Source organism: Glycine max, chromosome 18 (genome assembly GCF_000004515.6).
Source record: "Glycine max cultivar Williams 82 chromosome 18, Glycine_max_v4.0, whole genome shotgun sequence".
Taxonomy (NCBI): domain Eukaryota; kingdom Viridiplantae; phylum Streptophyta; class Magnoliopsida; order Fabales; family Fabaceae; genus Glycine; species Glycine max.
The window spans coordinates 7,467,743-7,539,831 of record NC_038254.2 but is presented as its reverse complement, the minus strand read 5'-3'; the positions used below and the strand labels follow the sequence as shown (position 1 = coordinate 7,539,831).

The 72,089-nt window shown below is 31.4% G+C and overlaps 5 protein-coding genes across 8 annotated transcripts; 2 read left to right on the top strand and 3 right to left on the bottom strand.

Annotated features, from left to right (window-relative positions):
- The first annotated feature begins 10,066 nt into the window (after window positions 1-10,066).
- LOC102663081 (uncharacterized) lies at window positions 10,067-12,119 on the top strand. The gene is made up of 3 exons (XM_006603086.1): window positions 10,067-11,269; window positions 11,408-11,443; window positions 12,111-12,119. The coding sequence occupies exons 1-3, from the start codon at window positions 10,067-10,069 to the stop codon at window positions 12,117-12,119; spliced, it is 1,248 nt and encodes a 415-aa protein (XP_006603149.1).
- Window positions 12,120-21,722: 9,603 nt separating this feature from the next.
- LOC100818904 (uncharacterized) lies at window positions 21,723-30,727 on the top strand. 2 transcript variants are annotated; one of them, XM_006602079.3, is made up of 9 exons: window positions 21,725-21,889; window positions 23,031-23,491; window positions 23,845-23,986; window positions 25,078-25,227; window positions 26,554-26,856; window positions 27,580-27,744; window positions 28,887-29,045; window positions 29,251-29,624; window positions 29,980-30,727. In XM_006602079.3, exons 1-9 carry the CDS (start codon window positions 21,841-21,843, stop codon window positions 30,589-30,591), a joined length of 2,415 nt encoding a protein of 804 aa, XP_006602142.1. In that variant the 5' UTR covers window positions 21,725-21,840; the 3' UTR covers window positions 30,592-30,727. The 2 variants fall into 2 exon arrangements, with proteins under 2 accessions (XP_006602143.1, XP_006602142.1); XM_006602080.3 differs by lacking the exon at window positions 28,887-29,045 and having other exon boundaries at window positions 21,723-21,889.
- Window positions 30,728-31,270: 543 nt separating this feature from the next.
- Window positions 31,271-34,310, bottom strand: LOC100795976 (DNA-dependent metalloprotease WSS1). 2 transcript variants are annotated; one of them, XM_003551424.5, is made up of 5 exons: window positions 34,174-34,310; window positions 33,902-34,085; window positions 33,150-33,345; window positions 31,782-32,465; window positions 31,271-31,569 (listed from the first exon to the last, which is right to left on the bottom strand). In XM_003551424.5, the coding sequence occupies exons 2-5, from the start codon at window positions 34,057-34,059 to the stop codon at window positions 31,378-31,380; spliced, it is 1,230 nt and encodes a 409-aa protein (XP_003551472.1). In that variant the 5' UTR covers window positions 34,060-34,085; window positions 34,174-34,310; the 3' UTR covers window positions 31,271-31,377. The 2 variants fall into 2 exon arrangements, with proteins under 2 accessions (XP_003551472.1, XP_040868039.1); XM_041012105.1 differs by having other exon boundaries at window positions 33,905-34,085.
- Window positions 34,311-39,793: 5,483 nt separating this feature from the next.
- Window positions 39,794-43,550, bottom strand: LOC100817304 (50S ribosomal protein L19-1, chloroplastic). Its single transcript, XM_003552958.5, has 5 exons — window positions 43,348-43,550; window positions 42,300-42,554; window positions 42,132-42,218; window positions 41,899-42,032; window positions 39,794-40,126 (listed from the first exon to the last, which is right to left on the bottom strand). The coding sequence occupies exons 1-5, from the start codon at window positions 43,477-43,479 to the stop codon at window positions 40,024-40,026; spliced, it is 711 nt and encodes a 236-aa protein (XP_003553006.1). The 5' UTR covers window positions 43,480-43,550; the 3' UTR covers window positions 39,794-40,023.
- Window positions 43,551-46,465: 2,915 nt separating this feature from the next.
- LOC100791239 (zinc transporter 11) lies at window positions 46,466-49,280 on the bottom strand. Of its 2 annotated transcripts, none has more exons than XM_003551417.4 (3): window positions 48,635-49,280; window positions 47,526-47,581; window positions 46,466-47,408 (listed from the first exon to the last, which is right to left on the bottom strand). In XM_003551417.4, the coding sequence occupies exons 1-3, from the start codon at window positions 49,122-49,124 to the stop codon at window positions 46,872-46,874; spliced, it is 1,083 nt and encodes a 360-aa protein (XP_003551465.1). In that variant the 5' UTR covers window positions 49,125-49,280; the 3' UTR covers window positions 46,466-46,871. The 2 variants fall into 2 exon arrangements, with proteins under 2 accessions (XP_003551465.1, XP_006602141.1); XM_006602078.3 differs by having other exon boundaries at window positions 47,565-47,581; window positions 48,635-49,277.
- Between the last annotated feature and the right edge of the window lie 22,809 nt (window positions 49,281-72,089).

Sequence of the window (72,089 nt, the reverse complement as noted above, 5' to 3'; positions counted from 1 at the left end):
TCATTTTGATGATTGATATTGTTATTACTTGGATTTTCAGGTTTAAGAAAGAAAGATTTGGAAGTGTTGCTGAAGAGTTCGCTTAGCAAGCCAGATTAGCTAAGCAAGGCTAACCCGCTTAGCGAGGAAGCCAGCTCGCCCAGCAAGAGAAGAACCCTAGAGAATATAAAGTTAGATAGTAGCGCGCTAAGCACGTAGCCAGCCCGCCCAATGAAGCCTTTGTCGCTTCTCGCGCTTAGCGCATCCACATCCACTAAGCGCCTAGTCACTAACTCTTGCTCAGCAAGACATGCTTGCTGAGCGCATATTTGTAATCTGAGAAGCCTAAAAGTCTTTAAAGCTGGAAGAGAGGGGAAAGCCAAACGACACATGCAATGTGGGTGAGAAGAAAATAGAGCATCAAGGCTGAGGGAAGAAAATGAAGTTGCTTTCTTTATATCTTCACTTCACCATTCCATTTCTATATTGTTTTTAGCCTTGTAATGAGCTCTCCATGCTAATTGAGGGCTAAATACTTCATTGTTGCGGAGTTTTTCCATTGAGCAATCTTGATGTAAAAACTCTAACTATCTATTTAATATTATTTGCTAGTGTTCTCTGCTTCTATCTGTGGTTATTTTTCATATTTGTGGTTTGATCATCCATTCATATGCTTTGTTAGGATTTAAGTATTGGGAAATGCTTTTAGTCCTTAGAACTTGGTAGAATAGCTAGAAGCCTTCATTTCTAGGAATAGTGTGAAGTAATCTAGTAGAATTTGCATCTCATGCGTTATGCGCCTCACTTAGACTAAATTTGATGAGGAATCAAGAATGAAACCAAGAGGATAGGCTCTTTCAAGTGAGGGATTGCAGTTAGAGTAAATTTGACAGTGCAAAGAACATTAGGATAATGTTAAATAGAGAAAAACTTTATTAATTACATCAAGAGAAAGTTCAGTAGAAAACTCTCAGACATACTCACCTCGGTATTTGTTTCATCTCACAACTCAGTGTTTATTTCTAGCATTTGTTCTTAAGCTGAGAAAAATTGTTACAATTTACTTGATGACATGAATGAGTTGTTTCATTTCACTTTACTTCAACTAAAAATTGTTTACAAACTGAATATGCATCATTGAAGTATAAGACATTCCCTGTGGATACGATACTCGATCTTACCATTTTAATTACTACTTGAATGAATTAGTGCACTTGCCAATTTTCTAACATCCACCTAGATAAACCAATACTCACCCTATTCAAACTAGATCTAAATCTGGTATTCACATACAAAAAATAAATCCTTCACTTCTTTTAACTCATTGTGAAGAAAAGAGTGTGAAATAGGCCTTGACTGATCCAAATTGGTTTTTGGCCATGCAATTAGAATATGAGGCTTTGATGAAAAATCACACTTAGGATTTAGTTCCTCTTCCATCAAACCAAAAAGCTATTGGTTGTAAATGGATTTTTAGGGTCATGGGAAAATACAGATGGCTCTATCAATAAGCTTAAGGTATGACTAATTGCCGAAGGTTTTAATCAAGTTCAAGGCTTTAATTTTTCAGAAACATTTTCTCTATTTGTGAAGCCTATTACTATTAGGCTTATTTTAACTCTAGCAGTCATAAATCAGCGGATTGTTGCTTAGCTAGATGTAAATAATGCCTTTCATAATGGTTTGTTTTCTAAGACTGTCTACTTATCTCAACCTTCTAGTTTTTAGCAATCAAATCCATCTCTGGTTTGTAAACTGAATAAAACTTTGTATGGGCTCGAACAAAGCACCAAGACAATGGTTTAAAATGCTACAATATATTATAATTCAGTTTGGTTTTATGACTAGTATGTGTGATCCCTTTCTTTTTGTTTACAAGACTGCATCTCACATTGTGTATCTTTTAGTTTATGTGGATGATATCATCCTTATTGGAAGTTTCACTTAGATGATTCAACACTTGACATCTTAGCTTAATTCTAAATTTTCTATTAAACAACTTCGTGAACTTGACTACTTTTTGGGATGTCACGGGTTCGAATTTGTGAGAGATGTCACGGGTTCGAATCTTCATGCTAACAAAAAACTAGCAATGTTAACAACATTTACCAATAAAAAGATATATGTTTCTATCATGTAGTGGATTGGTAGGAGTCTATTTCTAATGAGAAGTAAGGTGGAAGGAATTAATCATAGTTATACAACAACATATAAAGGACTGAACCACCCATTTAAGCTATACGGTTAAGATTTGTTCCTTCCACCTCGTATGTAGGAAGCCTATTTGGTGATAATGTTTTTAGTTTTGGAGTGAGAAGAATAAATAGTTATCATCGAAATTAAAATACACTAGTAATGTGAGTTTTTTTTTTATAAATCATATAACTATTTCAAGTGATTACGTGATATTAAAAGATGACGTAAAATATTAATGGTAAGAAATGTCCTATATTACATATATTCTTTTGCCCCCTCTTTTTCCCTCTTCCTTATTTATACACCTTAAATTTTAAATCATGTAAGTTCATCACCAACACCAAGGATTTGACGTGCTTCAGATCCTCTGCCGCCACCACACCTCATATCTTTCGCCACCAGATCACCTTAAATTGGCCACCACCATTGTGCCTCAAATATGCAAATGTAGCCGTAGATACACTAGCCCGCGTGCAACCAAACCCACAACGTCAAAAACTCCACCATGGCAATTTTCCCTCATCGAAGATTCCATCTATCACTTTTTCTTCTCTTCTTTTTCTTCTTGGAATTTGAATTTATTGTTTAATTGTAGTGGATATGTTGATTTAAATTCAAGAAACTACACGGGTTCCAAAGAGAACCATCAATGGAGAAAATAAAACTTTTTACATCGCTTGCATCTACATATTGGTTAAGCAGTCCATGTAAAACATCATTTTTAACCGATGTGAATTGTGTCTCTTGTAGCAGTGAGGTTGAGGTTTGGGGCCATCTATGTTGGAGTCAAAAGTAGATTATATAGGAACATGTGTATTTTTAGTATAATTTTGGAATACTAAATGTGGGGTGCCTTTAATGCTTTCATTTTTGTTTGTGTAATTGTGTTGGTTTAATTGTTTCTTCATTAGGCCTTCTGATTATCTTGTTAGTTAGCATGTCGGTAGCTATTGGGCCAGGTGCCTAGTTAGTTCCATTAATTGGAAATCTCCGGTTATTGGAGAGGGTTTTTTTTTTTTCGTAAATTAAGACTCAAAAACTCATTGTAGGGAGCTTTGGATGAATTTGAATTACCTTTGTGCCAAATGAGTGAGCATTGCTCTTCCTTGTTCTTTTGTCAAATCTTTAGATTTTTATATATAAACAAACATTTTTTTATGACAAATTTTCCTTAACTTATTAACCTCGCTATGGTTGTAGCGTTGCATTGCATTTCTTGTTTTTTCGCTTTTTATTTTCTTCACCTTTTGTGTTCTCAATTTTTTAATTTCGAAAAGAGATATTGAATTTGTGATCCATATAAAGGGATTTTCATCAAAATGTGTGACTTTAAAATAATGATTTTTTCTTGTTATTGAAATTTTTTATTTTATATCAATTTTAAATAAAAATTATACATTATATTTAACACTTTTTTTGTTTGGGTAAATATGTCACTTTCTATTTTATTTTGTGTATTTTTCTTTTACATTTTTTATTTATGTATTTTTGTAGTCAAGCATTTTTTATTTATTTTAGCCTTTCTATTATAAAGATGATGCTGAACCAATGATGTGGTATTATTGTAAACGTAACATTAATAATGTGACCCTTTTTTATTGGCGTGATACATTATGATGTTATCAAGATATTATCTTTTACTTACATAATACATAATAATTTCATCATATGTTAACAATGTTAATAATTTTGCAACAAATTTTAACGATAAAGATTAAACAAGAAAAGTTTAAAACTTAAAAAGAATGATTATAATAGAAAAATAAAATTATAGAGATAAAAAAAATTAAAAAGCCTTAACTAATGGATATATTGAGGATCATAGCCTTATAGCGTGCTAACCTAATAGGGTTCTCATTATCCCGTAAGGAGTTAACACTGACACATCTTCATTTAAGTTCATATCATCTAATTTAGTTATGTAGTTGACTCACGTAATTTGATCACATGAAATAAAACTCTCACTAATCATAAATAATTAATATACTTGTAATATTAACTCACATTATTAATTATTGGAATAGAAAAATTCAATACTATACTCATAAACATACAAAAAGAATGAAGTTTAAAATGATTAGGCTAAATTTTTATTTTATTTTTTCTTTAATAATTGATTGATAATTGTTTTTTTTTGTGACTTTAGTATTTTTATCTTAAAAAATTTACAATTTTAATCTAATAGACTAATACTCAATTTGCATATGTTTATTTCTTTTATTTTTATATTTAATTAATTAAATTATTTTTATTGTACTTATAGTTAATATGTTAGCTAAAAATACTTGTCAAACATATATTAAATGTATATTCCATTTTCGAGTGAATGACAACATAAAGGAAAATGGTATTAAAAAACAAAACAAAAATGTATAGTGAAAAATATGATAGGAAATGTGATGATAAAAAAGAAAGAAATGAAAAAAAAATTGGAAAAAATAAGTATATATAGAAATTGGCGTGAAAAAAAAGAAAGACCCAACTGTTGTGGTCCATTTACAGTTATGCTTCTGTGAACATAATAGCTAAATAGTCCAATGTGTTACATGAAATAAATATTGCATAATTGTTGGTTTTGTATTATTTTTTTCATTCCTATGTGTAAATAATCCAATATTGATATCAAGGAAAATTCATTTTAATTTTAAAGAATACTCTATTTTTGATAAATAAATGGAAATATTATTTTATCTATTTATGAAAATCATAGAAATCAATTATCCCAATAATATTTATTTCATTTTTTGAACTATTTTTTAAGTATCCGGTTCAATCTTTCCGTGTTACTAAGTCAAATATTGCAAAATTTATTTCTAATAAAAATTGTTATGAAAAGTCTTGATATAATAGATCCAATTATTTTTCAATTTTAGCACTTTAATTTCAGGACGCAAATTCTTTAAAGTGAGCCTATGAAATACACGTATAAATGGGGATGTGCATTACTTATTTATTTTAGTAACTACTATGTCTTTTTAATATTTCTATTTTTTTTTAGTCCTATAAAATTTTATTTATTTTGAATTAATTTCTTTAAAAAATATTTGATAAGGATAAAAATAATATTATAAGGACAATAATAAAAAACATTGAATATATTACAATAACAAGGACCAAATTAAAAAAAATTACAATGATAAAATTCAAGCTAAAAATTTTGGGATCAAAAGTAAGATACAATTATATTTTCAAGCCAAAATCATATTAAACCTAAAAAAAACTATATAAATTTCATTTTGAAAGTGAAAACCTCATAATCCAACTTTATAATTTTGTAAGGATTTTAACGTTCTAGGATATACATTCTCATTCCATATTCATAGGCATTAACTAACTTCATGTTTTTTATATAGTATTTGATATTCACCATAGATATAATTTTGATGGTTAAGTCTATATAAGAAACCTATTTGAAATATTGTTATTTGTTTATGGGATGAAAACAAACTGCCTTTGGGCCCAATATTTACTGAATCAGGAAATAGAATGGAAGAAAAAGATCCAGAGAAAATGCCATGAAGATTCTAGTAGTAAGGTTCCAGAAAATTATGCCACATGCCATCAGTTTATGAAGATTGCATACATATATACTCTTGAGTCTTGACCTTTCGGGAGCATGTATGTACGTATGTGACTATGTCTCTCCTCTACGTCGATTACTTGATTTATTATACGGTGAAAAAAGAATGTTATATGTTGGTCGTTATGGTTAATTTGTTCCAATTGGAATAAATTTCATTTGACAAAATAAATTAATGGTTAAAATTTATATCTACACTGAGTATATTAATGTATCATACTATTAAATAATTCTGTCTACATAAAAAATTGATATAAATATTCGTATATCACATTAATTGTTAAATATGATGTACCATAATAGTAGTTTTAAAGGCTTAATTCTTATATATATGCACTACCAAGAAAATTTACTTAGTAATCAAATAGGAGTTTATCCTACTGCTAAATGATATTAGTAAATAGAATGATGTGATGTCGATGGATTCTTCTTATGGGGTGTATGTATTTTAAGTATTTAATTTATATGTATTGTTAATTTTTTTTACAATTTATCAAAAATAAAAATTCACTATATTATTGCATCATATTTATCTTATTGCATCATATTAATCAATAGAATGAAGTGACGGTAAGATGAATTCCAATTACATATATATATATACATCAATGTAGATTTTTTTATTTAACAGTATATGTCTAATTGTATAATAGTTTAATTAAATTTTGTTAAACAAAATTTATACCCATGTGACTGTAGTTTTTTTTTTTTCAATGTTTGCTTCCCTTTGTTATATGATTCAAAATATGTTTTGTTAAGAAGATGTAATTTAATTGATTGAACATGAATTATTATAAATTTTTTGATACTATCTTTGATTTCTATTTTTTCACAAAACTATGGTTTGGCAACCACGATTATTGTTCCATGCACGTGTTCTTCATTTTTCTTATGTGTTGTTCATTTAATTGTTAAGGGGTTGAAAACATTACAAAGATGAAGCAAAAACACAAATGGAGTGGTCAACTCTTGAGTAAATTTATGGAAAAACCCTTATGAATCATATACAGAAGGTGGAGATCCACCACAATTATATGGAAGTGTTCAACCAGATTTCATTTCTGCTTACAAGAAAGGTACTTACGTAAACAATTTCAGTATATGATTGTATATATTCTTAACAAGTATTTATATAAAAAAAAATTAAAGAGACAAAATGTATATATATAACTTCTCCCGTAATTGAAACTAATTTTTTTAACTATACACCTGATAAATAAAATATTTGAGTGCTTTATTTAGATTTAATTTATTTTTATTAACATAAATTTATGCTAAAGAATATATAATTTTTACTTTTTTAGCCATAATTAAATTTCAAATTTATGTCTAAAAGCAAAATCATATTAAATAAATCTGATATGTATTTAAAGTTGCTACATTTTTTATGAGTACATATAAAATTTTAAATCATTAAAAATAATGTATTAATATACTTATCTTATAGTTATTCTTAGATACTTTTTTCATCAATTAATATAATATATAAAATAAGGATTACTCCTAATATGATTACTCATGCAACGCACATATATAAATATATGTTTGTGTGATATAAATAGAATATATTAGTTTAAAAAATATAATTTTTTTATACTACCAAATTAAAAAAGTAAGATTGTTTTGATATAAAAATAAATTTAAATATAAATATTTGAGATTATTTTACATAAAAAATTAATTATTAAAAATAATTACCCAAATAGATTTGCCTTATTATAAATACTTGTTATAGGTGAATATAAATATGAATTAGTATAATATATATTAAATATATAATAGTGTAAAAAATATAACTTTTATACTTTCAAACTAAAAAAATGAAAGATATTTTGATATAAAAAGGAATTGGAACATCATTCATATAAAGTTATATATATTAAAGTTAAATTTGAATATTTATGAGTCTCTAAACATCAAACAATCAATGATTGTTAAAAAAAATGTTTAATCATCCCTATAAATTTATCTTAATATGATTACCCATGTCATATAGATGGATATGAATTAGTATAACATGAATAGATTATATCATAATTTAAAAAATATAATATTTTATACTTTCAAATTAAAAAAAAACAAGCATATTTTGATATAAAAAAACATAAATATCATTCATATAAAAATTACATATTTTTTGTCTAATCAAACTCACTAATAAATTCTATTCCTCAGAAATTGGTTTTGAAACAATAACATTCTAAGACCAACCATCGTAAATGTCAAAATGAATTTTCCTATAATGAAACAATATCTTCTCTCGTAATTTAAATTTAACTTATGTCATTTATTAACTTAATTTTTTATAACTTCTTTGTGCAACTGAAAACATTTGATTTTTTTCTCCTTGACTCTTTTAATATTATTAATTCTTTTATACGTGCTTGTTAAATTTTTTAAAATCATGATATTATTATGTAATATCTATTGGTTTTACTTTTCTTAATGAATGATTTCTGTCGAAAGATCTGACGATAATCTTTAATAGTATCTCTTCTTTCAATTATATTTTTTATCAACAAAACTTGAATCAGAGATCTTGTTTAAGGATATCAAGTAAATGTTCACTTGGACCAGTAATATACCATCCTTCATATAATTGACCTTTGATGGAAAATCTCATCAAAATGCAACTTGCAGTAAACATTGACAGAGAGGAGACAGGGATTTTGGTTGCAGCGAGAAACGGCATAGTTGAAATGGTGAATGAGATTATATCTAAAATACCAAGTGCCATACATGAAACTAACTTGCAGAAGTAAAACGTGTTGCATGTAGCAGTCGAGAACAGGCAACCCTTTGTTGTTGAGGAATTAAAAAATCGGTATGAGCAGAAGAACAAAAAATTAGTGTTTGACAACCTAACATTAGGTGTGGATGAGGAAGAGTGCACTCTGTTACACATGGCAGCAACACTAAGTGATAAGGGTTGGATGATATCTGTAGCTGCCTCGCAAATGATGTGTCATATCAAATGGTTTCAGGTACACGATTATGATATCAGAATGAGTTCATCTCCAACTTCACCTTATGCACCTAGCTCCATCCTTGGTGAGTTTCCACTTTCCAGAACCACACCAGTAGATCACGAGCCATTACATAAGAAAATTTGATATCATACTTTAATCCAAAACCTTAAGGTTTAGGTTTATGAATTTTCTCCTTACTTATATGATGTTCAACTTTTCTACTTTTACACTATATGAGACTTTACCTTACACTTGTAATCCAACACATCCTTAACTAACTACCTAGCATAGTATGTAAATAGTAAATATAGACTAACAACACAATTTTCATGGACATATGTTATACATACAATTAATTCCTTGAGTTTTTGTGCTAGAATTGAAGTTCTACTTCAATAATTTGTGCAATAAGGGTTTACATTATGCAAGCACATGCACTATTAAACATATATTTCATGATGTTAAGTTTGGGATATCTCATAATCTTGAACAATTCATCAATACTTTTTATTAATTATTTTTTTTCTTTCTATCACATCATATATCATCTATTGTACTTATATTTTTTGAATATTTAATAAAAAAAATTTCTTACAGAATAATTATGATGGAATGAAGAGAATAAAACTTTATTAAATGTGGTGAGTCTTTCTCTATGTTTATCAAGTATTACATGAAATTAAAAATATTTTAAAGAAACGTATTAAAATTTAATTGTTGCATAAAATTATGAACCAATGTCTAAATTCAAATATATAGTATTTGTCATAGTTCCTCCAATCTCTTGATACATTTTGCCTTTCACTCTCATTTGTTTTCATTATAAATAGAAACACACCAGCAATTAATGACTAATTAAATTGATATGTTTTACAAAAATATAGACATATGTTCACCCTTTGATTATCTCGTGGAGCAGTACATAATCTTAGCAAATATTAAGTGAGTGGGTAGCATGAGTTAGTGAGTTAGTGTTTCGAGTTAGTTAGGCTCAGTGGTTACAAACAGTTAGCATTTCCGTTTTTTGGTATAACAACCAGTTTTGCACTGCTTTCTCTTTCGTTCAATGTATAAATATTTACGTATGTAAACAGTGTTATTTCGTCTCTCTTCTTTATGGCCATTAAATGTTTTCACATGGTATCAGAGCTCTTTCATAAAGAGCTCTGCTGTGCACTCGTATTCACGTTTTTAGCTTCTCTTTTTCTTCACTTCACTCACCATGAACGAATTAACACCAAACACAGAAAGCTACCTATACCTTCATCCAAGCGAAAACCCAGTTGTAGCCCTTGTCTCGCCAGTTTTAGATTCAAGCAACTATCATTCATGGAGCAGGTCCATGGTAACAACATTAAGCGCCAAAAATAAAGTGGAGTTTATAAATGGAAATGCACCAGAACCCCTGAAAACCGATAGAACCTATGGTGTATGGAGCCGCTGCAACAACATGGTGGTATCGTGGATAATGCATTCAGTATCAGTTGCGATTAGGCAGAGCATTTTGTGGATGAACAAAGCTGAGGAAATATGGAATGATCTGAAATCCCGATACACGCAAGGAGATCTCTTGAGAATCTCTGATCTTCAACAAGAAGCTTCATCAATGAAACAAGGTACCCTCTCTGTCACAGAGTACTTCACAAAGCTCCGCATCATATGGGATGAAATTGAAAATTTCAGACCCGATCCCAGATGTTCTTGCACCATCAAATGTACTTGTTCAGTCCTCACTATCATTGCCCAACGAAAGTTAGAAGACCGAGCCATGCAATTTTTACGAGGATTGAACGAGCAATACAACAATGTACGATCTCACGTGTTGCTCATGGAACCCATGCCCACAATACCAAAGATTTTCTCCTATGTAGCTCAACAAGAACGTCAGCTATCAGGTAATAATTTTCTCCCAAACTTCAGTCTTGAATCAAAAGAAAACGCTTCAATCAATGTTGTCAAGATTACTTGCGAATTCTGTGGACGAATTGGCCATACCGAGAGCGTTTGTTACAAGAAATATGGTGTACCTTCAAGCTATGAAGGAAGAAGCAAAAGCTACAACACAAGAAACGGAAAAGCCTGTACTCATTGCGGGAAAATAGGACATACCATTGATGTATGTTTTAAGAAGCACAGATTTCCTCCGGGATACAAGTTTGGCAATAGCAAGGTGGTAGCAAATAATATTGTGGCAGTAGAAGGAAAAGCCACGAGTGACCAAATGCAACGCCATGAGTCTCATGATTTGGTTCGCTTTTCACCAGAGCAGGATCAAGCTTTGTTCGCTTTAATACAACGACCATCTTCAGGAAGCTCAGCCCCTACCCAATCCCAGGTTGCATCCATATCTTCATGTTCCACTAACACCTCACCAGGTACACTTCTCTCTTTCGAAACAGCAGATTCCATCTCCTGGATATTAGATTCAGGAGCCACTGACCACGTCTCCTCTTCCTTGGCCAATTTTCATTCGTATCATCAAGTCAATCCCATTATGGTTAAGCTACCAAACGGCCACCAAGTTCACGCTACCCACTCAGGAACAGTGCACCTTACCCCTTCTATTATCTTGAATAATGTTTTATACATACCCTCCTTTACCTTTAACCTAATAACCATATCCAAACTTGTCTCTACAACTAGTTATGAACTAATCTTTTCTTCTAATTCTTGTGTTTTGCAGGATACCAACACCAAAGCGAAGATTGGTACAGTTGAAGTGAGTCATGGCCTTTATCAGTTCATTTTAAAACCACCCAAGTCACGAACTATATGTTCCATCATTATTCATCCAAAATGTAATGTCACTCCTATAGACTTATGGCATCTTCGTATGGGTCATCCCTCTTTAGAAAGACTGCAAGTTATGCATTCTTACTATCCCTCTTTGCATAATAATAAGAATTTTGTATGCACTACATGTCACTATGCAAAGCATAAACGATCATCCTTTTCTTCAAGCACTTCACGTGCATTAAAATTTTTTTATCTCATACATGTAGATATATGGGGACCATGTTCAAAAGTTTCTATGCATGGGCATCGCTATTTTTTAACTATTGTGGATGATCACTCTCGCTTTGCATGGATATACTTAATGCAAACAAAAGCTGAGGCTCGAAAGATCATTATTAATTTTGTTACATATGTTAAAACGCAATTTAATAAAAACATAAAAACCATACGTAGTGATAATGGTGCCGAATTTCTTATAAATGATTTTTATGCTCAAAAGGGAATCATACATCAAACAACTTGTGTGGAGACGCCTGAGCAAAACAGAATTGTTGAACGTAAGCACCAACACCTCTTGAATGTTACACGATCTCTCTTATTTCAAGCAAATCTTCCCCTCAATTTTTGGTGTTTTGCATTACCTCATGCAGCATATTTGATCAATTGCATTCCTACTCCCTTCTTGAATAACAAATCTCCCTACGAGCAGTTATATGCACGTCCTTGTGATATCTCGAACCTTCGAGTCTATGGTTGCCTGTGTTACATGAGTACTCTCAAATCCCACAGACAAAAGCTTGACCCTCGTGCCCACCCATGCATCTTCATTGGTTTCAAACCACACACCAAAGGGTATCTCGTCTATAACCTTCATTCCCATAACATCACCACATCCCGTAATATTGTCTTCTATGAAGACCATTTTCCCTAATAACCAATCTCTACCCATTCTTCATACTTCTATATCATCACTTCCTTTCTCCAGCAACCCCGAAAACTTTGATTCTCCCATTCCACCCAGTGACAATTGATGAGAATCCTGAAATTGGCCAAATAAAGGCTAAAGGCCCGAGTGGAGAAGGGCGAAGGCCCAAGTGGAGAAGGATAAAGCCCCCGAGTGGAGAAGGATGAAGGCCCAAGTGGAGAAGGATGAAGGCCCAGAGGCAGAGACACTATCAAGACTATTAATTGTTGCTGAAGGCCCAAGTTAAATATGCTTTTTAGTTATAATTTTTATTTATTGTAATTTTGGCCCAAACTATTTAGAAGGCCCATGTCTATTTTTATCTTTTTGTTCAGATACACTATAAGTATTGGTTTTTGTTTTGAATGAAAAAACTTTTGGCATTTGATAAAATTTGGTGAGAGCTTCTCTCTGGGTTCCTTGTTGAACCAAACTCAGACTTATCAAGGTAATCCTTGTGGCGTCTACCCTGACTTATCTTCCTTCACCGGAAGTGGCATCATCCAAATCTCTGTAACCTGTATCAAATGATCCGCTCCTACTCAGGTTCACATCATCTGGTATCAGAGCTTCGACTCTTGATACAGGTTTTATCCTATCCTATTATTTTTCTTTGTAATTTGTCCAGGTTTGTGTTTTGTCCTTGTTCTGTTATTTGTTTTCTTGTTTGCGTCTTGTTGCGTTCTTGTTTGTGTCTTTGTTTCGTTCTTGTTCTTGTTCTTGTCACGTTTTTGTTCTTGTTCTTGTTTCTTATGTCTTTCAGACTTTGTGTAAAAAAAATCTGTTTGAGTTTTATTCCAAGTTAAAAAAAAAAGTTGCAGAAATTTGAAAAAAGAAGAAGAAGAAAACAAGAAAAAAAAGAAAAGAAAGTGGGGTGTTTGATCTTTGAATACAAAATTGAGGAAGTTAGAAGTTTTTTTTGGCAGAAAATCGTGTACCAAATCCCCTTATCTAGATTCTCCTTTGAATTCTGAGCGTTTTGATATATAGTGGGCCTCAAACGGACAACCGTAGCAAAAGTTATGAGCATTTGAAGTTTACTGGTCATATCTATTATCTTATCTGTTATCCTATCTAATATCTTATCTATTATCCTATCTAATATCTTATCTGTTATCCTATCTAATATCTTATCTATTATCCTATCTAATATCTTATCTAATATCTTATTTGTTATCATATTTGTTACCCAAATTAAAGCTAATTTGTTATCCAAATCCAATTTAATATATTATTATCCAAATCAAGTCCAAGTTGTTATCCCAAATCAAATCTGTCTGTGATCATTATATTGTCTTTCCTTTTATTTTATATTACCTTGTGTGTCTAATTTGGTCCATCCATGAACTTAAGAGGAAACACGAGTGGTAAAAGGCAAGAGTGAAAACATCACACAAAAGTCTATATTGAGAACATCAAACACGAGTGAACTATCATCAAAGAGAGAAACACGTGAGTAGAGTGTGGTGAGGTTCGGATTTTTTTTTAAAATTATTGCAAAATTCTTTGTTCCTTAATCATGGCAGGAGCTGGTGACAATGGTGGTGTATATCATCAATTGGACAGATTTCAGCGCTTGTTACTGGACGCGATGACTACACAAATGCAACGTTTGTTGAACCGTAATAATGAAGTGCTCTACAGGCGAATAGAACGACTAGAGCACCAAATGAATCCAAATGCTGGGAGACCTTATGGTGGCAACAGAAGGGTCAATGATGGATCGAACCGAATAGAGGGGCAAGACAGAATTGAGGGAGTAAAACTCAATGTATCCTCTTTTAAAGGCAGGAGTGACCCAGGTGCCTACGTTGACTGGGAGATGAAGACTCAGCATGCATTCTCATACAATGATTATCCTGAAGAGCAGAAGGTGAAGTTAGCAGCAACTACATTCTCAGACTATGCCCTTGTTTGGTGGAAGAAAAATCAAAGAGAGATGAAAAGAGAAGAAGGGCGGGAGATAGATACATGGACTGAGATGAGAAGGGATATGCAAAAGAGGTATGTTCCAACTAGCTACAGTAAAACCATGCGACAGAAACTCCAGATGTTATCCCAAGGAAGTTTGACTGTTGAGGATAAGGAGATGGAGATGGCACTAGTGAGGGCCAACATTGAAGAGGACACCAAAGCAGTGCATGATGGCTTCACCAACAAGATTTCTTTCCAGCACCATGACTAGAAAATTATTCATAAACCTTTATCCCTTAGAGAAGTGTGTGATAACCAAATCAGAAGGAGAGAAAAGAGAGAACAAGAGAGAGACAATAATGAGGCATCACAGAGGAATAGAAAAAGGAAGAGTGATACACTTGAGAGATGGAGTGATACACAAGAGAGAGAGTGAGTGATAATTCTAATCAGTTAACTATTTATGTTTCTCCTAGTGTTCAACCCTTATTGTAGGAATTTAAAGATGTCTTTCCCAAGGAGATTCCTCATGGACTGCCACCTTCAAGAAGCATAGAACATCAAGTTGATCTCCTTCTAGAAGCTTCATTGCCTAACAAGCCAACTTACAACAGCAAGCCCCAAGAGACTCAGCATAAGGATGCACAGGTCAAAGTTGAGTATGTGAAAAGATTGTATGACCAAGTGAAGGTGCAAATTGCAAAGAAGAATGAAAGTTATACCAAGCAAGCCAACAAGAAAAGGAAGGAAGTGGTACTTGAACCTGGTGATGATCCTGGACATTTGAGGGCAAATGTTTTCCAAGAAGGAGGGAATGATGAGAATCCTGAAATTGGACAAATAAAGGCTAAAGGCCCGAGTGGAGAAGGGCAAAGGCCCAAGTGGAGAAGGATAAAGCCCCCGAGTGGAGAAGGATGAAGGCCCAAGTGGAGAAGGATGAAGGCCCAGAGGAAGAGACACTATCAAGACTATTAATTGTTGCTGAAGGCCCAGATTAATTTGAAGGCCCAAGTTAAATATGTTTTTTAGTTATAATTTTTATTTATTGTAATTTTGGCCCAAACTATTTAGAAGGCCCATGTCTATTTTTATCTTTTTGTTCAGATACACTATAAGTATTGGTTTTTGTTTTGAATGAAAAAACTTTTGGCATTTGATAAAATTTGGTGAGAGCTTCTCTCTGGGTTCCTTGTTGAACCAAACTCAGACTTATCAAGGTAATCTTTGTGGCGTCTACCCTGACTTATCTTCCTTCACCGGAAGTGGCGTCATCCAAAACTCCGTAGCCTGTATCAAACGATCCGCCCCGTAAGGTTCACATCAACAATCCATCATCTCCTCATACCACTTACCTTTCTTTATGATGTTCCACGAGACCAAAACAAGCACCCACTTACCTCCAAGATTACCATCGTGCACTCACTTCACAAGCTGATACCACTGCGAGTAATGTTCGGTATCCTCTACACTCTGTCCTCTCTTATTCCCGGCTCTCACCTTCACATCGCCAGTTTGTTATGTCAATATCGGTAAACATTGAACCCAAATCTTATAATGAGGCTTCTCAATTTGACTGTTGGATTAAGGCAATGCATGCGGAAATATAGGCTCTTCAACAGAATCAAACATGGACTCTTACATCACTACCACCACATATGACAGCTATCGGATGTCGATAGGTATATAAGATCAAATACAAAGCTGATGGCACTGTTGAACGATACAAGGCGCATCTCGTAGCAAAAGGGTATACACAATTAGAAGGGTTGGACTTCCTCGATACATTTTCTCCCGTGGCTAAGCTCACTACTGTAAGATTGCTTCTTGCTCTTGTTGCCCTTCACAATTGGCACCTAAGGCAACTCGACGTAAACAACGCATTTCTTCATAGGGATCTTGACGAAGAGGTCTACATGACTCTTCCCCCAGGTCTTGTTGTGAATGATCTCAACCTCGTTTGTCGTCTTCAACGTTCATTATATGGACTCAAACAAGCTAGCCGGCAATGGTTCACTCGGCTCTCTTCTTTCCTCATCTCCCACGACTTCCGCCAGTCTTCAGTTGATCATTCCCTTTTTCTACACTTCCATAATAATGATATCACTGCTGTTCTTGTTTATGTTGATGACATAATCTTAGCAGGTACCAATCTCGACACTATCGCACATATCACAAAGCTCCTTGATCAAGCTTTCAGCATCAAAGACCTTGGCACGTTGAAGTTCTTTGTCGATCTTGAGGTTGCTCGCACTAGCCATGGTATCCACTTATCTCAACACAAGTACGTTCTGGACATATTATCTGACTCAGGCATGCTTGCATCTCGACTAGCTTCCACTCCCATGGACTACTCCACACGATTAACAACTTCAATGGGCACTCCTTTATCAGAGACTTCTTCCTCCTCATATCGCCGTTTGATTGGACAACTCATTTACCTCACCAATACTCGTCCCGACATCACTCATGCCATTCAACAACTCAGCCAATATATGGCTCACCCAACTTCTGCTCATTCACAAGCAGCATTTTGTATCTTGCGGTACCTCAAGGGATCACCTGGTTCTGGTATATTTCTCGCTGCTCACGGTCCTCTACAACTCAAGGCTTTTAGTGACTCCGATTGGGCGGGTTGTCGCGATACACGGCATTCCATCACCGGATTCTCGGTATATCTCGGTCCATCCCTCATTTCCTGGCGTTCGTAGAAACAACCCACCGTTTCGAGAAGCTCTTCTGAGGCGAAATATCGGGCCTTAGCATCTACCACATGCGAGCTTCAGTGGCTCACGTATCTTCTCAACGATTTTCGGGTACCCTTCATTCAGCCCGTGACCCTTTACTGCGACAATAAGTCCGCCATTCAAATAACTTCTAACCCCGTCTTCCATGAACGAACTAAACATATAAAAATCGATTGTCATATCGTGCGTGACAAAGTCAATCAAGGATTACTCAAACTGCTTCCTATCTCTTCGCAACTGCAGCTAGCTGATATTCTCACAAAGCCACTCTCGCCCTCTTTATTTCAAGGTCTCTGTTCCAAGCTGGGAATGATGAATATCCATTCCCAGCTTGAGGGGGTCTCTTAGCAAATATTAAGTGAGTGGGTAGCATGAGTTAGTGAGTTAGTGTTTCGAGTTAGTTAGGCTCAGTGGTTACAAACAGTTAGCATTTCCGTTTTCTGGTATAACAACCAGTTTTGCACTGTTTTCTCTTTCCTTCAATGTATAAATATTTCACGTACACTATAATAAAAGGCATGCAGTCATTTGGTTGCTTTACGTATGTAAACAGTGTTATTTCCTCTCTCTTCTTTATGGCCATTAAATGCTTTCACACATAAAAGGGCTAGTGCCGGAGCATTTCACAGTTAGAACAAATAAAGAAGAGAAAACCGCAGAGGAAATCTTCAGAGAATCGAAACACATAAAGGACTCGTGAATGAAACTAGTGAGTGGCTCAAGGGCTCATCAGAATCTTGCTCAGTTGTGGCAGCTCTTCTTGCTGGTGTTTCAATTCCTTTGCCACATCCACCACTGTCCCTGGTGGTGTCAACACTGACACAGCTGAACCTGCATTCGAGTCATTTGCAATGTGTTCATTAATTGGCCTATGCTTCTCAGTCACTGCCCTCATAATGTTCCTCTCTATACTCACTTCTCAGAAAGAAGTCAGTGATTTTAGAACTAGTTTGCCACTTAAATTGCTTTTGGGCTTAACTTCTCTTTTCATATCTATTACTGCATTGTTTGCCACTTTCTGCTCTGCTCATTTCTTTGTGATCGATGACAAATTCATGCAGATCTTAATCCTCATTTACGCAGTAACTTGCTTGCCTGTGACTTTCTATGCAGTAGCACAGTTTCCACTATATATTGATCTTGTGAGAGCCATTGCAACGAAAGTGCCAATGGCGATTGGTAAAAGGGGTTATTTATAGGGGATGCTTCTTTTTGTTCTATTATGAGTATAATGAATTTAAAATGTGTAGCTTGTGGCTTGTGGCTTGTTAAAGTAGCAATAGTAACGAATTTTGTGTGCCTATATTTGGAGCATTATAGGGTGTTGGATTTGTGCTTATTAAATCAAGTGAGTTTATATGATCATGAGGTATTTCAATTCTTAAAACTGATAGATTGTTTGTGCATGTTCATCTTTCACTGTTATTATCTTTTTAATCCCTAAACTATATTAGGTAGGATTTTTTATTGTTAGTCCTTAGAATTTTTTTTCTTGGTAACATTACTTAAACTTTTTTTCATTCTTATTTTTAGTATGTTAACCTTGAGGAAGGATCAAGTTACTTTAAAAAGTTATTTTTTATTTACATCATTTATTTTTATGAAATCTAATGATTAATATTAATGACTCATTATAATTAAATTTTAAAAAAAATCAGGAATCCAAACCATTCATAAAAATTAGGAACAAAAACAAGAAAATCTTAAGAAGATAGGATATTTTGTCTTTATTTGATTAACTTTATTTAATAAATTATAAAACTTATTTAAAATGTCATTTAATTAACATCATTTTATCACATTTACGTTGATCATGGTTGAACTATTAAATTTTAAATTAGTGTATTGACTGGTTCAATTACTTTTATATAGAGAGTTTAATTTCTATGATACCCCTAATAATATTAAGGGTTTTGATATTATTAGTCTTTTTACTAATCAAATTATATGTGATATTCTCATTAAATATTTTTTGTATTTTCAAATTAGTCCTTGATTATTATTTTTTAAAATTTTAAAATTATAACTTTTTAATTAGAAAATATGATTAAAGATAACTTTAGAAGTCCAAATCCTAAAATCTTTAGTTACTTTCAACACTTTTTATAAAAAATATTTTGGGGTTTAGGGTTTAAAAATTTCTTATTATTATTTCTTAAGCATGTTTTATAAAAAAAAAGTGTTAAAAGTAACTAAAAAATTAGGATTCAGACTTCTAAAATTATCTTTAATCATATTTTTTATTTAAAAAATTAAAATTTTTAAAAATAATAATTAAGGACTAATTAAAAAAAATAATGAAAAAAGGATATGTAATCTAATTGATTAAAATTAACAATATCAAAACCTCTCAAATTATTGAGGACACCATAGAAACTCTCAAAACTATATATGTAAATATATACACTTTCACATATTAATTAAAGTAAATTCTTAAAAAAGTACACAGATTTATTATTATTATTTGTATAATATTTTAACTTATAATGTAAAATAATTAATTATTGTAAAAAAATCAATTGATTTTTATATCTTCAACATCATCAATCCAAAGAATTGATCCTAGGTCATTGTACTAGTATCACTTTTTTGGGATTACGTCATTATTCTAGTCCCTAGCAAGACCAAGACCACGAATAACACATGAAACACGACGTATAAAGCATCAACGGGTTTATCTTTGGCTAAAGTTGAAAGGGGCAATAAAAAATGCAAGAAACATCAACTTTCACTCGCTTGCCCGCGAAGTAAGGATATATTCGAAAAGGATAATATGGTAAAATAAATGGTCGCATAGGATTGGGGATAATGGAAACTAGTATTTTTTTTTTTTTTTTTGGTGATTAGAAACTAGCTAGTATCTTTTAGTACTATATGTATTGAATATGATAATTGATAAATACCTTTTATATTATTAAAATTTATAATAAATAATTTAAATTATGATATATGGTTTCTTTTAATTATTTACAGTTTCGTATTAAAAAATATTGAAATTGAATTTAGAGAAAAAAATGTTTTAACTATTTAGTCTCAATTTTTCGTTACAGTCCATGCATTTAAAGGCTCTACGTTTTAGTTGGTGTATGAGCGGTTTTTATTTATTTTATGTTTTAGTGATTGCTATTAGCTTTCTACTAATGGTGTAAAATTGACACAAAATTGAAGGATAAGAACTAAAAAGTAAAAAAAAAAAAAAAATGCTCGTATGAAGAATGAACCATAAATTTTTTAGGCATAGATACTAAAACGGAAAATTAACGCAGGTATAGGAGCCAAATGATTTAATTAAACCTAAAAATAAAAGATGACATATTAAAAAGGTAGACAATTAAGAAGATCAACTACACACAAATATAAATATATATAAAAAAAATGTATTTGAGATGATTAGTGGTGTGTTTGATTTTTCATTCAAATGCTTCAAAGGGACGTTCATGAATAATCGTACTTCCATGTGGATTGAGTAGAACCTGCATGGAAAAAAAAAAAACTAAACAGACACTAATAGCTACAGAAATATCTTAAGTATTAGAAGCTAGCTAAAATAAAATATGTGATATATATATATATATATATATATATATATATATATATATATATATATATATATATATATATATATATACCAATTGTATATTGTATTTTGGGAGTGAATTGAAATATATAAAAAAAAATGAAAAGAGATGTGATGATAAAAAAGAAATAAAAATGAAAGTTTAACACATATGATCCTGACGTGAAATCATGTAAGCAGGCTTTTATAGCTTAATAACGACAAAACTTTTTAGGAAAAAAAAACAATATATACATATTTTTGGACATTCAATATGCCTCTAAACACCTAGTGAGATAAAGATAAAAGACAAAAATATAAGCATTATAAGTAATATGATATAACATAAAGCAAGAAATGGAGAAAAATAATGAGTATTAATCGTGTTTAAAAAAATAGGTGTGAAATTATCATTGCTCATTTTTACTTAAGTAAGGAAATTAACGTAATAGCCCTAATTTTTTCAGTAACTTGTATTTCCCTGTACTAATTAATATAGCTAAATAATGTCAAGATTCTGTGTTCATATCCACAACATTTATTTAATTTTAATTTCCGGACACAGATTCTGTAAAGTATATATTTATTTTTTAAAATTTCAATTAATTAAAACTATAATCTATTTTAATTAACTTTATAAATATATCTTAATTTACTTATACACTCTAAAAATAAACTAATTAAAAAAACCTTTAATTTTATATGTATGTTCTAAAATATATTAATAATTTCTTACACCAAATGATATAAATGATTGAGAGGTTTTTTTAAACCATGTTATTAATAGGAAGTATGATTAATATCGATCAAAAAATTTGGTTGACTAAATACTTTTATTCAAATTTCTATTCCTAACCACGTTATTTTTATCTCCAAGACTTAAGTTAAATTTTTAAATAAAAAGTATTGAAATTAATTTATTTAATATTCGACTTTTGTTTTTTTGAAGATTACTGTTCGACTTTGAGGATAAAAGGGTGTTTAAAAAAAAAAAAAAAAGCAAAGCAGGTTTATTATATCATTCTTTTTCTTTATCACTCTTTTATGTTCCTTCGAATTCACTGAAATGTATGAGCACGCATCTAATTTAGAGGTTTAGTATATAAAAGGGGTCATTCAATTGCATTGGCAACATATCAGCAAATTATCACTTCCCATATACACACTGATCAAATTTCTGTTTCAACCTTGCATCCAGTCATATGGAAACGATAGAAGAGCAACAATATGGTGACCAACTCACGAAAGAAGGTAATGAGAACAGAATCCTGATGTTTATTTCGTTAAATTTCAACTTTTAACTGACTATGAGTATGCTTGAATTTGAGGTAAAAATATTCTAAAAATATGTTTTTGAGTTAAAATTAGTTTCGGATCATGGTTAGTTATTATTTCAATAGTATGTTTGAAAAAAAAATTGTCTAAAAATTCAGTCGTGAAGAAACAAAGGACTTAACTTACTTTTGCAAATTCAGTATTGTAAACTTAACGTTTACAAATTTTAATCCAAACATTCGTTATATGTTACATAGTTATATATACTCATGTTTGAACATAATACATAGCTAATATATACTTTTTGGTGCTTCATAGCTAATTATATATATATATATATATATATATATATATATATATATATATATATATATATATACTAATTATATAATCTGTGATAGGTTCTACGTTGAATCTTTCTGAAAAATAATTTCCTCTATATTTAGCTCTGATGGTGATTCTCTTCTTTGAATGAGAGATGAATACTTACAAAGCATTCAGTTATGAGCCTAAATTAGTATCATTACTAAGGAAAAGACTATTTTTTAGGAACAAATGCATACTAGCTTCCTTGTGTGTGACCTCTAATTTATGGAAATTAATATTTCAAACACATTATTTTTTATTATTTAAATATGTGAGGGCGTGGGTCTTATTCCTTACATAGTGGGTCTCTTTCCAAATTGGTGAATTATATTTTCTATGGAGAATAATTTAGAGAAAAAATAGTTTGTTTTTCTGATGGAATTAAATAAATTAAATGATGTTATTTGTGTGAATTAATTTTTTTTTGTTTATATTCATGATTGGAGAGAGTATTGTATATGATTATGCTTTATTTTTCACTCTTTTTTTTCTTATTTTTTATATACATATTTTTAAAAAAAAACACCACAAATTAAATCAAATAAACAACTTTTTACTGTCCCAATTTTGTAGTCAATAAATATTTTCCGAAGCGTTTATTTCACCCCAAATTAAGTGTAGTACGTGTATTTGCATAAATCGTTTACCTTTTTATATTTTTTGCTTTAATCAAAATAATCGATTGTTTTGGTACCATTATGAATAATTCTACCGTCTTAAATCATCACCCTCCGTTTCAATATCTTTGTAGAGTCCCAAAGAGCAGTGGAATTAGAAACTGATGCAGAAGATGTAGAAATTATAGGAATTAGAAAAATAGATATTGAAGAAGAAAAGGAAATAGGGCCAATGAGTTCAGAGGACAAGTTTCGCGGGTTAACAGTGGAAGGAAAATGGGAAGAGGTTATCAAAATGTGTGAAGAAGACATCAAGTTATGCACGATAAAGATCAACAACAAAAGAGGCACTGCACTCCATGTGGCAGTGAATGAAGGCAATGAAGATGCTGTTAAGTGTCTTGTGGGAACAATGATAAAGCACAAAAGGGGGGAGAAGGCCTTAACATTGAAGAATGAGAGAGGGGACACACCTTTGCACCTTGCAGCTACAAGGGGACTCAAGAATATATGTGAATGCATCATAGGAAAAAATAAAGAAAGAAAGGGTTTGATTACCTTTCTTAATGATGAGGGAGAGACACCTTTTTTTCAGGTAAAATTATTAAGTAGTCCCGAATCATTAATTAAGCATTCCAATGTGTTTGGATTATTTGTATAGTAAAAAGTAATCAATTATTTTTCATAATGAAAGTAAGACAATAAATGTTTGCTTCTATTTTTTTTTATTGTATCCCCGTGATCGATTTTAATTTTTATAGCGTAAAATTGATTATTGTGTTATTTAGATGCGTAAACTATAGTATTCACTTTGCAGTCAGTTTCTGTGTGATATTCATGCAAGTTTTCTAATTTAACAAAAGAATTATTAATAATACTCTAAGTGTGATATGAAAATTAGGTGAGATCATCATAATCACACTTCACCTTATAATTTTTCTCTTTCAGGTTGCACTCTCATGGCAAAAAGAAGCTTTTTGGTACCTTTGTTCCCTCGTGCCTGCTGATGAAAACGTTAACTATTCTAAATTTCTTATTCGGAATAATGGGGATAGTATCCTTCACTGTGCCATTCGGAGAGAATTTTTTGGTAAGATTTTACTTGCATTAATTTGCATGCATATGCTTATCTCTCACTTTGTTCAATGATGGAAAGCAACATGCATAATGTTTTTAGCAAGTTCCTCATTGTCGGTTAAATATATTAGATGAGTTGTTTAACTTACTCCAAGTACAAAAGGATTAACCAGTTCTATAGAAAATGATTGATGCAATTCTTTGTTATTTGAGATGGTTGGTTCAATTTTCTTAATGTGTAACCCGAATATTACTTGGCATAAGTTAGACCCCTTATTATATTTTATGAAATCATGTTGCTACTCATTAGAGAAAAATGAGATTCATGTAATTTTGTGGGTATGAATAAGAGTTTAATTTTAATGCATTGTTATTTATCAATGTATATTTTAATACAATACATTGTTGATATATTTTTAAGATAATTATTATAAAAATTGATAAATTTATTATAAATTATGACTACATATATAATCAATTCATCATAATTGGATGATTATATAAAAAAAACATATTTATACTGTTAATATTTTTTTAATTAAATTCTTATGGGGAAAACATCAAATTACACAATAAGTACAAAGCATTACTCTTTCCGATCTCTCGATTATAAGCAAAAAAAATCACACTTATTAAAAAAATTAGTTAACTTTATTCAATTGTGTCATTTTTAATTAAAAATAAATATTTTTCTTAAATTATTTTTCATTAGAATTTGATATCAAAATAAAAAAAATATTTAAACCTTATTAAATGAATAATATTTTAAAAATAGTATCATTAAATAAGATATAAATAATTGATATTTATTTATATTTATTTATATTTGATAAAAAAATTAAGAAACTTTTATTGTTTATATTTGAGATAGAATGGGAGTATATCTCACTCTTAATTTGTTGACTCTCACAACTGCTGTAGTCACTGAAAAAGAAAGCAAGCCACTATTTTTGCTTCTTATATATCAATAAAAAAAATTAAAACTTTCAATATTGTTTATTGTCACATTTCTCGACTTTTTTTTTCTTCTCAAGTTTGTCTTTGTTTAATGTACACCATTTTTAGTTGCTGCATGCAATAACTATTTTTTGTGAGATGCAACAGATTTGGCACTTATAATAATGTATAAATACCCCAAACTTTACGACATTCAGAATAGAGAGGGATTCAGTCCTCTCAAACTTCTTGCCACTAGGCCCTCAGCCTTCAAAAGTGGAAGCAATCTGCTATGGTGGAAGAGAATCCTTTATCATTGTAAGTAGTCCACGAAATTCTTAGACACTACACATGGTTATCTGTGACTGAAACATTGGCATCTCTCTTACTACTTGTTTAAGCATATATTATTTCATCACTCATTCCATTTAAAAACTATTTAGGTTAGAAAATCAGTTATCTCTTGCATGTTTAATGTCTTAGCTTATATTAAAAATATAAACATAAAAATTTGATTATGACTTGGTTTGTATTAAAAAAATCACTTTTTTAACAGTTTCTTGAGTTTTTATAAAATATTTCATAATTAATCTCTTCACATATATCAATCAATCAAAATATTTGTTACTAACCCAAAAAAATCAAAACATTTGCAACATTAGAAAAATAAATTATTAATTTTGTTAAAACTTATCATTATTTCATGATATTTCTAAACAGAAAAAATTATTAATGGTGTAATTTAACTTTATGTATTTAAAAAAAAATTAAGAAAAAGTCATGAAACGACCCATTTATTTGACCGTTTGGTTTTTTGATCGGCCCCATTAATTTGACAGTAAACTAAAGTGAATTGAGTTTGGTTAATTTTTTGGAAAATTGCTTCCTGCCCCTTTCAAAGTACTTCACGCACCTCCTTTAACTTTAAATTTTCTATAAAATTCCAAAACTACATTAAGGCCCCCTTTTGTGAACCTCAGCCACATTTGTGAACCTTAATTGAAGCTGCCTTCCGTCTCTTGAGATAAACTTGTTTTCAATTAGGTTTATGAACTTCTATTTATTTTTTAACTAGCTAGGTCCAACAAGACTATTAAAAAATAAATACAGATTGAAGGATCCAATTGAGAATGACAAATTAAATAGTTTAGTGACTTAATTAAGTGTTGTTAATCTTTATACTAAACTTTTCACGTTCTAAACTCGGTATGCTGGCCTAATGGATTTATTTCTCCAACTCTATGCTAATAAATATGTAGTATCATAGGTAATAATAGGATTTGTAAAATGACGATGTGCATTAGTTGCTAAAAGGTTATAAATATCTCTGTCTCAATAGAAAGATAATGAATGTTGATTTGTTCTTGTTCGGATTGAAAAATGTATGATTTTCTTGATAAAATCCATAAATGACTTCTTTTTGGTAAGATATGGATATTATTATATCTAAATTCTGATACATGATATACACACGTCCGTACAGAGGTGACAATATATTATCCTACAAAAGTGAGAATATAACATGCAAAAGTTGATAATTTTTAATTAAGGCTCTAATTTTTTTTAGTTGAGTTCCTTAGGTTGATAATTTTAAATTAGATTACTTAACTATGACACATCATTTATATTACTTTCTTCCTGAAGGTGTATCTGTAGAAACTCTAGACGTCCAAGAAGCAGAGAAATTGTACATGAAAGCGGAAGTACAAGAATATCAGAACGAACAGTGCATGGTTATCAAAGAAGAAAAGGATGAACTGTGCCCGAACACCAAAGAAAAAATGGACGAATTACAACTCCCAGAGAACTACAACACATGTCATCACTTCTATCATCTGTTTAAAGATCTATGCAGGTTGACTAATACATTTTTTCGTTCACTGCAACTTCTTGGTAAAGAACTGGGAATTTTGTTTAAAGATCTATGCAGGTTGATTAGTACATGTGGTATGTGAATCACATCTCAATTATGCTATATCTTTTTAATATAGATTTTTGTCCTCATATGGCTCTTATTGCTCTTCATTTTTTCCCCTCAACATTATATATGTGCATGAGTATATATGACTTCTCATAATCCCATTTACACCTTTTATTCGATTGACTGATAAAGAAAGCTATTCGCTTATGCAGAAATAATTCAGCATTTTTAGACACATGTAGGATGGTGGTGATTATTTCTAGACTTCATTAAATTTAGATCAAAGACTTGGGTTTCAGCTAAATCTTATGGGGCTTTTTGACTTTTATTTGGACTGGTTTTTCAGCCTTATGAACTGTCTTTATATGTCAGAATTTTTATTTATTTAGTTAAGTTATAGTAACTCTTACACTTTTTTCTTATTCAACAAAAAACAATAAAGTGTTTTATAATATTACCTAGTCTGAAATCACTTCAAGTATAAAAAGTCAATAATTTTATTATGTATGAGAATTAATCCATAGTTGAATGATAGTGCAATCCAAATTTATAAATTTCTCAGAATTTTAAAGTGTCTGGGATATACTGTGTTGTTCCATATTCATAGGAACTAACTCTATAATTATTTATTTATTTTATAAATCATAGATTTTCATTTGATGGTTAAGCTTATATAATAAAAAACCTATTTGAAATATCATTGTTTCTTATCGATTAAAATAAACTAACTTTGATCTCACTAATTACAGCATCAGGACACAAGAGAGAGAAACAAGAAGATCCAGAGAAACATCAACAATGTCAAATATCAATGGCAGAAGATCTGGGCCATGAGCATGTTCCACCAAATTTGGTTTCATGTCTTCAGTCTGTGAAGCTTGCATACATATATACTCTTGGCCTTTCGGGAGTAGGTATGTACCTATTTCTTCACTCTAAGTTGATATATCTTGACCGATTCTACTACAAAAATAAACTATTTTTTAACGGAAAAATGTTAGTCATTAAAAAAAATATTAGACATTGCATATTACGAGTATATTAATTTATCATATATATTATTAGAAAATTTTGTTTCTACAACAAATTAATATTTCCTTTAGTCATTTTTATAAGCCTCAATCTAGAATTAATGTCTATATATTATATTAATTATTTTTTCACAAAAATATCCTTAATTATGAATCATTTTTCTGAGTGCAATAATTAAAAGTAAAATGCATTTGTTAAGCTCTTTTGTAGTTTAACTTTATCTTGTATAAAGAGCATTTTAAAAACTTACTTTCACTAGTCACATGCATAACTAATAAAATTTTAAAGTAATAAATATATTAACGACAAAAGACATTAAAAAAATTAAAACTGAAAAAATACTCTTTATATCCATAATTATTGTCATGTTAGGTTTTTTTACACAAATCAAGAAAAAAATTAATGAATGGATGAAAGAGAATAATTACTTTACAAAATTAACTTTATCATTATTAATTCATTTTAAGTTTTTTTTTGTATATTGTTAATAATATTAGAGATAAATGAAAAAAATGGTTAATATTACATTAAAAAGCCAAAATCACACTTGTTTTGGACTTTGGAGTAATTTTTTTACATGACAATTATTAACGACAAAAGGAATAGTTAAAAAAAGAATAAAAATGTGTCTCATTAATATTAGGGGTAATTTAAAAAAATCAAGATAAATTTAATGCTACTATGTTAATTAACTTTCTTAATCTTAATAAATTAATTAATTGAGCCTTATAAAAAAATCGAAAGGAGTATATATCATGGTACAACACATTGTTAGTGATGTATCATATTATTAGTGCAAGTACAGACTGTCTATAGTAACAATTTCAGTTTTGCTTAACAAAACTTATACTCGTATATATGTACAAGCCTAATAAATAACAACTTACCTTAGAATATAGTTTTTTCTTTTGCATTGTTTTCTAGCCTTAGTTACATGATTTAAACTTAGTTTTCCATATATATAGGGTGTGACAATGATGAGTATTGTTGTTCCATGCAATTTTACTTTTTTATGTTTGTTTAGGGGTTGAAAACATTAGGAAGATGAAACAAAAGCACAAATGGAGTGGTCAACTCTTGAGTGAATTTATGAAAAAACCTTATGAGTCATATACGGGAAGTGGAGGTCCACCACTATTAGACTCGAGTGTTCAAACAGATTTCATTTATGCTTACAATACAGGTACATATAATTATTTATAGTTAGTTTGGACAATCTTATTAAATACTTATTAAATACTTATACATATAATTATTTATAGTTAGTTTGGACAATCTTATTTGAAAATTTTATTCAAAAGACTGAAGTCCCAATATTTAGTGTTGAATAACAATATTTATAATTTACCTTAATAACATGTTGGAAAATCTCAAAATGCAACTTGCAGAAAATATTGACAAAGAGGAGATAATGGCTTTGAATATTGACAGAGAAGAGACAGCGATTTTGGTTGCGGCAAGAAATGGCATAATAGAAATGGTGAATGAGCTTATATCTAAAATACCAAGTGCCATACATGAAACTAACTCCAAGAAGAAAAATGTGTTACTTATAGCAGTGGAGAACAGACAAACCCTTATTGTTGAGGAATTAAAAAATCGATTTGGAGAGAAGAAAACAAAAGTAGTCTTGCACAACCTAATTCTAGGTGTAGACGATCAAGAGAACACTATGTTACACCTGGCAGCAGCACCAATCGATAAGGGTTGGATGATATCTGGTTCTGCCTTGCAAATGATGTGGCATATTAAATGGTTTCAGGTATATATGTTTTTTATATCAATAAAGTCCTAATCCAACTTAACCTTGTGCAATTCTAACCTTTACTAGTTTACTATTTAAGAAAAAATATCCACTAACAACACACTATTTGATTTTTTATTTTCAATACACAATTTATTATTAGGTAAAATCCATAAGAACTTTATCAAATGAGGCGAGTTTGTCTAATACTTATGTCTATTGTGCAGATTATAGACAAAATATGTTATTGTCATTTACTCATTTGTTTTCATTATCACATAGGCACACACTAGCCAGTAATTCATTAATTAATTTGATATGGTTTTCAATAACATAGACACTTGTTCACCCTTTTAATTCTACCATGGAGCAGTACATAAAGGAGCTAGTGCCAGAGCATTTCACAATTAGAACCAATAAAAAGGAGAAAACTGCAGGAGAAATCTTTAGAGAATCACATAAAGGACTCGTCAAAGAAGCTAGTGGGTGGCTCAAGGACACCTCAGAGTCTTGCTCAGTAGTGGCAGCTCTCCTTGCTGGTGTTTCCTTTGCCACATCTACCACTGTCCCTGGTGGTGTCAACACTGACACGGGTAAACCTGCATTAGAAGGCCAGGTTCCATTCGAGTCATTTGCAATGTGTTCATTAATTGGCCTATGCTTCTCCGTCACTGCCCTCATAATGTTCCTCTCTATACTCACTTCTCGGAAAGAAATCAGGGATTTTCGAACTAATTTGCCACTTAAATTGCTTATGGGCTTAAGTTCTCTTTTCATATCTATTGCTGCATTGTTTGCTACTTTCTGCTCTGCTCATTTCTTTGTGATCGATGACAAATTCAAGCAAGTCTTAATCCTCATTTATACAGTAACTTGCTTGCCTGTGACCTTCTATGCAGTAGCACAATTTCCACTATATATTGATCTTATGAGAGCCATTACAACAAAAGTGCCACTGGCAAGTGATAAAGGGGATGATTTATAGGGTGCTTTTTGTTCCACTTTGAGTATGATAAATTGAAAATGTTACTTATTCAAGTAACAATAATGAATTTTGTATACCTCTATTTGGAGCATTATGTAGTGTTGGATTGTGCTTATTAATTTAAGATAGTTTATATGATTATGTGTTATGTCAATTGTTACAGCTGATAGATTATTTGTGCATGTTCATCCTTCATTTTTATTTTTCTTTTGTTCTTCCAATTTAATCGATAACTAACCACCATAAAAATGTAAATGAATGTTTTAGTGAAAAATACTGACATATATGAGCACAACATTAATAGTGAGATATAAAGACTAGAACATGTATATTAGTTTAGAGTGATGATATATAGACACCTTTATATATCAAACACTTCATTAACACTAATTATTTATCTCTATCTTTTTCTTCCTATCATATCATGTCACCTATTATACCTATAAATTTTCCTCTTTCCCTCTCTAGGTATTAAATAGCATTTGGTGTTCATATATTTTTTTCCTTAGGTTAAGACTAAAAGGTAGCCATCTCAAGACTGTGCATATGCCTTCTCCTTTATCACATTCCTCATGCTAAAGTTTAAAGATGTTTCTATTCTATTGATAAATTTTAGGAGCGTTAACTAATAGAAAAGCATATCTCCGAATTAGAAGATATAGACCAATGCACAGAAAAATAAGAAACCAAAAATAAATAGATTGGTGGAGAAAGTAATGCAATTTTGTAAAGACTAAAGCCAAAAATGGATCAAAAGTGCTCCATTAAGCAAACTACGCAGCTCTTCTATGTACCAAGGTTGGGTGCTCGGATTGACACTGATGGGCCATGAGAGTATCTCCACTGATCACAGGCTGAGCACTTCTCCAACTTCACATTGTTTTCCAACGTACAGAATTTACAAGACCAAGTGTTGCATTTGGTACTAAAATCTTTTGGCTGTTGAGTGCCACACAACTCACATATGGGAGCCAATCTCTGCGATGGTACATCATTCACATGCATTAGAAAAGTCACTATGTTATAAGGCCATAGGTAGGTAGTGTTAATTATATATTTTAGAAGAATGAAGCCATAACATAACACTTTCAAGAGTAAACTCCACCTTAAAATAATTATTTATATAATTTGTAGCAAAAGAAAAAAAAATAATGTATGCAAGAATGAATGCAATATATTCGGATGCTTACTTTATTCAACAGAGTGCACATTGTACACTCCCACATTCCAGATTCTTCAGAATGTCGCCCAGATACACTTGATAAATTTGCTGAACTAGATCCTGCCTGATAATTTGATTGAGAATGTGAAAAGCTTTCTGATCCACCGCATCTTCGTTTAGGTCCAGTTTGATGCTCCTTGTCAGGTCTACTTTTCGGTGTATCCATAGTCAAATCTACAAATTCAGAAGTACTAGATGATGACTTAGCAGGTAAACTTGAATTGGTATCCTGACTTCTTTTTCGAGATAACAGATTCGAAGGTAGAGTAGAATTGTCTGTTTGTCTTGAGCTTCCCACATTTTCCCCCTTATGCACGATGTTCTCAGCAACTTCATAGTCAACATCTTCATGATCCAAATTTTCACAAGATTGAGAACCACACCATACGTCATCCTGTAATCTCCGTTCTGCAGCCATTGCAGCAGCTTGTACTGGACTAAGGGCCCTCATTATAACACTATCACCACCTAGACGTTTTGGCCCAGACGGAAGAAGAGATCCCAATTGTACTCTTTTTTCTGCAGCTTCCAGTGCAGTTTTACGGAGGGATGAAAGTGGAGGTTGACGGGAATAACCACCTAAACGCCTTCCTGGAAGATCAAATCCCTCCCCAGCACCACTTATTCCCTTAGCCATCAACTCTTCACATTCCTATGCATGATTAACAAACAAGGACAAATAATTTTTATAACTTACTAAGAACAGAACATAATTTTCTTCTTAAAAATTCACAGCTGCAAACAAGTATTTAGAACAATCATAGGTACCAGTGAACCAACATTTCAACTTTTCAAAAGATAATGTTACATGGAGAGGATTCTAAATGTCTTCTGTCTTGTTAGCAACCTGCAGTTTCTAGCATGACCAGCATTTGGGGATAAGTTGCTACAAAACAAAGTTCTGTCCTCCTTCTATTACATTTCCTTTCTTATTTATTTAATTTAATTATTCATTTCTATTATTATCATTGTTTTGATGGGAATCTTAGCTTATAAAAATGCTCAAAAGACAATATATCTTCTCACCAATTAAAATTGACAATCTGTGAATTTCAGTATGGTACATGTAGATCATAACAATCTGATCCTTAGATAGAATAGGAACCCTGCCAATGAAATTCATGTGCTAATATCTTCTGTGTATCGAGAAAGTCATAAACTTGAGTTAACCAGAAAAATATTAGCTAAAAAATACACTTGAAAGAAAATATGACAAATAAAGACCTCACAAAATCCACAAGGTAGTTCTATAATGCAAAGAGTGTGCATTTGAAAAGGCAAAAAATCTAAAGATCATTTTCCATCGATAATAATAACATCAGAGGACAAAAAGAACCTTTCTAAGTTCATCCCAGAGCTTGTAGAAGTTGGCATTATGAGGGCCATGGGCATTATGGCAAAGCTCATGAAGCATCGTATCCAGAACCTGATCAAACGGGTAGAAGTCCAAATCCCTGTTCGGTCTCCGTAGCCGCAACTTCACATGTATACCAGCTCCAACATTCAACCCCAGAAGACGTGGATTGCTTGGGCTACAATCACATGAACCAGCTCCTTAGTCATTCCCCAAAAAATCAAAAGCAACATATATCTAAACAAGCCAAAATCAAAATCAATCCCCCAAATGGAAAGGCAATTTGGCCTGTTTAAGCAAATGCACAATTTTCAAACTATTATTTCTAAGTTTCAATTAGCAGAAACCAAACCAGACCAAAATCATGAAGCAAAAAGAAAAATGATCCGAATCTTCCTATGAACAATATAAAACTTTCAATAAAATCAACCACTACACAAACTGAAATGATCCAATCACAAAAGCTGTTAATTTAGTACTAGCATATCTTTAGTCATTAAAACGGTGGCTTTTACTCCAAAATGAAAACTCTACTCTTCCTAACTCCATTGCTTCATTTTACCTCCATTACCCATTAACAAAACAACACTACAGGCAAGTGAAAGTTCTTGGTAGAATCACCATGGACGGTAAAGTTCTGCCTCCAAGTATTTAAATTTAAATAAATACAAAAGGCAAGTGAATGGCATTTTGCATTAATGAATAAATAAACAAAAAATGAAAATTTGAAATACCACATTTCAGAGAGAAGTTTGATCCTCCATTTGTGTTTGCGCATGATGGGTTGGACCTGTTTGGCGATCTTTTCCAACATCTTCGTGGCTTCTTCAGCCGCGGGTTTCCTCTTCAGAGCCCTGATTTCCCAAACCTTGTTTAGGTCGCCCACGTTCATCGTCCAAAACCCTGAAATCCCAAACTCTGCAAAAAAATTATATCGATTGAGAGAGGCGAAAGGGAATTGATGGTGAAAATTGAAGAATTTGAAAACGGCGATGATGGATGGTACCGAATCGCGCAGAGAATTTGGTGCAAATGGAGAATGTAGACAGAGAGAGTTGAAACGACGACGAAATGAAGCCTCTTTTTTATGTGATGCTTATTGAGGTTTGATATTAACGCGCGAGGCTGAGCGGGGTTTTGAATTTGTCGCACGTGTGGCGTCATTTTCTTAAATTATAAAAACGAAGGAAAAAATATACTTTTTATACTCCTGGATTAGGATCTTTTAATGACTAAGATTAATCCATGTTTAAAATTTTCAAAATTTGAAAAACAAAATAACGGAATGAAATACACGTTAGAATATTGATTCCAAAAAACTGAAGTATAAGATAAGAATATATCTCTATTATGATTGTAAGTATGATTAAAAAGAAAAGTACCCACAAAGGCACAAACCCTATAAAGCTTCATTCAAGCAAGAAATTAAGCAAACCTAATGAACAACGTGGATGAGAAATTGAGAATCGAAAAATAAGTATTTTTTTTCTTTCAAGTAAGTACTTACTTCTTAATTTACAATAGTCTATCATGGGCACCGTATGAGAGATGATATCATGCTTTAACTGCAGGAAGTTCAATCCCTTCATTGATGTATGGGGAAAATTTTCTACCATTAGACATAGCACTGTAATGCCAACTGATCCACGCTTAGATAGCATTCTTTTAAATAAATGAAAAGTTACCAAAATATTATCATGAAAGCACTATTTATTTTTCTAAGGACCATCTATTAAGTAGGTAGGTGAACTGAAAATGATACTATATATTAAGTTTTGGAAAAAAAAATTGCGTTACACTTTCATGCTCCAAGAAAACTTTTGGAAATGCTACTCTTACTCTTAGCATAATAGTATAAATTAATTTAAGAAATTTTAAATGTTATGTAATAATTTTAAGATATTACAAAACAATCCTAATGTTCAATAATTTAACAACAATAATATTAATATAATTGAAAAATAATTCTTATTTTTAATAAATTTAAAATGAGCCTCATTTTCCTCTATCCTCCTGAAAAGTTGTATGCAAAAGTTTAAAAAGGTAGGGATAATTTTTCGATTTTAAAAATATTGAAACTTATGATGAAGGGAAAATATTAGAAGAAAGAAATTTATCATTGAAAATGAGTAAAAGAGTTAACTCTCTACAGAAATCACTCTATGAAGGTTTATATACAAGCAAGATGCCTAACAGAAAATAATTTGAGGCAAAGACTTTGTGAAAACATCTGCAAGTTGATGATGTTTTCTGACATGAATCAGTTTTAGTGCTCCTTTGTCAACTTGTTCTCTGACATAATGCAAATCAATCTCTAGGTGCTTGGTTCTTTCATGGTATGTGGGGTTTGTAGCAATGTGGATTGCTACTTTGTTGTCACAATAGACAGCTGCAAATGATATCTTAATATTGAAATCATTTAGCAAGTTTCGTAGCCAAGTAAACTCACTTGACACAGATGATAAAGCTCGATATTCTACTTCTGCAGAAGATTTACTAATTGTCTTTTGTTTCTTTGTCTTCTAAGAAATCAATGAATTTCCTAAGAAAATACAATATCCAGTTGTTGATTTTCGGCTGTCAAGACATGAACCCCAATCTGCATCTACATAAGCATGGAGGGATGTATCTGACTTGGCTTTAAAAAGGACCCCTTGTCCAGCTGTGTGCTTGAGGTATCTTAGCAGAATGTTTGCTGCATTCGTGTGTACTGAGCGAGGATTAGATACAAACTGGCTTAGTTGGTGAACAGTGTAACAAATATTGGGCCTTGAGATGGTTAGGTATAGAAGTCTTCCTATGAGTCTTCTATAAGTTTCTGGATCTGGAAGTTGTGATCCTGATTCTGCATTCAATTTTAGATCAGCCTCCATAGGTACTACAGATGGCTTACAAGCAAGCATTCCAGTGTCCTCCAAAATTGACATAGTATAATGTCTCTGGCACATGAATATCCCAACTTGAGATCTTGAGAGTTCTAGGCCAAGGAAGAATTTTAGATTACCCAAATCTTTTAATTTGAAGTATTGTTGAAGCATGGTTTTTGCAGAGTGAATAGCTGTTTTATCAGGGCTGGCAATGACAATGTCATCAACATAGACCAAAATGGCTATGAATGATGAACATGTTCCTTTGGTGAACAAGGTGTAATCATGCTTTGACTGAATGTAGTTTTGAGAGGTCAATGTGGTGCAAAACTTATTGAACCAGCTTCTTGAAGCTTGCTTTAGGCCATAAATGGACTTATTCAACCTGTAAACAAGAGGTGCAGATGATCGAGAAGGAGGTTCGTGGTTGTAGCCTTGAGGTATCTGCATGTAGATTTTCTTCATCCAAGCTGCCATTAAGGAATGCATTGTTCACATCTAGCTGAGCTAGGTACCAATGCTGAGAAGCAACAAGAGACAAAAGGAATCTGAGAGTAGTAATCTTAGCCATAGGGGAAAAAGTCTCTTGGAAATCTAGGCCATATTGTTGTGTGAAACCACGCGCTACAAGTCTTGCCTTGTGTTTTGCCACAGTTCCATCAGAGTTCAATTTCAATTTGAATAACCATATGCAGGTGATAGGTTTCTTGTTGGGCGGTAGATGAGTGATAGTCCAAGTGTTGTTGAGATCCATGGCTGTAAGTTCATCTTGAATAGCTTGTTTCCAGTGAGGAAACTTGATGTGCTTGTATGTCTGTGGTTCATGATTTTTAGAAATTTGACAGATATAGTGGGTATGATGTGCTGTAATTTTTGAGTAATCAATGTAGTTTTGGATAAGATATAGAGGTTTGGAATCCATAGTTACATTTTAACAATGATAATCAGTAAGGTATCTGGGTTGGCCACACTGTCTAGTTGATCTTCTGAGTTGATATTCTGAAAATGGGTTAGGCTGAGGGTTGTTTTGTATGCTTGGTTGGTTGTCTGGATGGTGTTGTGTGTGTATAGGGTCAGGATCATCACAAATGTCTGGAGTAATCAAATTTGGAGTAATGTAAGGGCTGAGAGGATTAGTGGACCTTGTTGTAGAGTCTTTGTCTTTGATAGGAAAGATGTGTTCATAGAACTTCACGTCCCTTGATATGAAAGTTTCGAGAGTGGTCAAGTCTAACAACTTGTAGCCTTTATATCCATGAGGATAACCTATGAAAACTGTTGTAGTAGCTCTTGGACTGAACTTGTGTCGTGTGGATAGAAGAGTAGATGCATAACATAAAGTTCCAAAGGTCCTGAAATCAGAATAGTTAGGTAGTTGTTGATGCAGAATTTCATAAGGAGATTTGTGTTGCAAAATAGGACTTGGTGTTCTATTCATTAGAAAGACAACAGTTTTAACACATTTTCTCCACATTTTTATAGGAACATTAGATTGATGCAGTAAAGTCCTAGCAATGTTAAATATATGTAAGTGTTTTCTTTCCACCACACTATTTTGTTGGGGTCTCTCTAAACAGGAAAATTGATGTAAGACATCTTTTTGAAGGAAAAAAATCTTTAAAAACTAGTTCTCTAGCATTATCATACCTAAAAGCCTTAATACTAGTTTTGAATTGATTCTCAACATAGGAAAAGAACTGAGGTATGATAGTAATACAATCAAATTTATTTTTAAGCATATATATCCATGTGAACCTACTTTTATCATCAACTAAAGTTAAGAAGTAACTAAAGCCATCATGAGTGAGGTGCCTAAAAGGTCCCCATTTGTCAACATGAATCAAGTCAAAACAATGATCACTGAATTTATTGGGATTTAGGAAAAGGGAGCCTATTTTGTTTGGCAATATGACAAGTGCTACAATGATAACTGGAATCTACAGAGGTAAAATCCATTTTATTAGCAATTATTTTGTATACAAGAATGGGTATATGGCCTAATCTTCTATGTCAGGTTTCATATGAAACATTATTACATATATTCATATATTTAGAACAAAGAATGTGTTTGGGAAACTCAAAAACCAGTAATCCTTGCTTTTGCTTAGCAGTGCCAATCCTCCTCAAAGTCTCGAGGTCCTGTAGAATAAAGGAGTCAGTTTCCATTGTAAATTGAAAAGGATTAGTATTGATAAGAGTGACAAGGGATAGAAGATTAAATCTGAATGGAGGTATGAACAGAACATTGTGAAGAAAAATGTCTTCATTAATCTTAATATTGCCTATTCCTTCTACTTTAACTTTCGTGGAATTAGACAGAAGAACATGCGAGTTAAACATGGTAGTATATGAATTAAACAATTCTTTGAAACAACAAATGTGAGAGGTAGCCCCAGTATCAATGATCCAAGTGTGGTGATCATTATTGAAGGCAACATTCATACAGATACCTATAACATTTGTGGCTATTGCATCAATTGTGGTTTCGATTTTCATATGATTGGTTAAGAAAAAGATCAATTGTTGACACTGAGTAGGCGTTAAAGTTGGTGCCTGAACAGAAGGTGAACTTTCGGGTGTGTCATGTACTTGATTCATCGAGTTGCTAGTACGATTTTTGAAGTAATTTGGTGGGTAACCCACAAGCTTGTAACATTTGTCCTTCGTGTGCCCCAACATGTCACAGTGAGCACATTTGGGTCTTTCTTTCACACTTGCACTGGCGATTCCCTGCTCCTCTGCGCGCTGCAGCTGCTCAGTCTGCACCCTCCCTTGGAAATGGCTTCTGCGTCCTGCACTCCTAGGCCTGCCATTTCGAAACTCGCCAGTCAGAGCTACGGTTTCAGCAGCAGTGGTGAAGTCGCCAGTGCAAGTGGCGAGATGCCCTTCCACGTGAAGTCACCAGCACCGCTGGCGGTTTGGCCTTCCACGTGTCGTATGGCAGCGAAATTGCTATTGCCAATGGCGGTTTGCATGGAAAATGCATGCAACTCACATAAAAAAGAACACCATGCCAAAATTAGTTCCAAAAGGACCCCATTTGGGAAATAAGTTTTCAAAAGGGACCCCTTTTGGGCAATTTGCCAAGTATATTGCTTTTCAACTTCCTAGGGCTCAAAAATCCCAGCTCAAAGTCAAAAGGTTGCTTCTCCTGAAAGTTGATAGTAACCATGATAGGATTGATTAGTTTCTAAAACAACTATTTTTGCCAAGAATTCTCAAAAATTGTAACTCCAATAAAAGGGGACAACTGCTGTAACCATCGCTTGAATGTTTCAATACAAATTTGCAAAGTATTAATGTATGCTGGTTTATGGAATATATATGAAAGCAAATCAGCTCTTGAGAAATGAAGTATATAGGACAATCTGATATATGCACTTGTTGTGGCTGAAGTTTGCAAGTCTAACAAAGGTTTGCGATGGAATTTTGGATACAAGCTATGAAGACATTTAGGCTTCTCTTTTGGTATATGGTCTATTATTTTGTTTATGTTAGCTTATAATGTTTCAGGGTGGGGTTTGTGGAAGATATTTGCTACTGTCATCGTTTTTGTCTTCTGGTATAGGGTACATCTTGTACCCTTTATCGTTTTAATAATATTTGGCTTTTCAAAAAAAAAAAACAGAGATAATAATCAATCAAAACTCCTGGACCCTGCTGATTTCAATTTCATCATATTGGCACAAAAGGCAGCTAAAATGCTAGCCCATTTTTCAAGAATTTAACATGGCAGGGAAAAACATGCCTACAAGAAAATTTTAACACGAATGCATCTTATTACAATTTCTTGCGTATTACCCTTTCAAAACATGACAGGTTCTAAGGATTGAAATAAAACTGCATAATCTTAATTCTTAGGTGGTAATAAGCCACATTGAAACAAAAAATCTAGTTGACGACACAACAAAAGCAAATAAATACACTGTAGATACTAAGTATGACAGATCATGAATCATAAAAAATGTCCCCCAAGATGAAGATCGATGTCAATTTTTAAGTGGGTTCATTCTCTCCCTCAGATAGTAGAGTTTGGCCCTTCTCACTCTCTTCTTGTCAAGCACCTTTATCTCCTTTATGTTAGGTGAATACCTATCACAGTTCAAACATAACCCAGAGCTCAGGCCTTAACTACAGTATTTGATTGAAGATCTTAATAATAAAAATATAAATAAATATTATCTAAATTACATGTAATATGACATAAAGCACAATCAACTGAATTAAAAATTCCAACAAAAAAAACTTACCACCCCCCACCCCCTCCACTCTTCCCAACCCAAAATTATGACAGGTTATAAACATAAGATCATTAAATAGTAGTACGATCCCAACAACACATTCCAAGCACATAAAGAAACACCTTAAATTAAGCTCATAAAGATAACAAAAAAATCAGTCTGAACACTGAAAGCACATTGAAGCAAAGTAATTGTTACACCTATAATTGTACATTAAAAAAGCAATTCACTTAGGGGTGTAAGCAGGTCAGTTTAGGTTGGGTTTGGTCAAACCTGTGATCCAACCCAATCAAATTTGAACGGATTGGTTTGAGTCGGTTTTCTAAGAAGAAAAAAATGATACTCAACCCAAACCAACCCATTTGTAAATAGTTTGGATTAGGTTGGATCAACGGGTCAAAACATTTAATTTTATCTATTTTTTTAAAATGCAATATTTTTTATAAGCTAAATTTTTTATTAAATGAATCAAACACAACTGTTTCTTGTTAGATTTTTTATTAAAAAGAAAACTTTGTGATGTTGTCACTCCTCACTCCACTCCACTGACTCTTACCTATGTATCTATCCATGGGAATGGAAAATTAAGCATACCATATTCAACATAAAAAATTTCAATAAGAATGGTGAAGATGAGTTTCAAACATTTTTTCTACCAAAACTAATGAGTCATTACGATGCCTACTCTTCGTAAATAGATCTGAAATATTTTTAGAGCCCATCTAAAGTTGTTTTAATCAATAAAACCCTTCTAACTTTGATCTTAAAGGTTAAGAATGCGTTGATGCTTACTCAATTCAGGTTGATAAGTCTATGTAATTAACAGTCAATAGTATTTATTTTTTTTAATATTTAAAAATATATATTATATAGTAGTAGTAGTAATAATAATAATAATAATAATAATAATAATAATAATAATAATAATAATAATAATAATAATAATAATAATAATTTAATATAAATTAACCGATCAATAGGCCGGGTCAATAGATTTAGATATTAAAACCCATGACCCAACCCAAAATTCAACGGATTTGATTGATTCAATTCAGATTTGACCCAAACACAAAAATTATCCAACATAAACTATTTGGGTCAATTTGAGTTCGTTCCGCTTACACCGCAAAGTTCACTTGTTCCCCTATAGATAATGCTTGCGGGGGATTACAGATTGAACAGGAATTAAAATTTATATTCCAATAAGTCTTTTTCTAAACTGTAAATTAATGTGCATTAGAATATGGGGTTTTTCCCCTAGCTTCCACCAAAAAGAAATGTGCATTTGAACAAGTTTTTGAAATAATTATGTTTACACTAGCATTTTTTTTAGTAGTTACTATTTCTAATTAAAAATTGCTTTTTTCTTTTCTTATCATAAATTTGAGATATTTTTATTTGACAAGGGGCTTTATAATAAACAACCCAAACAACGAGCCCATTACTAGAATACCAAATAATTATCATCACCTGAAGTAATTATTTATATCGTCTTTTTATCTTTATGGTCAGTGACACAATTTAACTAAACCCTCCTCAAATGCCAATAAATGGAAAAAGAATGTTTTACCAGTTCAAATAGTAAAACCATATCTACTTAAAATATGGGAAGGTAATACTTACAGAGGGAATAGAGATTCAATCCCAACCCCAGCGACCTGCCTCCTAATTCTGAATGTAGTATTGAGTCCAGCATTACGTCTTGCAATAACAATGCCTTTTATAATAGAGACACGCCTCTTATTTTCAGGTACTTCCTGTTATATCAGATGTTAGTAAACAAAAAACAAAAGATCATATTACTATCACAAACAAAAACCAAGCAAACAAATATGAATAGAAAATAAATTCCATACCACTTTGAGTTGCACAATATAACCGGGCTTTATGTCAGGTATCTCTCTTTGCCCTCTCACCTCCTCTACTGCCTCCTTGTCTAAAATCTAAAGGATATAAATACCAACCATTTTTACAAGTGACAAAAAAAATGTCATTATTTAAAACAATCCAGAGCAGCTACATGCCTGCATAATGTGCCTGGCAGTTTTGTCTAATCTCTTAAATTTGATACGAGGAGGAACTTCAGGCTCCAGCATCGAACTATCTTGAGAAGAAGAATCAACAGAAGTTGCCTCTGTTGACATAAACCTGCTAGCAAAAGGCGGTACAAGCCCCCCAGCTGGCTGGTACAAGCCCATTCCAGAGCTTCTCAGCACTGATGCTAAACCATTACCGGACTCAAATTGTGAGAATACCTCAGTCCCAGGTAATTTTGTAATCTGCAAAAGAAATGATGACAAAATCAAGCACCAATAAGAGTTTATATCACACAGTCAATTTGAGTCAAAGTCTATAACCAAGGCCGCACCTTCAAAAAAACTAAACTGAAACATAGAATAAACATGGCCTTAGATAAACTTTTCCATAAGCACTTATAAGAGAAGAAAAAATGAAATAAGTTTCTTCATAAGTGAAATTAGGTATGCACAATTTAAAAATTAGCTTTTGGAGAAGCTGAAGTGAGAGAACTTCTAAAAACTAGCTTATGTATAAGCTAATTTTAGCTTATGGATAAACTTATTTCATTTATTTTTCTTCTTGTTTTATTCTCCTATCAACGCTGTTGGAAAAGTTTATCCCAACAAACCCAAAAATACCCCTTGAAGAGCTCTAAATACTTATGTATCTTTAACTCCTCTATTCACTCCACTCAATCAAGCATAATTAACAAGAAAACAGAGCAGATCACAACTATACTAAACATTATTATCTATAACTTAACAAACTTCCAATCACAATTCAGGATTATATGATATCAGTTGACATACTATAACACCATGTTACATCATATAGTCATTATAAAACCATAACGATAGGACTCTGTCATTCAAACACAACAAGGTGAAGATACATTCCCATCGTATTCACCCTAACCAAGCCTATCTTAATCTGATTAAAATACATCGATTGTCCTTGTTACTTGATTCAACAGCAGCAGCAGCAGCAGCAGCAGCACAAGATCAAAATCGAGTGCGAAAAAAGTGTAAGGAAATGAATGAAGCGGATGCTTACGGCGATCGGAGAAACGCGAGTGGAAAAGTTTGGGACAGAGAATAGCCGGAAAGGGGTCGGAGCTTGAAATTCCGGCAGAGATGGACGGAGGAATGGTCGGAGCAGAGATGATGAGAGCCTGCGAGAAGCCATAACCGAGGACGCAGCGAAAGAGAGCGAGAGAGAAGGGGAAAAGCCCTGTGTTAGGGTTTATGGCTTGCGCTTGCGCACGTGACTCCATGGGTACTATTTCGGGGGTAATTACGTAATGGGTCGGGTAAAACCCGGTTCCCGACCCGAATCTTGGTGGTGAAATACAAATTTGAGTTTTAGGTGCACAGTTTACACCGACTCTTAACACCCTATTTTGAAAATGAAACTCGTCGGAGTCGATCCATGGGTTAGATTGAAAACTTGGTTAGGATATTATATAAGCTTTTGGTACTATATTCACTCTCCTTTTTGGCCAAGTAGTCTCTCATTTGCTTTTTTCTTCTAATTTATTTTAATATATATATATATATTCTTTATACTAGAATGTACTTGTTGGAATAATGTTTTGTTTTTAACATTCCAAAAGTACTTCCAAGAATAATGACTTTGTGTTTCAGAAAATATTTTCCAGAATTTTTAAAATAAACTAATGACCTGAAAAGTATTTTTTGGAATATTATTTTGTGCCATGAAAAGAACATTATGGAATGTAAAAAAAAAGATTTAGAAGAATTCAAGGAGAACACTAAGACCATTAATAATCCTATATAAAGGAAAATTTGTATAAAATGAAGCAAGTGAAGTGGAGAAAACATATAATTAAAATCAATTCTTCAATCTAACTTTAAAAGATACTCCATTATAACAACTTGGACAAATTTAAGATATAGTCATATGTTGTTGCATATGTAAAAAAGAGAGATTAATGATGTTGTGTGAGTGGACAAAAATAAAAACAAGAAAGAAAAGTAGTTAGAAACATAAACATACTACATTGGAGTTTGAAAGATAGAAAACCCTAATGCTAGAACAAGAGACCAAACAAGAGGGGAATAAAGAGAGATTGAAGAAAAGGACTCAAGGGAAGATGAAGGGAGAGTGATGAAAGAAAGGATGATATGTTGTTACTATGAAAGAGAGAGTGTGCAAGGAAAAGAAGAATGTTTGAAAAGGAAATGGTACTTTACTTAGCAATAAAAGGGACTAGGTGTAACAATATCCTTAATTTAATCTAGATTCTATGGTTTAAATATGTTTTTATCATCTCAAATTTGGAGATTTTACTTTTTTTTCCCTAAATTTAAATTCTTATTTTTCAGTTTCTCAAATTTGCAATTTTTTTAAGTCTTTGTTGCATTAAAAATATTGTAATAAATTGTGCTTTTGAACAGGCAAAAATCAGATAAAAGAGACTAAAAAAATCTTTTATGAATTTAAGGATCAGAAAAATACAAATTTTTATTTGGAGATTAAAAAAGATAGATTCTAAATTTAAAGAATTAAAAATATAATCAAGCCTAAAACAACAATATGATTCATAAAAATATGTCATGCCATATATGAATTGAAGAAATTTTCCAAGCACTCAACCTATTACTAATAGAGCAATGTTACATGTAGTGATGGAAAAGTTTGTGACAAGCAAGTTTAGATATAATGAAAACAGAAAAGTTAAAAATGCACAATTTAAGTAAAACTATCCCAACAAGTTAGAAATCCTAATAAAGCATATTTTAAATACCACCACCAAACCAAATTCACCAGTATCATAAAAATTCTATGCGATAACATAATTTTTCTTACGCTTATTTTACATTATAAGATCTCTTACTATCATTAATATTTTGACAAAAATAATTAAGGCGTTTATGCAACACCTAGCTACCTCTACGTAACACTGGATAAGATCCTACAAGTGGAAAGGGGGGCATGCCCATTTTCTTTTTGTTTTTCTTCTCATTTTTGTGGCGCATCCTGAATACAAAAGATAGATGTGAAAAATTGGATAGGAATTGTTGGTTCTAAAATTACTGCACCATAAGATCCTGTGTTGTAACTTAAAAAGCCTACAAGAGCAAGAGGGACAAGCCCATTTTTTTTATTTTTCATTTTTTGCGGCTTAGAATTTGAAAGCATATTTGCACACTTAAATTTGGCTTGAAATCAAGTTTTAATCGAAAGCATTATATAAGTTACTTATGCACTATCGGTTTGCAAATTGAAATTCACTGAAACTTAGATTTGTAAAACTTAATCCAAGTATGCATTTTGATGTTTAGGGAATTGCGTTCTGTTTTGGAGTTATGATGGTTATGGCATTTTGATACCTCCACAAAACAAACTAGTGTAGAAAACATATCAGTCAATTTAACTTTCTTAATTAAGGGTATTTTCTTGCTTGTGTTAGGCATATTGCTTGAGAACAAAGTTTCAAGTACTTCGGGGCATGTTTAGATCGTCCACATGTTCAGACAGCTGTTGCAAGATCATGATAAGAGTAAACACTACGAATTACTAACTTTTAAAAATGCATGAGTTGCATTAGTAATAATAGAACAGGTGTAAATTCCTTAAATTGTAAGAAAATAGCTGTACTTCAAGAGTATAAATCTGTTATTATAAGACAGTTACCAATGTGATTCTGCCGTTCATAATAATTCCAATTTTCCAAGTTCAAACTTCCAACCAGTATTCATGTACTTTTCAAGAATCCAAATTATGCAGTTACATAGAAGAAACATACATGGCACATAATGTGGAGCTAGGACTTCCAAGCTTAATAGAAAAGTATGCTGTTATTCATGGATAATGATAATGCAGAAGCAAAAGCATTATTAAAACTTGTCTACTGCATCTACCTCCTCATTTCTATTTCCAAATTCAGGTAATTGGTTATTGCTTAAATTGAAAAGAAACAGCAGCAACATGGAGCACACTTTGTAGTTTTTTCTTCCCTCTTTTCTTTCTCTGTTGACAATGTCCACTGTTTTTTTTTTTTAAATGAACAACCTTGAACTATCATTTTCGTAAACAAATCCATATGTCTGTATTACGAACAAAACTCATAATAATTATTCAATCAATAAAGTATACACACCACCACCAACCAACCTTTTTCCCCACAAGGTGGTATAGGCTACATGAATTAAATAACAGCATAGCTTCTATTATAAATCATGTCTACAGACAAACTATTGATCTATAAATTCATTTCTATAGCTTTGTATATATTTCTTCTCCGTTCCCCTTTGCCTATAATGATTTAGGCTACCCTCCATGTGAACTACCCTTCTTCCCAAGACTTTTATAAGTCCTCTTAATTCTCAATACATGCTCATCTTTTCTATCATTTGAGGCAAATTTCTGTCATCTTTTCTACCTTATAAATGATTGACGAAATCATTTCTGACAAGAATATCCAAATACCAAATCTGACCTAGGAACTACCACAACTTTTTCTGTAATGTACGTATTCATTATCAAAAAGATAAAAAAAAGAAAAAGAAAAAGATTCTGCAAATGCTGTAAAGAGAAGTTATCTTGGAACAACCTTAGGTGTCCCAAATCATCACAACCGCTATCACTCCCACACCCAACAACACGGCAAGAAACTTGAAATAGGCTGAGTCAACCTTTGTTGGTATGTGGGGCATGTACCCTTTTGCCAACAGATGGTTTACTGATACATAGATAAATACTCCACAAGCCAGACCCATTGATATGGCAAAGATCCAATCCGCCACATGACCCTGAGTTGTGGCATCCAATATAATTCCAATGGCCACACCAATTGGACTCGAGATGGCAAAAGCAAAAGCATAGGCTGCACACGACACAAGGGGACGGTTAGGAATCATTCTGAGGAGAGCAATTCCCATGGCAATGGCTGCAAATATCTTGTGCAGACAGATTGTCCATAAGGCTTTCCATGCATTTGCTTTGGTCTCAGCAACTCCAATTGCTAAGCCCTCAAACACAGAATGTGCACAAAGGGCAACAATCAATAAAATGGTGTCTCCAAGCGAACGGACAGATCCAAGTGCAGGGTTTGCTAAGTGATGATGATCAGAGCTAGAAATAGAATGGCTCTGTTAACACAGAAAAACAAAAAACTAGTACCAAACAAGTAATGGCAAGCCTAAAATGAAGTATCCCAGAAAAATTTAAGAACCCATTTTGACTGATATAAAACCATGAAATCTAACCCGGTGTTGTGACTGAGATCTAACACTGTTGTTACTTACTTTGCTCACATCAGCCCCTGCAATGCAAACCAAAAGAATAGAAAGTAGTCCTTTAGACAAGGTGAACCTAAGGATATTCAAAATAATTTCATCTTTGTTAAATTGATGTCCTCTGACTTAATTGTAAAGCAACTGGTCATTTTCTTTTTAATTTTAGTTTCTTTATATATTAAAAGGTGGATGAATAACTTAAAAGAGTCTAAGAGGTTAATCACACTTTTAGCTCAAGTACTTGACATGATGATATAAATTTAGATACACTCTGTAGAATTCTATGTAACGTAATGGTAATTTGTAATCTGAATCATGCACCACCAAACTTTAAATTAAATTATCTTATCCCAACACGAAACAACACAGTTCAAAGGACAAGACAGAGATTTTCAAAATCAAATTGAATTACATGATCAGAAGACATGGCAATGCTCCCAGCAAACAATCAGCTTACAGAATTCACCATTCGACAAAAACGAAACTACTACAGTCTTGAATAAAAACCCAAGTCTATACGCAGAATCATTATTCATTCACCCCACCAGCAAAACTGTAATCGAAAAACACAGCTCAAAAACAGGGGACAAAAAAATAGGACAAAACTTGAATGCAAGCGCCCTTTGGCCCTTTTCATTTTGTTCTGTTATCATGATCGGAATTTCACCTCAGCAATACTGATTGTTAATACACACTTGTTTACATAAATTACCACCAAATTGCACTAATCCTCTTGTAAAATATTCCTACTAAAGCACTATTCCTTCACCTTAAAGTCATCTCCAATGGTAGTTCTTATATATAAGAACTGACTTCTTAACATTAAAAAAACTATTTTGCTTGTTAGGACTAACCAGAGAATAATACTAAAAGGAAGAAATATTTGTTGTAGAAATCATAGGAGATCATAAAAAATAGAGTCATGAATAGTATAAAAAAAAGTTATGAATAGTAAAATTTTGAACATTCCAATAAAAATCTTTCTCCATTTAATTTTTTAACCAATGCCCCGATTAGCATTTGTATATATATATAGTACCAACTGAAATGCATAGCAACCAATGAGTAAAAACAGATACCTTGAACTTGGACATCCTCAGCATCACGCGGTTGGTCACGCCCCGTATTCTTCAAAACCGAGGAAATGACAGCATCAGCGAGCAGGGTCATCAAGTACCCTGCACACGCGAGCATGAACGCGAAGGGGTACTCCTTGCGAGTTAAGTCCCCGAAGGTTTCATTAGCGTCGCTGAGAAAATGCATCATTGCAGTTCCCAGAAACACTCCTCCAGCAAACTGGGTCCCCAGAACTAAGAACCCCTCGTTCCATTTCAGAATGTAGGGGGAAACGCCCGATACAAAAGTAGCAAAAAAAATAACGATCAAACACCACACCTTTGCGAGAATCAAGGACCGAGCACGGAGGTTGGGGATGGCGTCGCCTCCGGCGTCCGCGTCGTCGTCGTCGTCGTCGTCGAGGTGGCCGCTGTGGGCGGAGACGGAGAGGGAGAAGAAGAAGAGAAGGGAGAGTGTGAAGAGGAAGAGGGATGTGCGAAAAGAAGGTGACATTTTTTTTTATTGGAATATGGTAATGTGAGAAGTGAGAAGAAAAGAAGTGAAGGTTATAGAATGAATGTGAATGTGAATGTGAATGTGAATGGTCTTAGAGTCTTTTGGGTAGGGAGAGAGGGAAGAGGGTTTGGGAGGGGACCGTTGTTAGGTTTGGTGATAAGCTTAGGAAGTTTGTTTTGTACTACACACGTGAGAGAGACAGGTTTTGTACTACGTTCAACTGTTGGAGTAATAATCATGCTCACCGTCATATCATATATAATTATAAATGATAAATTATAAATGAGTACCATAAATGTAAAACTTATCCAAAACTTGAATGGAAAATATTTAATTAAGTTGAAATAATTTGAAACTACCTGATAAACATTTTTATTTTTAGCCTTTTTAAACTAGTGTTAGCATCATACTTATTCAAATCAAATCCACCCGATTGGTTGTACTAGAATCTTGTGTCCAAGACAGTCCGTTAAGATGTGGGAGCAGAAATAGAATTATTAATGTTAATCATTTTATGAAACTCAATGATCCAATCTTGTCTTGATTTGACTCAATCAAGAATTTTTTTTTAACTCATATAACATGTTATAATTAATTATTGAATGTCATATAATTTGTTTTTATAATATTATTTTTTTATCTTAATAATAATATATAATAACTAATTATTATCATATTAATTATGTGGTGTAATATTTATATATTTTAAATATTTTTATCAAATTTATTTGTCGTTATACGATAAATTTTGTATTTAATTAGAAAAATGAGAGTTTTTTTAGTTATTTAATGATAATACCCACAAAATAATTTATAATAATAAATTTTTATATAATATTTATATTTTTACCATGATAATAAATTTAATTTTAAAATATAAAATATAAATTGATCATATTTTATTAAATATATTATATATTTTAACTTTTTAATATATATATATATATATATATATATATATATATATATATATATATAAAAGTTCATTACCCGCCAACTTATAATGGATTGATTTAATATTTCAATCATATTAATTAATTTGGTGATTTTCATAAGAGTGGTGTCATTTATTATCAATTGGAATATTAATCATATATATACTAGTAATAATAATTATAAAATTTATTTTAATATGATTTTTATGATTATTATAATAAAAAAATCTATATATTTGAGTTTTTTAATTTATAATTGGATAGTAATATAATTTTTTATCAAAAATATTAGGAACATATTAGCATTTCTTCAAATACATTTTCTCAGTTTATTTAATTAATTAAGATTTATTAAATTAAAAAATAATCATTAAAATGATGTGAGAGACTCACAAATTTTTTTTACTTTTAATATAATTCACTCATATAATTTTTTTTTATTTTTAATAAACTTTAACCAATAAAAAGATTATTCAAAAAATATATTAAAAATCATTTTTTCAATAAAATAATCGGTACTTATATAATTTATTCTTTTTATTACTGCTTCTCATTAAATATATACATGGACCTTAGCTTTCAACAATAATTTTTCGTGCTGGAAGGTGTTGCTAATTCCAATCGAATTGGAGAAAAAAAAAAGCGCGTGTACTGCAAAGTTTGACCCGTACTGCAAACAAAAAAAAAAAATCTGTCACGGGTCTTTCATTTGAATCTTTAACGTTAAGTACTGATTGTAACAGGAAATAATTTTTTTCGCTTCGATATTTGGAAATAATTAATCGATGGGAAATTTAACATAATATATAGAAACAGAGAATAAGTTGAGAGATTAACAGCCTGTTTGGATTTTTATTGGGAAAGTACCAAAAATCTTTTCTAGGATTTTTTTTTGGTGATCAATCTCTTTTATGATTAGAATCAAGATTTTTATCAAATTGAACAAGATTTAAAATGAGTCACTTCTAATTCATAATTAATTTCTTAAGCAGTGTCATTGTCATAATGTTTTTTTTTAGTAAATTTCTAATTATCCTTGATCATTCACACAACCTATAACAAGAAATGGAAAATGTTTTATCCTCCAACGGTTTTTGGCCGAATGAACCCTGACACTTGTCAAATTTACTTGACAATAGCAATGCTTTATCAACTTTTAGAGACAGATGACACTTTTTATATGGATCGGTTGAATGCTCCCGCTTAAAATTTTGGAGTTGGTAGCATTAATTGCTCACAAGAAATATAGTATAGAAAGTACTTACATATTACAAGGAATAAATTTGGGTGAATAATTAAAGTAAGTTCCAATATACGAATGAATAATTTGGGTGAATACAAGAGAATTTACCAAAATAAATCACTTCTTTTCAGCCTCGACCTACTCGGAAGCCATGAGGGAAAGAAATATGGTATTTTAAATACATCTCTCACTCCCCTATACTTTTTGCCTAACTTAGTTTCACATGTCTTATTAAATTCACATTTTATAATTTTTAAAAATAATTTTTTATATTATTTGAATTTTTAATATATTTTATTAATTTAAATTATAATATATATACATATATTATAATAAATACGTCAATAAATATTTAAATATATTTTATATACATATTTGTAATAAATTTAAAACTTTTTAAATTATAATATATATATATATATATATATATATATATATATAATAAGTTATTATGATTTAAATTATTTTATTGGACAATCAATTAAAATTGTGCAATGTATGTTTCATAATAAAATATACATGTGTTAATTGATTTAAAGTTTACTTGTGTAAATTAAAAAACACCAAAAATAACTTTTTATTAGTTGTGTTTACCTAAAATTTACTTTTAATGAAATTTAATATATTTTAAAAAATATTTGTAATTGAATATTTTTTTGCATTTTTACTTTGATAAAAAAATATACCATATCAATTTACATGATTATTAAAATTAAAATATAATAAATATAAAATCTAAATATTCCAATTTATATTGTTCTTAGAGCAACTTTATCGTAGGATCTTCATCCCTAGATCTTGTGTCGAAGACCTATTATTTAAAGATCTCCCCTACAATGAAATGGAAGATTGACACGATGGAAGATAAACTCTTCAACAAGAACCACGTAGATCCCAACAATAGCATTAAAAATTAATTTTTTTCCTCATATTAACAAATTTTGGAGGTAAAATAAAAATCCCATTTTGCATGAAGAAGGAGATGAGAAGAAGGATGAATGCCAATATACAATCTAAAAGCAAAATTAAAATTCCACAACAATTCATTTTTCTCTCACAAGAACAAATTACAAATCAAAGAAAAACTCTCCATTCGTTGTTCACTGTTCATCGTTTGGTGTGGCCATGTTGTTCGTCGTTGCTCCATGAGCAAATGTTCTATATTTTTGTTTGTTGTCGTGGTTATGCAACAGATCTTCACCTTACATCATCGTCATCGTGTGTGAATGTCCTCCACCGTTCCGTGCATGGAAATGACCACATGCAATCAAAACTGTGAAAGACAAAGGGTTGTGTGGAAATGGGAAACACAAGGACGATGCTTCACAAGAGGGAGAGGAGAGAGAATCAATAGAAGAGAGATTGGTGGGAGAAATGGGGAAAGAATGGGTGAGGATGTAGGTGGGAGACAAAGGGTCATGTGAGAAAAGGAAAAGGATAGAAGCTTGATCTATGAGAGGTTAGGGGAAAGGGGCTCGTGAGAGAAGAAAGGGAAGTGGGATAGTTGGAGAAAAGGGGAAAATGAATGAATGTGGACAGAGGAAAGGGAGAATCATTAGAGAGGAGGGAAAAGTAAATGGATGTGGACGTGTGTGGGTGGGAGTGAGAGACATTGCAATTTTAGTTTTAAAAAAGTAATTTACATTGAAGTTGTTTTCACAAAAGAGCCTTTGGTAGATTTGAACGTTTCACAATTTGACCAATTTACATATGTGTGTAGTTTATCATTTCCATTGAAAAAATAAATGTTTCCTATTCTGAGAAATTTACTATAAGTGTGCAAATTATCGACTCCACGACAAAAAATAAATGTTTCCGACATAGAAATTCTTATAAATTGTTTCATTGGTCTTTATAATTTCCACACAATTCTTCATTCTCATTTTTGTCCTTCTCAATTCTCCAATCCAATTTTATTTGTAGTTTTATTTCTTTTTTGTCAAATGGATCCAAATATATATATAATTGACAAGTCTATCTCAATTTGTTGCAAAATTATCAATTTTCTCCTATTGACGAAAATTCTCAAAATTTTCACCTTCTCACCACCACCAATGAATTTTACTACAAATAATTATCAATTCCATTCCACCAAATATTCACAAAATTTGTAAACTTTTCCTTCAATTCCACTACCACCAAATAACTCCATTGTGTTTCCTAAGCCTCCAAGAAGTTCTTAAGGTGCACAATCATCCAATGGTGAAGTTGAAACGCAAATTCCACAATTTTTTACTCACATTGGGCTAGAAAATATCACACATAAGGAAGAGGGAAAAAGTTCCGCTAGAAGAAAACGCAAGTCTCATTTACAAATGAGAATGATACACACCTTATTGGTTCATGGCTCAATGTGTCACAAGATCCATTTGTGGGTGACGGTTAAACATCACAAGCTTTTTGGAAAAGAGTCACAAAATATTACAACAACTTTTGAGACAATCTAAGAGAAAGAGGGCACAATCAAATTAAATCTCAATGGCAAAAAATAAATTATGTCGTGCAAAAGTTCAAGGTTCATTACAAGTAAGTTGTTGATTTGAAGAAAAACGGTTGTTCAGAGAACGATGTCATGGTTCATGTATATGCAATTTAGAAGGAAGCGATTTTACTTTAGAGCATGCATGGTGAATGTTGAAGGATAAACCTAAATTGTTAGCACATTTCATAGAAAAATGTTCAAAAAGAACAAAGCTTTCTGCTACCAATGAATACTCATCATCGTCAAATCCAAATACACCAATTGAAATTTATGAAATTGACACACCATCATGAATCCCTCATCCAATGGGACTTGTCTGTCATAGAACAAGCAATTAGGGGGAAAAATGTTGTCATTGCTAGAGTAGCAAAGACAAAGGAGCAGGAGACCCTAAAGGAGTTCTATGACATTCTAACGAAGGACATGTCTACAATGTTTGAAAGTAAACGCTAAGACCACTAAATGTTTTGTAGATATGTTAGGTGCAAGTTAGGTAAGTAGTTGATTGTTGTAATGTTTGTTAGGTGAATGTTGGAAGTTAGTTTTAATTTGTCTATGTGTTGTAAGTTGGTTTTAATTCATCTGTGTGTTGTAACTTTATTTTATTTTGTGATTATGTTGTAATGGTCTTTTAATTAGTTGAATGTCTAACTTAGTTTTAAATACTCTTTGAAATGTAACTATAATTTAATTATTAATTATGTTTGCGTCATTATAAAACTAGCGGTTATAAAACTAATTATTGTGAATTGTGTTATATAATTGCCATTCATTTTTGCACATTTTCTTCAAGCACTACAATCTTCTTCTTTTTTTTTTTTCAAACCTCAATCATTTGTAGGATGGATTCAAACTATGACTTTGGTAGACTTTGGAAACAAATTATTGATGAAAATGTTGAAGACAACACTGAAGAAGAAACCATGAGGTACTTACATGAGGTGCAACAACAAGTAAACAACACCACTCATCACATACGATTAAGAAGAGTCATAAATTGAAATCATGAAGACTGACATAGTTGGTTGTTCAATGACTACTTCTTTGAAAATCTTGTATACACATAGGATCAGCTTCGAAGAAGGTTTTGAATACGAAGGCAGTTGTTCCTTTGAATTGTAGACATTCTTACTCATCATGATCCGTATTTCCAAATGAGATATGATGTAGTTGGTAGGATGAGTCTTTCCCTAATCTAGAAGTGTGTTGCAGCTCTTTGCGTATTGGCATACGGTTCACCTGCCAATAGTGTGGATAAATACATTAGAATTTTCGAATGCACACACAATTTGATGTTTAAAAGCATTTGTAAGGCGTGTGAACGAGATATTTGAGGATGAGTACTCGAGAAGGCCTAACAATAATGACATCAATCGCTAACTACAAATTGGAGAGATACGTGAGTTTCTAGGTATGTTGGATTCTATTGATTGCATGCATTGGAAATGAAAAAATTGTCTAGTTGCATGACAAGGCCAATATTGTAGGGATGATCATCGAAAACTCTTAATAATTCTTAAAGTCGTTGCATCACAAGACTTGTGGATTCTACATACATGTTTTGGAGTTGCAAGTTCAAACAATGACATTAATGTGTTAAATCAACCGTTAGTTTTTAATGACGTTTTGCAAGGTCAAGTTCCTTCGATGAAATTTACAATTAATAGAACCTATATGAACTACTATCTTGTAGATGACATTTATTTTGATTGGGCCACATTCGTGAAAACCATCTCAATGCCACCAGGAGAGAAAAGAAAATTATTTGCAAAATGTAAAGAATCAACAAGAAAGAATGAGGAGTGAGCATTTGATGTACTCAAATATTGATTCACAATTATATGTGGTCTATCACGTTCTTGACATGTAGATACGATGAAGAATATAATATTAACATGCATTATATTGCATAACATAATAGTTGAAGACGAATGAGATTCAAACAATGACATTGTTGATGCTAATTATGATCATAGAGACGATGAGATTTAAACTGTTGAGGTATCTCATGGTACTCCTCCCAACTTTGTTACATACCTTCAAACAAGACGTTATATACATACAAGAGAAATTCATCAATAACTTCAAATAGATTTGTTGAAACATATTTGAAAACGTTTCGGTGATAACAATAATGAAATTTAATTTTCCTTTGTCAATGTCAATGTAAACAATTGTTTTTACTCTTCAATATTACGTAATTTTTGTTAGTTTAACTTTTAGTAATAAACAAAAAATTAAATTATTAAAATTTTCTATTTCTTAATATTATTAAATTAAATTTATTTTTAGTTGCTTAATAATTACAAAAATTATATTTAATTACTTAAATTTATTTGAAAATCATTTTTAAATAAAAATATTAATAAGTGAGGTCCATTATGAGATCAACTAAAAGTGATATCTTAAAATGAGATCTATCACTAAAAATAAAAAATGAAAGAGATCTTCACAATGGTGTGACACTGTGGACCCCGTGAAAAAATAACTTTAAGATCTAAAAAAATGACTTAAAGATCTCAAAATGAGATTTAATATTAAAGTTACTCTTATGTAATATAATTAATTTAATTGATTTATTAGAAATAAAATAAAATATAATAAATATAAAATCTACATTAAATTATTTGAAAGAAATGAATATGATGATATCAGGTGACATATGTATCATCTCATAAAATAAAAACTTATTATATATATATATATATATTAGATTTAACATATTATAGTTAAAAAAATATTGTATGTATACACGTTATCTATATATACTCATTCTTCTACTTATTCAAATAAGAATAAAGATTTTTTTCATTTGTTCTTTCTATTGATTAAAATAATATATTTGTATTGCATTTTTCTTTTAGTTTTTTCTTCCTTGTTTTCTTTTATTTATTTATTTTATCTTTATTTCTTTTTTCATTCAGACGAAGTGCTAAGGCTGATTTTAAGTTATTAAAAGAATAAAGTTTTATTGAGAAATAGAACATATATTATATTGAAAATACAAAATCACAATAAATGTAATTTAGTTTTAATTGTTTACTAAAACTAGGATTAAGATTTTTTATCTTCTTTAAAAGATGAATTAAAATGGGTTTTAAAATTGATTTAAAAACCATTTTAACTCCATTTTATGTGCACAATTTTATTTTTAAATTTAAGTCTGAAAACCAAAAGCTGAAAAAGCTTACAACTACTCTAACATTTCAAATCAGAATTTTTTTGTAACAAAAAAATAAAGTAAATTAAAAGTATTAAATGCAAGATAATATAAGAAAATTAAAGGCACGCAATTCTTAACCAATAGATTATATGTAATGTTTGGGGTCAATTTAAAAATAAATAAATCTGATTCTCGTAAAATTTTATAATAAATAGTTACATTTTATAAAATGAATTAAACAAAAAATGCATATATATTATTTTATGAGAATTAAAGTAGTTAAAAGAGATTCTTTCAATTTTTAAGAGGAAATTTAAGGCCCACTTTTTCCGTAGACTTCTATGTTGTATTCTTTTGTAGACTTTTTATGTTGTTTTTTCATACCTTCTTTGGCACTTTGGATGCTCGTCACCGTCGTCTCATTGATATATTTTCTTATCCATTAATCATGCGGGAAACAACTGGTTTACGTAACTAATCATTAATGGATGATTCATATTTGATAGAGCTGAGAGACCCAGAGGAGACTTTGATTTAGTTTTCTTGCTGAAATAAATTTTCTAATTCTATAAAGTCTATATAAATATTACTACACATTTAATGTATAATATGAAACATTTTAAAATCTAAATTAAAGATTAAAAACATTTAAATCTCATTTTGCTTATAAAACATAAATAATAAGACTTTTTCTCTTCTTACATTTAATTAGACATGCTCAATATCCACTATCTTCTCTCTTTTGACAGTATATCATATTTTGTATCTCTAATTGTGGCCTTAAAAAGATGTATAGGCTTAATCATGAAAACAAAAAATCTAGTTTATCGTATGCTCCGACTTTTTATAAATCATATGAAGAAAATAAAACATTTAGTCATATATACGAATTATATAGCATTTTTTTTATGGAAATTATACAAAATGAGCTTTATGCAAAATGAGGTAGGTTCTTGAGTCATGGAGACATTGGGAGGTTGTTAGGTGATAGATATTTGGGCTTTGTATTATTAGAACCAACCTGTTTGTTTTATTTACTTACATGGAAAGGGAATTTGCTTCCGCCACCAAATAATTTACTTCCTGTATTGTGAGAATTTTGAATCAAGTTGAATGGACAAAAATGCCCTTGAATATCTCTTATACCTGATCCACCCGATTCCTTTACTTTTGTGTGTGGAAACCTTCTAGGATCCCTTTCTTTCTTTCTTGTGGACACACTCTAGCCAGAAAGTGGGTTTTCTTCTTCTTTTTTTCTGATTTGTATATATTCATGGATAGCTTAATCCATAATTCATAAAAAAAAAAATCAATTCCTGAAAAGCATTTATGAAATTATGCATGTTTCATTTTGGAAATTCATTTCTGAAATGCATTAAGAAAATACTTCTGGAAATGCATTTCCAGAATTATGCATTCATTTTGAAATTGCATTTTCAGAATGCGACATGGATAATTCCAAAAATGACTTAAAAAATATATCCAAATAAAAAAATGCCTAATTCATCGGGAATATATGCAAACCACACCATAAACCATGCCTTTTGAACCTTAAGAGTGCATCAGTGAAGGAGAAAGGAGAAAGAAAGAAGAAACGGAGTTATTATAATAAGAGAAGTGCAATTTGGGGATATTTAAGATTCTAGGGGTGCAGGAAGTAATATATGAGTGCAGGAAGCAATTTCCCATGGACATAAGTAGGCTTAACGTATCTCAAAACAAAATTAATTAGTTTGTATTTTAGGATTTTCAAATTAGGATTATTTGAAAATACTGTTTCATGAAAATGAATTATTAATAGTTATTATTAATATATACATATGAAGCATTTTCCTTATGGAATAGAATATGCATCTCGGTAGAGTGTTCTCTTACAAGCTACCTATATTATACTACCCCTTCCGAGTGGTCTTACTATACAAATACACGACCAAGCTCTATGGGCAACTCATTCACCTCGGAGCTCAAGGTTGAGATTTACAAATTCAGAATTTTCTGAAGACTAGGCTCTTTTATACACTTCACCTGATGATGAATCCAAAACATGCACTTTTCGATTAAGCGTCAACAGAGGAAAAGTGCTATGCAAACTTGCTGAAAACATGTACAAAGATCATCCAATAAGATTTGATACGAAGATCACTGCTGAAGGAGACAGCAATGGAGATTGCAACTTTGGGCAAGTCACAGTGGCTACAAATGGGACTATTGATGATTCACTAAGTAATTGCAACTGCTCATCCTTATGGGGGTGGGGGTGGTCCTTCTATGATGAGGTCCACATATAAAAATTTTGGTCATGTAAATTTGAAGCAAACAACTTCAGATAAGTATACGCGTATAAGAACATGTATGAGTCAGTTCAAGTGAGTGTGTTGAAGTAAATGTGTTTAGAGAGGACTAGGGAACCTGATACTTATAGGAGTGAGAGGAAGCTTTAGATCCTTGTTTGTAGGTATTGTTACAATCTTTATAGATAATTATCGGCTTATAGATGATAACTGATAGCTTAGTTTATAGATAATGTTATATATAATGTATAACTTAGAGATAAAAGCTAGTAGATAATTGTTACTTACAAATAATGTGTAGCTTGCACGTAGTTGGAGATTTGCCAAGAAATAATATATTCAAATATTAAGAGGTTAGAGACAACTTGTTAGTTGGGAGTCCGATCGACTGTTAAGAGTTGAACGTTTGTGTTTTTGTATCAGGATTAATATGAAGGGTTGACATATGTCTCATAATGTCACGTTGGATGTTCGTATATTTTATGGACCCTGGACAGTACAAAAAGGTCTCTAAACTTGGCCCTAAGTCCTCTCACTTTGTCACACTTAATGTTCACATAATATTTAACATGGGTTGTAAGACTTATGTTATACGAGTGAAGAACCCCCCAAGTCATTTTCTCCTTAGAACCAACGTTAGCATTTCCACCTTTTCACATCACGGCATAAAGGCAAGATTTCGTTCCACAAAGATGGTCGAAATGCTCGGTGTCACGAACTGTTTGTTCAGGAGTGATGCCATCTGCAACCACTCTCACTAGCCCTAAGTTGAATGATCCGTTGTTGTCGCTTTCACCAGTGACCTCCATGTGAAGTAATTGCACTAGATAATCATCACACAAAGCATTTGCGAGTCTCAATAGCACCCTTTCTAGATTGATGCTCAAATGAAAAATGCTATACTTAGATTTGTCTTTAGGGTATATGAGAGCGAACTCTTCAGGAAATTCGACACTTAACCATTTGTAAAGCTCGATACTACATGTATTACCCATGTTGGTACGTAGCTACACTCATGGATACATATCAGGTGGGCAAAAGGGTATAAATAGAGCTAACTAACTAGCTTTTTGCTTATTCATCGATTGAGTATTTAAAAATAAGAAGGAAGAGGAAAATAGTTGTTTAATAGTTCTTGTTTTAAAAAAATAAATATAACAAAAAAGAAAAAACCCAAAATAATACTCTTTACAAATCAGGTAAATGATGACTCTGTCCCTAAAAGTGTAAAACGATGACAATTGTACTCCTAAAAGAACAAAATTTTAATTTAGTTTATGAATGTAAAAAACTATAAAAATTACATTCTATCGTACAACTTAATGCTCAATTAGTCCATTATTTTTAACATAATGTCAAACTAGTCCTCAAAACATTACTTAATATCAAATTAATAATTTAACATTATAGTTTAATAACAAATTGATCCACAAAATTTAACGATAACATAAAATTATTATACTTTTTACACATTAATTTAAAGACTAGTTAAATAAAAAAAATTATTATTATACTTTTTACACATTAATTTAAAGACTAGTTAAATAAAAAAAATTGTTCTTTCAGTGACTCAATTTTAATCACTTTACACTTTGGAAGATAAAAGTAACCATTTATCTTTACAAATTATTTTAGCAACTACAACTAAACACTATTTTTGAGAAAACCCTCTCCATCTAAACCCACACTTTTCATCCCCTTTCTTATATTTTTGTTTGATTATTTTTTATGTTGAGAAGTCGAGATTTGAGAATCCACTTCTCAACTTGTTTTTTATTTTCTATCTTTGTCTATAAATATAATATATTTTTAATTAATTCACATCCTTTAAAAAAGTTAGTTAGTATAGTTGATAACATTAAATTTATTAGTAATTTATGTTGTTTTCTAAAATTACCTCAAAATTATTAGGAGTTATGATCTCTCTCTTTTTACTTAATTCTTGTTTATCTAATTAATTAATATGTACTGGGCTTCTTCTCCAATCCTTATAAGAGATTGAGATAATGCATTTATATATCTTTTTAATTCATAGTATTTATTGTAAAATAATTACGAACATTTTGGTCAAAAAGTAATTAATGAAACAAACAACTTGAAAAGAATCTTATAAATAGGAACAAACAAATTTGAGAAAAGAGTATTATATTTAGCAATATAATACCTTATAAATCTCCCCAATGTTTAACCCCCGACCCCTCGATTGCACAATAATTGGTATCAAAGTCAGGTTCGATAATTGGTGACCGACTCAGACGAATACAATGAAGTTGGCGTGATCCATGGACATATAGATTCCTTGTATAAATTTTTTTTCTTAATGGGTGAGTCCATACATGGAGCTCAAGCATAATGTCCCGTGGTTGTGAAGAGGTGGAGCATGACGGTGTAAGGTACTAGAACATGTTGGTGGCAATGGTTAGGCAGGTTGGAGCAACCACAATTAAGCTCTAAGAAGGGTTACCATTTGATACTTATTTAAATATTTAATTTAATTAAAGATTTTTTTTATAAAAAAATGATTTGAATTTCATTTTAATAAGAATTCCATTTTGTAATATTTAGTTATAAATTACGATTTAAAAATTTATGTTAAAATTAACGTTAACGACGAGATCTATTATCATTGTTCGCATGTCCTCGGAAATTTAGAGTAGGTGAAAATTCTCCTAATTTATGGCCTACCATACGATCTGTTATATAAATAGGTAAATGCTCTTTTCCGTTGTGGATAGCAATGGTATGGCCAATCATTGTAGGTATAATGGTAGATGCGGATTAAAAACAATTTTTCCTTGAGGGAGGAGATTATCATATGAAAGAGACTCATACTTGAGAGAGATATTATTGGAGTACAAATGTGAGGTGAAGTCACACATTAAGTAAGAATGAAAATGTTGAATACCATATAAGTGAGGATAAGATCCATAAACTTAAACATTAATATTTTAATTTAAAATGTAATATCATTTCACTTATATGGTTTGCCGAAGATCCTTAATTTGATGAAAATCTGTCTGGTATTAACCCCTCAATTGCACAACACATATTAATTATAGTTTATTTTTAATTGCAATTTATAATTTTTTTCACAAGTTAAGCTTAACTAACATATATAATTAATAAAATAATTGAATAAATTTATTTATTAAATTAGTTAAAGCAACAAAAATAAAATCCACTTAATCCCGACTTCTTGATGACAAAAAGAAAAAATAATAATAAGAAAATGGATGAAGTGTCGGGTTTGGATGGAGGGGTAGTTCTTTTGATGAATAGTGTAGTTGGGGAAATAACTAGGGTGATATTTTTGGGAATTTTGTTTTTCTATTTTGTCCAAAAAATATTGAGGTACAAAAAGTCTTAAGGTTGTTAGCTGTTGCACCAACTTGCGTAAACGCATGGTGATCAGAAATGCATCCACGTAGCTTGAAACCAATGGAGCATAATTTGACCTTTTGTATAAAATTATTTGATTGCCAAATTATGATCTGATTGTTATACTCAACCGTTTAAGCACATCACATTTAATTTGACGGGCTTATGCTAATAATGGCCTAGCTGAGCAGGTAGGAGTAGATCCATGCCCTTTGGTAAAAGTTAAATCAAGCAGCAGCACAAAAGTCCACTGCTTAACTATGCTATTGCTTATACACAGCTTACATTAATAGCCAAATTATGATCAGATTGTTATACTCAACCGTTTAAGCACATCACATTTAATTTGATGCCCATATGCTAATGGTCTAGCTGAGCAGGTAGAAGTAGATCCATGTTCTTTGGTAAAAGTTAAATCAAGCAGCAGAACAAAAGTCCACTGTTTAACTATGCTATTGCTTAATTATACACAGCTTACAAGATTTTTATATAGATCACATTTATTTTTTTATTAAAAATAATTTTATTTAAATCAAATAAGATTATTATAAATAATATAAAAGTTAAGTATTTAAGGCAGCTACATACACTCAAGTTTATTCCTATTTAAGTTTATTCCCTCTAACTGCTTGTATCAGCTTGCACGCTGCACCTGGCCGAACAAAAATAGCAGCATTGCCATTTTGTTTTTCTTAGGCATAATTAAGTACACTGATAATAAAAATTGTCTAGATTTTTTTTATCAAAAAGTTTTAAATGAAAAGTTATATTGTCTAGATTTCAACCAATGAGTTTTAGATAAATTAAAAGACGGGAAAATAATCATTTTTCATTTTAAGTATTATTTTTATTATTTGTTTATGTAATTATAAATGAGTATATTAATATAAAATTAATATCTAAAAGAAAGCGAGTTGTCATTAAAAATATAGAATTTCTTTTTGTTAAAGTACATTCTTTTAATTTGAGAAACAGAAGATGAAGAGAGAGATAAATAAAAATAGAAAAATTGAATCCAAAAATAACGAGAGACTACTCATTTATTATTAGAAGAAAGTGATTGCAAAATGTTCGAAATATTTATTGCAAAAATACTTATTTATTTCCTTCAGTTATAAAAACTTCCTTACACATTATTTATCATTTGATGCTCATTGTTTTAACTTTCTTAATTCTTCATAAGTTTGAAAAATTAATTAATTAAGCTTTGAGTCATGCTAACCTTTGGTCAAATCCATCTTTGATCATACTGTTGATCACACACAGCTTGATGCATCAGTTCACGAGAAATGCATCAGGTATTTTTGGACACCAGAAAACTCAGGTGATTTTTCTGTCAGTTCAGCTTATCGTGTCTTGGTAGAAATACATCACCAGCCCCATCAATCAATCTTCTTATCTTCACTATGGAAGCAGAAAAAGCTCCCCCAAAAGTTAAGTTTTTATGTGGAAAGTGGCGTTGAATAGGGTGGCAACAAAGGATAATTTTAGGAGTAGAGGAATTCAAGTTCTAAATGATGATTATAATTGCTCCTTCTGCTGTCAGGAACAAGAGTCAATTAATCATCTTTAGTTTGGTTGTCCGTGTGCTTCTCTGATTTGGTGGCAGTGGTACCACAAGATGGGTATATCTGCAATTTAACATCTTTCCCTTGTTCTATGGAGGCTCATCTTTTTTACCAACATATTTTACCAAATGCCTCAAGACAGTCGAATGATAGATGGCAGATTGTGTGAAGCATATGGAATCAACGAAATTCCTGCATCTTTGAAGATGGAGTTTTTGATGGAATGATGTTGATGGAGGATACTATGTTTTGGGCATGGTTTTGGCTAAAACGAATAAGGAATTCATTTACTCCTTCTCACAGTGGCAGTGCAATACTAAATGGTGCATAAACAGTGACAGTTGTTAGATGCCCATGATAAATGAGTGTTTGTTCGAAGATTGAAGGAGGTTATGGTGTGAGTATTGGAACACAGTGTTAGGAAATGGGACGTAGTCATGTCTTTTCTCTATTGGAAAGATATGATAGAAATGTATGATAAAAATAATGGGAATAGGAAGATGATGAGTTTTCAGAAAATTAACACCTTAACTTGAATTGTATTTATTAGCTTCTTGACTTACATTACATGACTACTTGTTACAACTTACGTCTTTATATAGGTTACATAGGTGATTTCTACACACTTTTATACTACTTAGTTTTAAAGTTTTTTAGACTCATCTATCATCCATCTTTATAATGTTCTAGGTACTTTTATAAGATATTTTTTCTACATCCATCAAGAAATTTTTACACACTACAACATCTTTATAAGTGTAGAATTCTCTAGATAATGGACCACCAATTATACATCTACATTTTTCTAGATTGATCTTCAACACACAAATGGGGTAATATTTTAATTAGCTGCACGAATTTGTCTCATAGGGATAGGATACTTCTTTCAGTTTGCAACGTTATGTAGGATATATAGCATGGCTGCATTTTTTTTCACGGGTTCATTTGTTACAATGTATAATCTATGATTCAGCTAGCTCTTCCTTTGTGGTCTCGGTAGCCTTCTTCAATGGCTTGTATACTTTGCACCTCTTGTGCTATGTATATATATATATATATATATATATATATATATATATATATATATATATATATATATATATATTTGCCAAAAAAACAACAGCTCCAAATCCTGTTGCAGTTTAATTTTCAAAAGACATGTTCAGTTTGATACGTTTTTTTATCAGTTTCCTTCTAATAAAGTTGTATCTAATTAATTAGTAAACTTTGTTTTTGGAAGCTTGCATATTTTAGGTTGACGCTTCTCTACCTTAATCCATGTTCTTTGTGTGATTTGTTACAATGTATATCACCGAGCATTGTTCTTTTAATCAAATTCTCAAGCAAAACATTAGTATTTTAGTTTTAAAAACTTGGATCGAGAATCTGTTTCTTGATAGTATGTTATCTTGAAACTTCATCAATGACCCACATTACTACTAGGATGGATCCAAAATAACCATTAGTCAGACATCCTTCCCACGTACGACGAACAGCAAACAAACCAAGAAATGGTTAACTTACCTATTTCCTAGCATTAGATACTATTGATGTCATGTGATAAATTACTCACAATATTAATTTTGCTAAAAAAGCAACAACCAACTTAAACCAGTCATAAAGATATTTTTATAAGCTCTCCCAAACATATATACTCACAAGCGCTTTTAATATACATCCAAATAAATTGTTTATAAACTTTCCAAACATGGCCATTGATGAGAATTTTTCATTTAATAAAGAAATTGTGTGTATAATTTGAGAAAATCAAGTATCAACACCTTATTACAGTGAGAAAGAAGAATAATGAATATAAACTAATCATTAGATTTTATTTAAAAATAAATATATCGTTATCAAAAGTAAATTTAATTAATTCAATCATTATATATAAAGTTCTCATCATACAATATATTATACTTTTAAATATTTCACAAAATAAAAAATTTATTGATGTTGCACACGCGCACACACTATTAAAGACCATATACAATACTACATTAAAGATATGGCACCCAGATTATTATTCCCTTCAACAATTCATGAGTTATTACTTATTACAGTAATTCTACGGTGCAACTTACTAGAGTTGCATTATTTCAAAGAAAATTGCTACTTCGAGGAACAATTAGAACAAAAATATGTTTTCATTAAAATATTGCAGTTTTCATATGTAGCGCCATTACCATGACCATGGAAAAGTCCACCTGTATTAACAATATTGACTCTCGTACCTTTCCCTTCCCCTTGTTGTTGTCCTGTAAACTCACTCTCAACAAATGCACAACAAGCTTTTGGGGGCTTTCCATCAACCTCGCGCCGAATCAGTGAAGAACCTTCAGATTGTTTCGGCAAACCCTCTCTCAAAACCTGACCCTTGCATTTGAATGGGCCTCTAAACTTGGCCCTAAGTCCTCTCACTTTATCACACTCAACGTTCACATAATATCTAATATGGGTTGTGAGACTTACCTTAATCGAGAGAAGAACCTCCCAAGTGGTCATTTTCTCCTCAGAACCAACGTTGACGTTTCCACCTTTTCGCACCACACCATAAAAACAAGATTTCGTTCCACAGAGGTGGGCGAAATGTTCGGTGTCGCGAAGTGTCTGTTCAGAAGTAAAGCCATCCGCAACTACTCTCACTACCCCAAAGTTGAAACATCCGTTGCTATCTCTTTCAGCAGTGGCCTCCATGTGAAGTGATCGCACTGGATGAGCATCGCAAAAAGAGTGTGCGAATCTCAATAGCATCCTCTTCTCTGGATTCAGGCTCAAGCGAAAAATGCTACGCTTATCAGTATCAGTGATGGAAGTGTATATGAAAGCGCACTCTTTGGTAAACTCTGCACTTGACCAATTGTATACCTCAATCATGGGTTTTGTACTGGGTATATTGCCCATGGTGCTAGCTCGTGTGTGTGTGTGTATTTGTATAACCACTGCTACACTCATATAAATATGGATGCATGATCATGGGGGATAAAGGGGGTATAAATATAACTTACTGAAACATGGGTACTTAATTCTAAAGCCATGCTTTATCTGCCAGCTTATCTGTAACATTTTTTAAAGAAAAAACTTGTATAATTAAGGAATTGGATTTGCTTCATTCCCACAATCTCGCAATTGCAAATTTGAACCGTTAAATGAAGATCAGGATGATTCATATTTTGGTTGTTTGTTTTAAGTCTGACCTATGAATTAAAATTTGATATGTGGGATTTCCATCAGACGGTCACCATTAGCTCACTACGAGAATACATCAAAATTCCGACCATAGAAAATCTGAGTCCGTATTATTAATTTGACTATAAAGGTACTATTAGTATTTAGATATGTATATATGCTCGTATCCAAGGTTTGGTACATAAGCGCATTATCTTTAGTAACAAACAAAATTAAAAATTAGATTTTTCTTGTGATTTTATTTACTTGAATGTTTTTACATGACGTTGCCGCTTTACGTGTGTTCCTGACCGGGTACTGTGAGGACGAGGGAACAATGATGTACGAGATTATATTCTTGATCTCCTTAATTTATCATAGTGAGTATTGAGTACGAAGTAAAACTCATTCTAACTCGATCTATCACTGTGAACAATCATTCACTTTGTAGAAGTTGCTGTTCAATTCGTGCTCTTTATGATATGAGTTTAGAGACAATTTTTTTTCTCTCTTTCTCTTTAAAGGTGTCACCTAATATTGGGTGTAAAAAATCTTTTTCCAATAATAAAAAACACACTTCCTACGGTTACATGCAGATAGGATAAAATTAATATCCTCTATATATGCTAGATGCCACTTCCCACCAGTAAAGACCAAGTCAGATACCAAACAAAAGCTACAACACATAACTGTTCAAATAACAAAACTGAAACAATAATTAAAAAAAAAAACACTAAAGGGATAACACTCATACAGATAAATATATATTCCATAAGGAAAATGCATGGTATCGATCTGTACCAAGTGGCACAATATACATAGAGAGAGGTATCATAAACAAGAGATCGGATCAATTATAATATACTTAATAGTGAAATTATAATAGTAGTGTATTTACCTTTTTTGATATAGGTTCAGTCTCCGGATTGATGTTAAAGAATTAAAAAGTAAAATATTACTAACAATCGTTTATTACAAACAAAATTACTTTCTTTGGTATAGTCTTTATAACAAAAATTAAAAGTAGTTAATATAGACATTGAAATTTAGACTAAGCTAATAATTTGATTTATTAATACTAAAATGTTAGTGGTATATATATTAATATTCGATGCTAATAAAGTTAGCTGTTAATTTGTTGATTTTGATCATATTGATGGCATATATAACTCATAATGTCTATACTAATTAATAATAACTAAATTTTTATTAGGAAAATGTTATACTAACGAAACTAATTTTAATTCTTCAAAGTAAATGACAATTTCTGTAGTAGTTTTTTTTAAAAGAAAGAAAGAAAATAAGTATTTTATTTTATTTTATTTTATGTTGTAAATATATTTTTAATACTTTTTATTCTTTGAATGAAATCAATTTACTACATAAAAAATAAATATTTTACAACGCTGTTTTCTTGTTCAGAATGTAAAAATATATTAGAAATAAGTGTAAATATTTTTTTAGTCTTTGTAATTTAAATTGTTTTTTTCATTCTTGTAAATTTTTTTTTAATCTTTACAAATGATGTTTATTTTGTTTTTAGTCCTTAGAACATTTTAGATAATATTTTGGATATTAAAAAATATTATCTAAAGTGTTATAAGAAAAAAAATAAAAATAATTTACAAGAACTAAAAATAAAAAAGAACTAAATTATAAGTACTTAAAATATATTTAAACCTTAAAAATATTTATTATGTAAAAACAGAAAGTCACTTAATTCACTTGATTGTTTCCCCCTTTTTAATAAAAAAGTATTTGTAACTCCTTAATATAAACTCTTGAAGCTAACAGCAACAAAATCAATTTCTTATCGACTTTAAGAATAGTCAACCTTTATTTGTAATTGTCTAATTAATTCCAACTATAATGAGTGTTAGATAAGTTAAAAGAAAGAAAAATAATCATTTATTTATTGATTCACGTCCAAGTTTTACAAAATTAACACTAACAGAATAACTCATTTATTTAGATTCATAATAAGAATTTCTTTCATATTTGTTATTTATATATCATTATGGAAATATGTAAAATTTTGATAAGTAAGTTAAAACTACTTCAGAATTTTATTTTTGAAAAACTAAAAAAGTTGTGGATTTTTTTAATTAGGAAAAGATAATAATACGTACGTCTAGAATCTATGAATTTCACTACACGGGTTGAGCACATGGTCCAATTTGAATTTCATCACAAGAATTTTGAACACAAAATACTTGTTTAACTTTTTCTGACACGATGAAAGACTCATTCTAATAAGCGAGTTTCTTCAGATCTACCAAAGTAAATTCAAAATTATCGTTTCACACACTAATATTGATATATATCCACTTACACTTGAAAACACAGACATTGAATTTTACATATTTAACCTCCCAGATTTCTTTAATGACTCCAAAGTAAGACATGGAAACTACATAGAATTTTTCAACATGTACGATAGCAAAGTGTTTACATTCATCATTGATAGACCATTTATTTTTATGTGTGTTGTAGGAAATCTTAAACGACCCATATTCATGTGGAAGGGTGTTCAAAATGAAATGCACTAGGAATGACTTGGACATATCAACCTCTAGTTTCTTAAGTTGAGCTGAAATATCTCGCATTTTTATGATGTACTCACACACACCTTTCACACGGGTGAGTCGAAGAGAAGAGAACTTCATGATCAAGGTGCTTGCTAAAGTCTTATCTGAAGTGATGAACTGGTCATAAATGGTCTTAAGCAAGTCTCAGACCTTTTCATGCTGGTCAACATAACCACGTATCCCAGTCGAGATTTTGGTCTTAATGAACATCACGCTGAGTCGGTTGGATTGCTCCCATCGCTCATATAGCGCAACGTCAGCTGGGCTACTTTCATCAGTGATTACAGGTGGTTCGTCTTTCTTTATAGTATAGTCTATGTTCATCCACCCAATTGTAGAAGAATTCTCTCCTTCCATATCTTATAGTTATCTCCTTTGAGTTCGGGAACATCACATTGAATATAAGAAAAACTAATAGTTTAAGAAGTTGTAAAATTCAAAGGCTTATGCCAAAATTTGAGGCATACTAATCTTAATTGTATCTTTTATCAATGTAAACATACCATAAAATTGAATATTGTGACATAAAAATTGTCTGTGGACTAAATTTTTAATTCAATAAGAAACAATTAAATCTTATGATAGAATAATCAAATTACTTGCTCAAATTCATGCTTTACGAGTACAACATGAAAATAATTTAATTTCTATCACAAATATTTACTTTATGGTAAAATTGATAAATTATACATACCTCATGATGCATGTGGGTAAATCATGAAAAATAATATGTCATTTTATCCCAATTAATTATACAGATATAAAAAAAAATTCCTATGAGATAAAATTCATTATACAAATGTAATTAATTACAATATTATGTCTAATTCCTTATATGATCTTTAACCAACTTAATATATAATTTTAATCAAATATAGATGTTGTGACTAATCTATAATTAATCAAAATTATAAAGATCACTTAGACATAAAACTTTATTATATGAGAATAAATCGTATTATGCATTTTAAAATTAAGATACAATATAATTATGAATAAGATTCTCATATAATTTTATAATTGAAACATAATATTATGAAATTGATTTTATATATATATGCATAGAATAAAATTTTCCAGAATATATTCATGCATAAAATAAATTAAAATTCCAAAAATTGTAAAGCTGAATAAATATATAAGATATGAAAAACGATTGCATATTAAAAAGCTTTATTGATTTAGTGGTTTGCATGTGCTATAGTGATAAGGTTTTTCATTTTTTTATAAATTTTTTAATAACACTATTCATCATCTTCAACCTCTAGCGGGTCAAACCCGACCCATATGAAGACCCGTTCGGTTCTCCGTCATTTGGACATTATTTTACACGATTCAAAAGCCAAAAATAAGGAAATAGAATAAAATAAAGATTTCTAATCTTATTTTTAAGAAACAAGGTCCTTCATACCATAAACGAAATTAAATCGAAAAAATATCGAAAACCCAAAATGGACAAGGAAGATAAATGAATATAAACAATATTGACTAACCATTATTAAGAGCCTTATTATAGTGAGAAAGAAGAATAATGAATATAAACTAATCATTAGATTTTATTTAAAAATAAATATATCGTTATCAAAAGTAAATTTAATTAATTCAATCATATACAATACTATTAAAGACCATATACAATACTACATTAAAGATATGGCACCCAGATTATTATTCCCTTCAACAATTCAGGAGTTATTACTTATTACAGTAATTCTACGATGCAACTAGCTAGAGTTGCATTATTTCAAAGTAAATTGCTACTTTGAGGAACAATTAGAACACGTACATGTTTTCATTAAAATATTGCAGTTTTCATATGTAGCGCCATTACCATGACCATGGAAAAGTCCACCTGTATTAACAATATTGACTCTCGTACCTTTCCCTTCCCCTTGTTGTTGGAAGAGTATATATTCTTGTCCTGTAAACTTACTCTCAACAAATGCACAACAAGCTTTTCGGGGCTTTCCCTCAACCTCGCGCCGAATCAGTGAAGAACCTTCAGATTGTTTTGGCAAACCCTCTCTCAAAACCTGACCCTTGCATTTGAATGGGCCTCTAAAGTTGGCCCTAAGTCCTCTCACTTTATCACACTCAACGTTCACATAAAATCTAATATGGGTTGTGACACTTACGTTAATCGAGT

Coding starts and splice junctions, on each gene's coding strand:
- LOC100817304 (XM_003552958.5), bottom strand. CDS start 43,479: ATGGCTTCTCGCAGGCTCTCATCATCTCTGCTCCGACCATTCCTCCGT. Junction 42,555..43,347: donor CTCGCGTTTCTCCGATCGCC/GTAAGCATCCGC, acceptor TTTCTTTTGCAG/ATTACAAAATTACCTGGGAC. Junction 42,219..42,299: donor CTGCCAGGCACATTATGCAG/GCATGTAGCTGC, acceptor TATATCCTTTAG/ATTTTAGACAAGGAGGCAGT.
- LOC100818904 (XM_006602079.3), top strand. CDS start 21,841: ATGGAAACGATAGAAGAGCAACAATATGGTGACCAACTCACGAAAGAA. Junction 23,492..23,844: donor GAGAGACACCTTTTTTTCAG/GTAAAATTATTA, acceptor TTTCTCTTTCAG/GTTGCACTCTCATGGCAAAA. Junction 29,625..29,979: donor GGCATATTAAATGGTTTCAG/GTATATATGTTT, acceptor ACCATGGAGCAG/TACATAAAGGAGCTAGTGCC.
- LOC100791239 (XM_003551417.4), bottom strand. CDS start 49,124: ATGTCACCTTCTTTTCGCACATCCCTCTTCCTCTTCACACTCTCCCTT. Junction 47,582..48,634: donor TGAGGATGTCCAAGTTCAAG/GTATCTGTTTTT, acceptor TTTGCATTGCAG/GGGCTGATGTGAGCAAAGTA. Junction 47,409..47,525: donor GATCTCAGTCACAACACCGG/GTTAGATTTCAT, acceptor CTGTGTTAACAG/AGCCATTCTATTTCTAGCTC.
- LOC100795976 (XM_003551424.5), bottom strand. CDS start 34,059: ATGAACGTGGGCGACCTAAACAAGGTTTGGGAAATCAGGGCTCTGAAG. Junction 33,346..33,901: donor AAACTTCTCTCTGAAATGTG/GTATTTCAAATT, acceptor ATGTGATTGTAG/CCCAAGCAATCCACGTCTTC. Junction 32,466..33,149: donor TCTGGGATGAACTTAGAAAG/GTTCTTTTTGTC, acceptor AATCATGCATAG/GAATGTGAAGAGTTGATGGC.
- LOC102663081 (XM_006603086.1), top strand. CDS start 10,067: ATGGTAACAACATTAAGCGCCAAAAATAAAGTGGAGTTTATAAATGGA. Junction 11,270..11,407: donor ACGCTACCCACTCAGGAACA/GTGCACCTTACC, acceptor TGTGTTTTGCAG/GATACCAACACCAAAGCGAA.